The 72,089-nt window shown below is 38.4% G+C and overlaps 1 long non-coding RNA gene across 3 annotated transcripts; it reads left to right on the top strand.

Annotated features, from left to right (window-relative positions):
• Positions 1-36,778: 36,778 nt before the first annotated feature.
• LOC110131050 (uncharacterized) lies at positions 36,779-50,629 on the top strand. 3 transcript variants are annotated; one of them, XR_011491481.1, is made up of 5 exons: positions 36,779-38,023; positions 38,821-39,718; positions 47,754-47,882; positions 49,849-50,420; positions 50,517-50,629. It is a non-coding gene; the product is annotated as an uncharacterized lncRNA (long non-coding RNA). The 3 variants fall into 3 exon arrangements; XR_011491482.1 differs by having other exon boundaries at positions 36,779-36,922; XR_002312051.2 differs by having other exon boundaries at positions 36,779-39,718.
• The last annotated feature ends 21,460 nt before the right edge of the window (positions 50,630-72,089 follow it).

Raw genomic sequence — 72,089 nt, forward strand, 5'->3', positions numbered from 1 at the left:
CCCTGGGGAAAGTCTTTTTCCTTCCACTGAGTATTTTTAAACTCTTCTGGCTCTTAGTTGGCTTCATCTCATTACATCTACGCAAAGTTTGTAGAAATTTAACATTTCACAAATTGGAATTTAAAGCAAGAATGAGTATCTGTTTAAAAATGTCATTTTAGACATATTTATAATGTCATATTTCAGTTAACTTAATGGATGCCCTCCAACAGTGCCAGATATCTATCTGTAAAGTATTTCTGTTAATTGCCTTAAGCAATTTTTTTTACTCTACACAAGTCAGTACTTTATTTTCTCTTATTCATTGGCCATCTTCTTTAAGAGCTTAAACAGTCATTCATTATATATTTATTAGCAGGTACTGTTAGTATGGTCAATAGACACTGATATACAAGGATTCATACACAGAACATGGATCTTGCTTCCAGGAGTTCTGATCTAGTAGGGAAAACAGTAAAGTCAAACCAGCAAAGAACAAGAACTTAGAGAATACAATGTAGTAAGTGTTATGATGGCCATAAGGGTGCAGAGGTCTGCAAAAGGAGCTGCATCTAGCCCTTTTCTGTGGAAATTACTCTTAGACTTCCAGACTGAAGTGTATTGGGTTGACCAAAAGGTTCATTTGGACTTTTGCAAGACACCTTGCAGAAAACCTGAAATTTTTGGCCAACCCAATATATCATTGTATGTTGAGTGCCAATGATGTTGTCATTAATTAGACTTCATTTCCCATTGAAGCAAGAAAAAGTAAAACTTGACAAGTTTTCTTTCTCTCCTTGGAAAGAAAGAGGATGGGTAAATTTAGGGTGAAGCTATTATAAAAAATGTCCCTTAATTATTTGTATCCCTGCCAGTCCCTCCATTGGGGTGGTTTGCAGAGATTGTGACAACTCAGTTATTGTAAGATGTAATAAGCAATATTCAGGATTCCTTCTAAAGGATCATATTGAGATAAGAAAATAATAAGCAATGAACTTGGGTAATAAGTCTTACTTTCATGTTATTCAGCTATAATATGAAACAGAGACCAGATAGTCTAATTGTTGTGTTCATGTTCATAATTTTAGGTATTTATACTATGCTTCACTCTATAAGTGCTTAAAATGACTTTTGAAATTTCTTTAGCAGAGGGGAAGATATTCCCAATATGTTGAAATCAATGTGGTTTGGATTAGACATGCTTAAACAGATTCAGTGTTTGAACATAATAGGGAAATTATTGATTATGCGATAAAGGTAGATAGAGCTGATCACCTTAATTATGCAAATAGTTAATAGGAAAACATTGGTTTGCACACACAACAAACAAACGAAGATGATTTTCACATTGCTCATCTCCGTGACCTAAAACAAAAATCCCAGAAAGTTAAATCCAACTAAATACAGAATATGTATAAAATAGTCACACTGGGAGTGGAAAAAGTCTCTTAGTTGTTGACTAGTACTGTAATATGAAGGCGTCCCAGTTGGTGTTAGTGGTAAAGAACTTGCCTGCCAGTGCAGGAGACAAAAGAGACACAGGTTCGAACCCTGGGTCAGGAAGATACGCTGGAGGAGGGTGTGGCAACCCACTCCAGTATTCTTGCTTGGAGAATCCCATGGATAGAGGAGTCTGGCAGGCTACAGTCCATAGGGCTGCAAAGAGTCAGACATTACTGAAGCAATTTAACATGCACACACACACTGTAATCTGAACTTCAGTGAGATTGGTTGCTGTCATATAGGGAAAATTCTAGGGAAAAATTTTTTTAGTCTTAGGAATATAGAATGCTTGTAAACCACATTTTCATTCTTCTTCACTCTTTCTTTCACTCTGTCACAGGTCTCGATTTGATGCAACGCATGTGTTAATTGATATTTTTTTCCTTGTCTTCATCTATCTGACTTACATTATCTGGGTATTTAATTCTTTTTCAGTAGCATAAACCACCTTCTAAGACAGGAAAATGAGCTGGTGATACCAGCATTGCGTATCCTTTGACTTGTTCTGGAGTAATCCAAGTATATGATTTGTTGAAGTTATGATACTAGGACCCTTCTAGACTTAACTTTCCGATTTCCTAGCTGTGTGAAACAGACGCTGTTCCCTCCCTGGGAAGGGTTACCCTACAGGATGACTGCATAGGCACCACCGCCCCCTACCCCATGGGATGCTGTAATGTTAACTCACACTTCCCCCAGAGGGAAAGCAATTCAAAGGTAAGCAGTCAGCTACCCCTCCCAGACATCTGACATATTATGTACAAAGTACCCTCAGTCCTGGAGGCTATTTCGTCAGCCTCAATCTTTCAAGTATATATAGCATGAAGATTTAAAAAGAGCCACCCAACAAGGGCATGGACATGCCTCAACCTCCACTTGGCTACATTTCAAAGAAACTGCACTGGCCATCTGATCAGCTCTGCTTTATATTGTACAAAAAAGACAAATCTTCTGAACAAAGAGGGGAAAAAAACCCTACCAGACTAGAAAACATTATGGCCAACATGGCTGCAGAACACACAGCACATCTGCGTAGCAATGAGCCTTATCCATATAACGAGCAGATGATGTGATGTTTATGGTTTGTTTTGCTAATTTTTTTGTTTTTTAGTTTTGGGTTTTTCTTAACCTGGTTTTCCCATCTGTAGGAGCAGAGTCTGGTTGTAATCTGTGGGGGAGCATATGGTGATGTACCGTCAGGCAATGTATCCTTTGGATATTTCTATAAAGATCTATCCTTAGTAGCCCAATATCTCATTTTCTTACTTTGAGATAGTTTTGTATCTTAAAATTACCCTTACTTGTGATAGTTGCATTTCAAGTGTTTATATCGATTTTTGCTAATTTATACCACTCCCAAAAAACTAGTTAATGGTCTAGAAGCTGGCTTCTTCAGAATTTTTCAAAATTGTATTAGTGTGTCAATAACATTTTTGGTTATCTTTACTATATAATTATGAACAGATAATGTATTATCAATTTAAGTCTACTTCTCCACTTGGGCATTTACGATCACTATAGATTTTTACCTATGAAGAAATATTGAAGTAAATTGTTCTTGAATAGAAAGAATCACATTGAACTACACAAGAGTCTACTCTTAGTCTCCAGCACTCCAATAAAAGGAGCCCTGATAACCTTTAGCAAGTATGGCCAAGCATGTTCTGGCCCCACTGGGGTCTTCATGTGCATGTCCTACCAAGATTCTGTTCCATGCCGTTTAGTCTATGTTATAATGACTGCCTCTTCTTTCAAGGCGTCATGTGTAAGTTTTGGTTTCAGCACATGCACTTGCTTAAAAAAATTCTAAATCTTCAACAATTGACATCCTTAGAAAGTTTAGCATTCTGCAAAGCATTTTGAAAGCAAGTCCATTGATGGGTACTTGCTTCTCTTTCTCTCTATGAGATCAGAGATCCCCTCCTTCATTGCCATATACTAATCCTCTGCAGTGTAGGCAATGACATAGATGCTTTGAACCCCTTTTGCCCAAAGGATTATTTCCTACTTAATGTCTAGGCTGAAAAGAGCCCCTCTATTGGCTCAACACTCCACTTCAGACTATAAAACTAGTATTAACATCTACCCAAGAATGAAAGAGGAAATGAAAACATTGCTTGGGGTTGCTGTGTAGCTAAGATGCCTCTCATGAAAGCACATGTCCTAGGCAAGTGTTGTCCCTCAAGACTGTTGGTCCTCAAAGGACTAAGTTTGGGTTAGAAGTAGATGTAATTCTTGACAGGCATGATTCCTTTCTGCTATTATGGTTCAGATAGCACTTCTCATCTGTCCTCTCACCATCTGTGTTCAGGTGAGGTATAGTACTGTATATCTAGGGAAAAATTTAGAGGAGTAAGTAGTTTATCTTTCATCCACCCTGACTCAACCATTTCTTTGCTTTTGCTCAATTGATTTCCTTGTCATACCTCACCACCCTTTCCTTACCTCCATATTATATCCCTTTCAACAATACCGTTTGGTTTTGTGAGTCTTAATTTCTGGACTTATGTGTTTTAGTTGCAAAAGGAGAATTATCAATGATAGTCATTGGTTTTTTACCTCATTGTCAACCCTGCCACTATTTCCTATGTTTGTCCTTTTGTCACAATTTTTACCATTTTCAATGTATTCTTAAACTTTTGTTGAACACGTTTATATGTCATTTACTAAGACATATAGACCAAAATCAAACCAGTGCCCTGCCCTCAAAAAGCTCATGTTGTATGTAACAGCAGATGGTTAAAACATTCATCGATACAATGTGTTTATTTGTTCAGAAAGCATAGTGACTGACTGTGAAGTGCCAGTCCCTCATTTTGCCATTAGTAGTGAAATGATTGCTTTCCATCATGGATTTATAATATACTGTGTGGGGGCAGGGGAGGAAAAAAACTAATTATATAATTAATTGTGTGTGTATGCTCAGTCACTAAGTTGTGTCTGACTCTTTGCATCCCCATGACTGCAATCCTCCAGGCTTCTCTGTCCATGGGATTTTCCAAGCAACAGTGCTGGAGTGGGTTGCCATTTCCTCCTCCAGGGTACCTTACCAACCCAGGGATCAAACTCCTGTCTTATATCTGGTCTCCTTCATTGACAGGCAGATTCTTTACCACTGAGGCACTTGGGACGTCCCTGGTCTGGTAGGAATACATACAGGCAAAGGGTCATACATACATAAATACATACATACAGGAATGAAAGTGAGAAAAAATGAAAATTGGTTGCTCAGTTGTGTCCAACATTTTGCAGTCCCATGGACTGTACAGCCCACCAGGCTCCTCTGTCCATGGGATTCTCCAGGCAAGAATACTGGAGTGGGTATCCATTCTCTTCTCCAGGATATCTTCCTGACCCAAGGATTGAACCTAGGTCTCCCTCATTGCAGGAAGATTATTTACCATCTGAACCACAAGACTACAGACAGGCAAATGAAATTGGGAATTTTCAGCTTTTCACTGAAAGGAAGCATTTCACAGCTTCTTTGGAGCATTGCCAGCAGCATCATTCTTGTGTGTCCCTGGGTTGGGAAGATCCCCTGGATAATTTTACTCTATTAACATTTAATATCATTTTTTATATAGTCAGATATTGGTTGACCATTTTACTAATAGTTTTCCGTTTGTTCCTCTTTGCTTTGGTACCCTGTTTTCTTTGTCATGTCTTATTTGAGATGATTTAAATATTTAAAAAAATTCTATTCTAATTTATCAATTCCTTTTTTTACCTATATTGCTTTGTACCTTTCTACCAGTGGCTCCAGGGATTAAAATATAAACTTTAACTTTTCAAAGTCTAATTGCAATAAGTATTCTATCACCCCAAATAAAATGTAGGGAATTTGTTTATTCCCTCCACTTGAAACCTTTTGTCCTAAGGTTGTCAAATGTAGCAAGTTTTCTGTATTACAACTCCCAAAAGAAAATATAAATTTTACTTTAAGTAATTCTATGAAATTTAAATAATATTAAAATGAACATGTTTCTCAATATTTACATAGATTTGTCACCCCTGAGGCATTTTCTTCTTCTATGAAGATCAAAAGTTCCTTATTTTCATCTTCCTTGGATTTTCCCTGATGGTTCAGATAGTAAAGCGTCGTCTCTCTACAATGTGGGAGACCTGGGTTCGATCCCTGGGTCGGGAAGATTCCCTGGAGAAAGAAATGGCAACCCACTCCAGTACTCTTGCCTAGAAAATCCCATGGATGGAGGAACTTGGCTCAGGCTACTGTCCATGGGGTTACAGAGAGTCGGGCACAACTGAACAACTACACCACTTTCTTTCATTTTCTTTTGTTATCTCTTCTACTGTCAATCTGTTATTGACAACTTGTTTAATTTTCTATTATTTGAAAATGTGTTTATTTTGCCTTAATTATGGATAAGATAATTATGAATGGATATTTTGGAAGCTAAACATTTCTGAGTTGACAGGTTTTTTTTTTCTGTCAAAAAAAAAAGCTGATCTGTCTTCTGACTTACATAGTTTCAAATGAGAAATCTTCAATCATTTGAATCATTTTTCCTCCTATAGTTGTTTTTTCCCAGGATTCTTCTTAAAAATTTTTTTATCTTTAATTTTGATCAGGTTCAGTATAAATTGTATCAGGTTCAGTATAAGTGTATAAATTGGCTTCTTTTCATTCATCCTTTTTGGGGTACACTAAGTTTTTTGATGTTGTAAATATATGTGTGCCATTAAATTTTGGAAGTTTTTGGCCACTGTATATTTGACTATTTTTTCTGCTCTTTACTTTCTCATCTTTCTAAGACTCCAATTAAGCACATGTATAACTTTTGATATTATTCCACTGGCACTTTAAACTCTGCTTACATTTTCAATATTTTTCTTCTTTTATTTCAAATTACATAACTTGTAATGATCTCTTGTCAAGTTTACTGACAAGACTCTTTAGCACTTTTATTATCTCATGAAGGCCATCCTATGAATTTTTAATTTAAGACAGAGTATATTTCATTTCTAAAATTTCCATTGGGCACTTTTTTTTTCACATCTTCTGTTTCTCTGCACTGAGTTTTTAGTATTTCATTTATTACCAACATACTTTTTTCATCTAAAAAGTGAAAAAGTTTTATCAGCTGCTTTAAAGTCCTCTGATAATTCCAACATCTAGTTCATCTTGCATATGACCTTGTTCATTTTTCTCTTCCTTTCAGGACACTTTACATTTTCCTGATTCTTTGTGAGGGAAATAATACTGTATTGTTTCACAATATTTTACAGCACAGAGAACTATATCCAATATCTTATAATAATCCATAATAAAAAAGATTCTGAAAAGATACATATAACTGAATCACTTCACTGTGCATGTGAACATAATACAATATAGTAACTCAACTGTATTTCTATTAAAACACCCCATAGTCAGTAAATATCTCACTTGCGCTATTGTAATGTTCTCTTTTAGACGTTCATCTTGATGCTGTATACAGCCTCCATATTTCCATTTACTGTCTGTTTTCCTTTAAATACTATAATATGATTACAATAGCTGTTCAAAGCTTTTGTCTACTAATTTTTTCTTTGCTATTATTCTTATCTGCTTCTAAAAACTGATTTTTGCCACCCTGTTATAGGTCAAATTCTCCTACTTCTAGAATGGCTGATAATCTTGCACTGGATGCTGAGCACTGTGAATTTTTAAGGTTACTTTTCCAGATGACTTTGTTCTGAGAAACTGTTAAGTACTTTCCCTTTGACTTGATCTTCTGAGGCTAATTTTAGTTTCTAAGCTTTGCTTGTGTGGGTCTCAAGTAGAATTTACTTTTGGGACATTTTAGTCTTAACTATAAGAACCAACCCTTCTACAGTTTCCACTAAATTTTCCAATTGACCATGAAGAAATTTCCATTCTGACTGATGGGGACTTAAATGATTCTCAGTCCTGCATGAGATCTGAGAACAATTCAACTCACAGAATGCCAGTTATATTGTCTTGTGGATTTCTGCCACACATATATGCATGTTTGTATTCCAGAAATCATAGAAAATTTTTTTCATGATTCCCTCCTCCCTAAAACTATGCCGCACAACTTTCCACTAGCTTAGACTTGATGACTTCTTCTCAGTTTCCAGACTTCTCAACTCAGCAAGACTGCTAATTTCTATTTAGGATTCCAATTTCCTGTTCCACAACCTAGAATGTGTCTCTAGTCAGGATAATATGATCTTAAGTTTTACTTCATTTCTAAAGAGAAATATTGTATAACATCCCATATATGTGGAATCTAAAAAGAAATGATACAAATCAGCTTACTTACAAAACAGAAAGAAACTCACAGACTTAGAAAATGAACTTATCGTTGCCAGGGGAGAAGTTAGGGAGTTTGGGAAGGTTGTGTACACACTGCTATATTCAAAATAGATAACCAACAAGGACCTATTGTATAGCACATGGAAATCTACTCCAGTTATATGCCAGCCTGAATGGGAGAGCGGTTTGGAGGAGAATGGATACATGTATATCTATGGCTGAGTTCCTTCACTGTTCACCGGAAACTACCACAACATTGTTAATCGACTTGACCTCAAAACAAAGTAAAAAGTTTAAAGTTTGAAAAATATAATTAAGTTCTACCTCATTTCTCCCTTTCTTTCAGAGATTGAAGTCTGCACTTCTTGTGTTTCAAAGTCTGAAAAGAATTATTTTATATATTTTGTCCAAGTTTCCTCTTTCTATAAAGTGGGAAGTTGAATAGGATCTCTGTACCTTTGCTGTCTCTTTAGAGTTTTTAACAAGCATTTACTGCGGAAGACGAAAGATGATGCGAACACGATGACATCACAAGGAGAGAGAGTGTTTGCTGAGATGTTACAAAGCCCGTACTTGATCACTAGTATCGCATCTCATTCAAATTGCAAAACAGAAGGATAATTGCTCAAATACATTGGTTGACTGATTTCCTGGTATATTTTACTTAAAAGATTAGTAACAAAGAGCACAAACCCCAAGGACCTTCACGTTCGGCTAGAAGATCTTACCAATATGATGCCAGAAAAAGAAACTCTAAGATATCTATCATCATACCTAATAAATAAGATAGATGGCATTCAGTATATACCCTTGATTATCTAATGGCTGAGGGGTCAATAATTAATTAATTTTATTTCCTACTTTAGTAACTTACTGTAACTCCAGATACAAGATTTAAGGAAGAAAATATAGAATTTCTATCTAATATCCAAATATAAGACCCTAGTTCCACCATGCCAAAAAAAAAAAAAAAAGAAAAGAATTCTTCAGGCCTTTTTCAAGAGTCTAACATGCTTTATAAGATAAATGTGAACAAATGTGAGCAGTTTCATTCACACATACAAATATAAAGGTAACACCAGCTAAAATATTATAATGCTTCTTGTTATTGTAAAGGATCATATTATAAATTTATTGGATAGCCCTATGCCCACATAAAACTTAAAATGCATGACTTTAGAGGGTTATTGAAGCTTCCCTTGTGCTTCAGATGTTAAAGAATCTGCCTGCAATGCAATACTTTGGCCACCTGATGCAAAGAGCAGACTCACTGGAAAAGACTGAAGCTGGGAAAGACCAAGAGCAGGAGGAGAAGAGGGTGACAGAGGATGAGATGGTAGATGGCATCAGTGGACTTGAGTTTGAGCAAACTCTGGGAGATAGTAAAGGAGAGGGAAGCCTGGCATGCTGCAAACCTTGGGATCACAGAGTTAGACATGACTTAGTGACTGAACATCAAAAAAAGAGTGATACTGAACTATTTTATGGAGAGGGAAATGGCAACCCACTCCTGGTGTTCTTGCCTGGAGAGTCCTGGGGACAGCGGAGCCTGGTGGGCTGCCGTCTGTGGGGTCGCACAGAGTCGGACACGACTGAAGCGACTTAGCAGCAGCAGCAGCAGTAGAACTATGTTAATCTTTATATTTTGCATGGATTTTGGGATTATTACCAATTTTTAAAATGTTTAAAGTCAGCTTACGTCAGATATTAGCAAGCCATGGCTCACAGACCAAATACGGTCCACTCTCTTTGTAAATAATACCTTCCGTCAGTGCAGTTCAGTTGCTCAGTCTTTGTGACCCCATGGACTGCAGCACGCCAGGCTTCCCTGTCCATCACCAGCTCCCAGAGCCTGCTCAGACTGATGTCCATAGAGTCAGTGATGCCATCCAACCATCTCATAATGCCAGGCTTCCCTGTCTATCACCAGCTCCCAGAGCCTGCTCAGACTGATGTCCATAGAGTCGGTGATGCCATCCAACCATCTCATCTTCTGTCATCCTCTTCTCCTCCTGCCTTCAATCTTGCCCAGCATCAGGGTCTTTTCCAATAATACCTTATTGAAAAGTATTCGCTCCCATTTGTTTATGTATCTTTGGATGCTTTTATACTACAATAGTAGTTGTAACAAAAACTGTAAGGCTTACAAAGGTTAAAATATTCACTGAACAGGAAAATAGTGTATATGGTAGTACAAGGAAGATATTAGAAAATAGGAAAGAAATGGTGGGACATGAGTTGAAAGAGGTGTAAGAGAAGTGTGAAGAGTATTGTGTCCACATGACTACTGTACATATTACTCTTTGATCCATTTATAGTTAAAAATTTAAAGATAATTTTTAGCATCTGGAAGAGAATCTAGAGAGCATTTAGACTTTTAATAAACTCCCCCCAATCCCACTGACATGTAGTGAGAAATGTGATTGTAATCATTTTTGTACCAGATTAACATAAGGCCAGGGCTTCCCTGGTGGCTCAGATGGTAAAGAATCTGCCTGCAATGTGGGAGACCTGGATGTGATTCCTGGGTCAGGAAGATCCCCTGGAGGAGGGCATGGCAACCCACTCCAGTATTCTTGCCTGGACAGACCCCGTGGACAGAGGAGCCTGCAGGCGGGCTGCACTCCATGGGGTTGCAAAGAGTCGGACACATCAGAGTGACTAAGCATACATAACATAAGGCCAAGATGAAATAAAGAGTGTATGTGAAAATGTTTTCTAAACTCTAGTATTGACCACCAGCAGACACTCATTGTATGTTCATTCTATGCATAAGATGTTTTTAGATCCATTGGTTTTACAGAAAAGAAGACCAAGCGAAGGGGATTAGATGGATTGGGAAAGATCCTCCTGAGTATTTTGTGGTGCATATAAAAATTGATCCAAGTCTTGTATTATTTCTTTCAACACCATTTACACTGGAGCTCTAGATCTCCTTCTCTTAAATTCCTCTCCACATTGCCTAACTTCAGGGTAAGAAAGGTTTATTCAACCCTACTCAATCTCCTATCCATCTCATAAGTGTTTAGATATCTTCACAGACATTTTGTTTGAAACATTCGCAGTTTGGGGTTTTGGTTTTAGTTTTTCAATTTTTATATCTTTTTGTCAGATTTGACTTTTTTGCTTTAGCAATTTTTTAAAATTTCTTTTTATTCTAAGAATGAAATGGACAGGAAAAACATACTCTGTGGTACCCACATCTTATATAATAACATATCATAATTAAGATGGAAACAGATACAAATTTACAGTGGATCTTAGCTGAAATAGAAACATATATGTATGTATGTATACACTTCTATGTTGGGATACAGACATCCATAGATGGAAAACAAATGCTTAACTATTTCTTGAAGTGACTATAGATTTGTTGTTTAGTCCTTAAGTCATGTCCTACTGTTTTGCAATCCATGGACTGGAACCCATCAAGCTCCTGGATTTCCCAGGCAAGAATACTGGAATGGTTTGCCATTTCCTCCTCTGAGGGATCTTTCTAACCCAAGGATTGAATCCACATCTCCTGCATTGGCAGGTGGATTCTTCACCACTGAGCCGTCGAGGAAGCCCAACTATAAATTCAGTTCAGTTCAGTTCAGTTGCTCAGTCGTGTCCGACTCTTTGTGACCCCATGAATCACAGCACGCCAGGCCTCCCTGTCCATCACCAACTCCTGGAGTTTACTCAAACTCATGTCCATCAAGTCGGTGATGCCATCCAGCCACCTCATCCTCTGTCATCCCCTTCTCCTCCTGCCCCCAATCCCTCCCAGCATCAGGGTCTTTTCCAACGAGTCAACTCTTCACATGAGGTGGCCAACATATTAGCGTTTCAGTTTTAGCATCAGTCCTATTAGGACTGCCGAAAAGTCAGTATCAGATCTGAATATGACATTCCTAACACTTTCTGTTAAACTATACAATGTATCTCCAGGTATACTGTTAACCATTAGAAGCATACAGAAAAATCCCACTGAAATATAATACTACCCACACTAAATGCCATTGAAATGTTTCTACCAAGGAAAAGGACATTTCAGTCATTGAATCTTCAGTCACTATAGTGTCTATGTGCCTGGGGCTCATGGTAGAAGCTCAATTGTTTAGCAAATGAATATTTTCCTCCCTTGAATGATTCCTTCATTTCAATCTCTTAGAGGGAAAAAAAAATTCTATTAGGAACAAAGGACTTTAAAAATGACGTCTTTCAAGCAAACTCTTTAAGATCTTTACAGAAGTTCAAAACATTTTCAAGCATTTTAATTTGTTTTGTTCTTTTGTACTTGATGCCAAAGGCATGAGGCTGCCTGCCTGTGCTTGCTCACAGGTAGAGGCAACTTGAATCTGTTTTGTGGATGATTGCAGGAGAGGTGAGAAGAAGCGTGAGATGGAGATACTTCAGAAGCAGATTGGACTTGGACTTGTCACAAATCTCTCTTGGAGGGGCATGGCAGCTCCGACTCTCTCCTTGCTATGGGAGCTGCAATAAAAGAGAGGAATGTCCTGACAGTTTGTGGGTGGGTGGACTCTTCTGCCAGACCTGAAGAACCCACAGTGTTCTCTGCTTGAGCCCAATTCTGTCTGAATCACTTTTGTTTTTGAGAGCAACTGTGTTTCTCTTGGTAAAAGATAGTCACATAGCCATACATGCGAAACAATAGAGGCTTGATGGTCACTCAAAAAATTATTTTGATTCTTATTATTGGCATTAGTTGATAAGCATTCACCACTGTAAAATAGTCAGCAGCGAGTCACATAGAAATCTGCATGTGCAGAGTTCTGTTGAGAAGGACAGCTGTATTAAAGAAGAAGGTTAGTATTTGGCAGAGTTATGAATGGTTCTATTTTTTTTTTAAGTTTTTATCTTCTAAAATTTAGGGCAAGAATAAAAGACACAGAGAAAAAGCAGTGTGTGGGCAAGGCTTAGGAACCTTTAAAATGTAAACAAGTACAAATGGTAATACCACATCCATAAAATGGGATGTGGAAGCAAGAGTTATCTTTTCTAAGAAGAATTAAGCTGCTTTACTTCTCTCACTTTAGAAGTGTTTACTACAAGAAAATTCATATAACATTTTTATTACTGAATGAATAATATATATTAAATTATAGCTTTATTTAGACATATGACCAAAATTTGGATTTTGGAACTATAAAAGCTATCAGCCATAATCCACCAACCCAGTTTTATTTTTGCATATCATTTTAGACTTTATGTCTACAAGTAAGCTTATTCTTGTCTGTCATAATTATTAAATACATGTATACTCAATACTATATAATTTTCCATGATTAATTCAGTATTATTTAAATCTGAACTATTTTAATGAAAAAAACTCTTTATATGGCACTCTTTAGTGTATTAAAATGTTGACAATAATTTTTAAAATTTCATTGAGAATGATACTCCTTATTTTTTGTACAGACATCAGAAAGCCTTTACACAGTCATCATTTATTTTGACTTATCAAGTATCAGAGGGGAAAATAAATGAATATGTTTCTTAAGGCCATCTCATTGGTAGGTGTGGCCGGTATTCCCTGGCATAGATTTTGCAGTAGATGGCATGCCAAAGTCTTAAGGCTAAAAGTAATTATATCCAATGTAAGTTAGTTATTCTTTGTCAGTTAAAAGTGTCTTTTCAAAGAAGGATTTGAATCTACATACATATAAACTATTTCAAGAACAAAAGTACAAGAAGTACAAGTTAAATGATTTATTCAACTTTCAAACACAAAGTGAGAGTCAGAAAATATTGAGCAAGAGTAAGTAAAAAATATGCTGGAGTTATAAAGGCATTTCTAGGTAAGGAATTTTACCTCGTTTGCATTGAAAATATGTCAGCAGCATATTGCCTTTTTCCTCTATTGTGCTACTCTTTTCTGTTACTGTATTCATTATATCCTAAGGAAGAAAAGTCTTTGTATTGCAACTATGTATTCAAGTACACATTTGATATAATATTACTAAGTTTAGCTAGGTGATTATGTTTGCTAATGTTGACTAAAACATTTCTCCAACTCTGGTTGTCAGGTTGGAACATCCCCTGGTAGCACAATGGCAATATGCTTTCAGTTAAATGATGTGAAGTTGTGTAATATAGAAATATATTACTAAATATAATAAGACATAGAAACCTATTTATTTTAATGGGTACTACTTCTTGTTAAGGACATCATGACCTTCTCAAGGGTTTTGTTTAATCCAACTAAGATGTAATGACAGCTCTTTGAGTTTTCATTTTTATTTATCTCCTTTCCAAGCATTTTGCTTTAAGTACATTGGTAAGCATCACTACAAACAAAGCTAGTGTAGGTGATGGAATTCCAGTTGAGCTATTTCAAATCCTAAAAGATGATGCTGTAAAAGTGCTGCATGCAATATGCCAGCAAATTTGGAAAACTCAGCAGTGGCCACAGGACTAGAAAAGGTCAGTTTTCATTCCAATCCCAAAGAATGCTCAAACTACCGCACAATTGCAGTCATCTCACACGCTAGTAAAGTAATGCTCAAAATTCTCCAAGCCAGGCTTCAGCAATACGTGAATCACGAATTTCCAGATGTTCATGCTGGTTTTAGAAAAGGCAGAGGAAAAAATACCGTTCTGTGAAAAATACGGTATTTTTCACAGAACTAGAACAAATAATTTCACAATTTGTATGGAAATACAAAAAACCTCGAATAGCCAAAGTAATCCTGAGAAAGAAGAATGGAACTGGAGGAATCAATCTGCCTGACTTCAGACTCTACTACAAAGCCACAGTCATCAAGACAGTATGGTACTAGCACAAAGACAGAAATATAGATCAATGGAACAGAATAGAAAGCCCAGAGATAAATCCACGAACCTATGGTCACCTTATCTTCAACAAAGGAGGCAAGGATATACAATGGAAAAAAGATAACCTCTTTAACAAGTGGTGCTGGGAAAACTGGTCAACCACCTGTAAAAGAATGAAACTAGAACACTTTCTAACACCATACACAAAAATAAACTCAAAATGGATTAAAGATCTAAGTGTAAGACCAGAAACTATAAAACTCCTAGAGGAGAACATAGGCAAAACACTCTCCGACATAAATCACAGCAGGATCCTCTATGACCCACATCCCAGAATTTTAGAAATAAAAACAAAAATAAACAAATGGGACCCAATGAAACTTAAAAGCTTTTGCACAACAAAGGAAACTATAAGCAAGGTGAAAAGACAGCCCTCAGATTGGGAGAAAATAATAGCAAACGAAGCAACAGACAAAGGATTAATCTCAAAAATATACAAGCAACTCCTCCAGCTCAACTCCAGAAAAATAAATGACCCAATCAAAAAATGGGCCAAAGAACTCAACAGACATTTCTCTGAGGAAGACATACAGATGGCTAACAAACACATGAAAAGATGCTCAACATCACTCATTATCAGAGAAATGCAAATCAAAACTACAATGAAGTACCATTATACGCCAGTCAGGATGGCTGCTATCCAAAAGTCTACAAGCAATAAATGCTGGAGAGGGTGTGGAGAAAAGGGAACCCTCTTACACTGTTGGTGGGAATGCAAATTAGTACAGCCACTATGGAAAACAGTGTGGAGATTTCTTAAAAAGCTGGAAATAGAACTGCCATATGACCCAGCAATCCCACTTCTGGGCATACACACCAAGGAAACCAGATCTGACAGAGACACGTGCACCCCAATGTTCATCGCAACACTGTTTATAATAGCCAGGACATGGAAGCAACCCAGATGCCCATCAGCAGACAAATGGATGAGGAAGCTGTGGTACATATACACCATGGAATATTACTCAGCCATTAAAAAGAATTCATTTGAATCAGTTCTAATGAGATGGATGAAACTGGAGCCCATTATATGGAGTGAAGTAAGCCAGAAAGATAAAGACCATTACAGTATACTAACACATATATATGGAATTTAGAAAGATGGTAACGATAACCCTATATGCAAAACAGAAAAAGAGACTCAGATGTATAGAACAGACTTGTGGACTCTGGGATAAGGCGAGGGTGGGATGTTTCAAGAGAACAGCATTGAAACATGTATATTATCTAGGGTGAAACAGATCACCAGCCCAGGTTGGGTGCATGAGACAAGTGCTCGGGCCTGGTGCACTGGGAAGACCCAGAGGGATCGGGTTGAGAGGGAGGTGGGAGGGGGGACCAGGATGGGGAATACATGTAAATCCATGGCTAATTCATTTCAATGTATGACAAAAACTACTATAATGATGTAAAGTAATTAGCCTCCAACTAATAAAAATAAATGGAAAAAAAAAAAAAGAAAAAGAAAACAAAAAGAAAAAAGAAAAAAAAAAAAAGAAAAGGCAGAGGAAGTGGAGATCAAATTGCCAACATCCACTGGATCATCAAAAAAGCAAGAGAGTTCCAGAAAAACATCTATTTCTGCTTTACTGACTATGTCAAAGCCTTTGACTAGATCACAATAAAATGTGGAAAATTCTGAAAGAGATGGGCATACCAGACCACCTGACCTGCCTCTTGAGAAACCTATATGCAGGTCAGGAAGCAACAGTTAGAACTGGACATGGACCAACAGACTGGTTCCAAATAGGAAAAGGAGTATGTCAAGGCTGTATATTGTCACCCTGCTTATTTAACTTATGTGCAGAGTACATCATGAGAAACGCTGGGCTGGAAGAAGCACAAGCTGGAATCAAGATTGCCAGGAGGAATATCAATAACCTCAGGTATGCAGATGACACCACCCTTATGGCAGAAAGTGAAGAAGAACTAAAAAGCCTCTTGATGAAAGTGAAAGAGGAGAGTGAAAAAGTTGGCTAAAACTCAACATTCGGAAAACTAAGATCATGGCATCTGGTCCCGTCACTTCATGGGAATTAGACAGGGAAACAGTGGAAACAGTGTCAGACTTTGTTTTGGGGGGCTCCAAAATCACTGCAGATGGTGATTGCAGCCATGAAATTAAAAGATGCTTACTCCTTGGAAGGAAAGTTATGATCAACCTAGACAGCATATTAAAAAGCAGAGACATTACTTTGCCAACAAAGGTCCGTCTAGTCAAGGCTATGGTTTTTCCAGTGGTCATGTATGGATGTGAGAGTTGGACTGTCAAGAAAGCTGAGCACTGAAGAATTGATGCTTTTGAACTGTGGTGTTGGAGAAGACTCTTGAGAGTCCCTTGGACTGCAAGGAGATCCAACCAGTCCATCCTATGGGAGATCAGTCCTGGGTGTTCATTGGAAGGACTGATGCTGAAACTGAAACTCCAATACTTTGGCCACCTCATGTGAAGAGTTGACTCATTGGAAAAGACCCTGATGCTGGGAGGGATTGGGGGCAGGAGGAGAAGGAGACGACAGAGGATGAGATGGTTGGATGGCATCACCCACTTGATGGACATGAGTTTGAGTAAACTCCGGGAGTTTGTGATGGACAGGAAGGCCTGGTGTGCTGTGATTCATGGGGTCACAAAGAGTCAGACACTACTGAGTGACTGAACTGAACTGAATATTCTTTAAATCATAACTATAATATCATTTCTTAAGTGTGCTAAGCCATTGTATCCTCTCTGGAAACTTATAATTTGTGTAAGTTACATTTCTTATGCCAATAATATGACACAATTGTTACTCTAATTAGATGCAGATATAACTGAAAATTATGGACATAGTTTCTCTTTCAGATCTAGTTTCATGATCTGAAATTTTATTATATGCTCCCCCGCCAAAAAAAAAAATTCTTCACACTTCTTTGTTAGGAAATTTCTACCTAAATGGTACAACACTGTAAGGTCCTCAATCCCAAGAGGATTAAAAAGAATGAGATGAACTTGACTTGTGAATCTGAGTCTTCTCTTTAAGGCCACCAAACATCATCCCTACTTCTTTGTGTTCACATCTTCTAAAGATTTTCAGGCAGTTGTCATGTTCCCACTTAGTCCTTACTTAGCCAAACTACACATATTCTTATTTTCACACAGTAAGTCAAACTCTTCGTTTTGATGTTCTCTAAACTCTTTCCAATATTTCTATATATTTTAAAACATCGTTCTAGTGTTGACAGTATGTCCATTGTTTTTTATTTTAGAAAGCTTTTTGTGGGACTAGAGCAACAAACTGAATTCTTTAGATAGAGTTTACTGCAGAGAGGATGTATAAATAATAGCATGATTATTACACATTATCTTTTGCCTAAGTGACGATGGAGGGATATCTCAATTTTACTTACTTTTCTACTTTTGTGGGTTATAGAGATAGATGATCTGAAAAGCCACATTTGTTTTGTAAATTCTTTTCTTTTTTCTTTCTGAATGTATGTGAGGATGGGGTCTGTTGGGTTGGCCCAAAAGTTTGTTTGATTTTTTCTATAAGATGCTATGAAAAACCAGAGCAAGCTTTTGAGCCAACCCATATAATACTGCAACTTAGTCACTTCAGTCATGTCTGACTCTTTGCAACCCTGTAGACTGTAGCCTGTCAGGATTCCTCAGTCCATGTGCTTCTCCAGGCAAGAATACTGGAGTGGGTTGCCATGTCTTTCTCTAGGGGATCTTCCTGACCCAGGGATCGAACGGGCATCTCCTGCATCCCAGGCAGGTTCTTTATGGTCTGAGCCACCATGGAAGCCCATAATCCTTAATAATACCTTCCAAATGTCCCTTGGGTGAGTTTGTTTTTCATTTAATTTTACAGATGAAGGTCTAGCTTATAAATTATATGTTGACATCCACTTATCTTTGCCTCCTCATAGTTTATGCAGACTTGACAATGGCACAGTTTTACAATGAAATTGACACACCCTACCCTGATCTGTCAAGAGAATTGGAAACTCTTTATCTTGCTTTGCAGAGGAAGAGGGGATTTTTATTTACTGTACATTACATTTTACGAAATGGAACATTCAAATTTCTCTACTTGCTGCCTCCTTCCTTCCTTCCCCAGAGATGCCCAAGCTTTTCCAATAATGTCTATGTAACCCACCATCTCTTATACCATTTCAAAACATGGATGAAAGAGCTGTTGGTCCAGTTTTCATGTCTGTGTCTGTTAATCATCCTCAGTAATTTGGTGTGAGGAGGGATGACTGAAGAAAACAAGAAGACAGGAGAGGACTCCCGCATATGAATTTGATGTTAGTGAGTGAGAGGCTGGAGTTTTCCTATTCCTAAAAGAACTAGTTTCATGGCTATAAGAGACAGTGGTTCTACAAGCACTCTGCCTGAAAACATATCAACATAATTTTTCTTATCATTGTTATTGAGCTTCCCTGGTGTCTCAGAAGTAAAGAATCACTCTGCAGTGCGAGAGCTGTAGAAGATGCAGGTTTGATCCCCGGGTCAGGAAGATGCCCTGGAGGAGGGCATGGCAATCCACACCAGGATTCTTGCCTGGAGAATCCCATGAACCAATGAGCCTGGTGGGCTACAGTCCATAGGACCGCAAAGGATCAGACACAACTGAAGCAACTTAGCATGCATGCACATCATCATTATTACTCCATAAATCCTCCCAAAGAACATTGAATCAAAGAGTTGAAATCACTTGACAAAATCTCTGTTGATGAAAATAGTTGCCCCAACTCTCTGCAAGAAGCACATAAGCATTAAAGACTTCATCTTACCAGATCCTTATCACTCAAAAGTAGTTTAGTACTATCAGAATAAGATGAGGGTTTCTTTGCTAACCAAAGAAGCTAAAACTTAAGGAAAGATAAATAGGCAAAGTAGGATTGAATGGTAAGAGAAAAGTAAACAGTTTGAAACAATGGAATTGGTAACACAAAAAACAGCCATGTAGCTGATATGTGTTTCCTTTTGTGTGATGGTGTTACCTCATGGTGTTAACTCTTCAATGAGGAGTTACCTAATGACAGTTTCTATCAAACTCCTATTTGTAGATTTCTGGTTCAGGAAAACAAGATGGTCAATTTACTGTCTGAAATTTTCAGTTTTTATCAAAATGTTTTGGTTATATAGTCATAGTCACAATAATTATTTTTCTGTAACTCTGAAATATATAAAGACTAAAAATATTTCATGGAATGAAATTCCATTTCTTTAGTGAGCTGAGTCTATGAACAAAATTTTCATAGAATGTTGGGGAAATTACTTAGAGGCTCCCCTCATAGCTCAGTTGGTACATTGACCTGGGTTTGATTCCTGGGTTTGGAAGATCCACTGGAAAAGGGATAGGCTACCCACTCCAGTATTCTTGGGCTTCCCTTGTGCCTCAGCTGGTAAAGAATCTGCCTGCAACGTGGGAGGCCTGGGTTCAGTCCCTATGTTGGGAAGATCCCCTGGAGAAGGGAAAGGCTACTCACTCCAGTATTCTGACCTGGAGAATTCCATGGACTGTGTAGTCCATGGGTCGCAGAGAGTCAGACACGACTGAGAGACTTTCATTTTCATTCATTTCATCCTGTCACCAGACAACTTAAGTTTTCACATAAATGCCTAGAAATTTAATTTTGAAGGTTTAAACGTTTACTCTGAATTTCAGGTGACTTTTTTTTTCCATCAGCAGACTATTTGAGAAAAGAGCCCACATATTTTTTCAGGAAGGAATATTCTTCAGTCAGTTCGTTTCTTTCCCTTTCTTTCTTCCCTTCCCTCCTTCCTCCCTCCTTCCTTTTTCCCTCCCTCTCTCCATTTCTTTCTCCCTCTAGTTTAAGGAAGATAAGTGTCATGTCCTAAACCACTACAAACACTCCAAGATATTTTATGCACAATGTAGCTAAACGTGAGATGGATGCACATGAAAGTTGCGAATGTGGCTTCTAAGTGAAGGATAGGAGGCTGCCAAGATTGTCTCTTATCCTGCTATTCGTTAATTTTTTCCTTAAAAAATATCAAAGCACTGTTTTTGGCCAATTACAATCCACTTTGCAAGTGTAACTGCTTGTCAAGAAGTAGATACAGTTTAAAAAAAAAGTAAATATGCTAAAGATCTAAAGAGCAATATAGGGGTTAGTTTTCAAACTAGGTGAGTAAATATAAGGAAATACAAAAACTCGGATAACAGAGTGTAACTGTTTAAACACTCCGTGGACTAAAATATATTCTATGAATTTGCCCAGAGTCAAAAGAATTAAATTCTCAAAAGTGAACATGAATCCAATGAGCCTGTCATCTCCTTGTTCACCTTCTTCTCCCTGAAAATAGACACTTCAGTGTCACATCTCTCTGAAAGCCAAATCATTGCTACTGAACTGGAAACACACTCCAATCATGTGCCTAAATTAGGAAAAGATTTGAACCTTGCAGATGAGAAAATGTTCAGTAGTTTTAATTCCGTTCTCATTAGCTTTAATCCATTCTAGAGTGAGCTTCTTTCTCCCAGTCTTGTCTTCTTTTAGAAAAACAAGTGAAGGCAAGTGTGGGTCCTCCTGAGCCATGGACCACAGAAGTATATCCATCAGTCTCCCCAGGTTCTCCCAAGACCCACAGGCCACGTCCCTAGGGACTCTCGCGCCATTTCCACTCATTCCACTTTCCCAAGGGGAAGAATTCTAATAGCATCCTGAGGAAGCTGTGTGGAATGACTGTCAAAGAAACAAACTTTGGTTGTTCTTCGCTGACATTCTTTATAAGGGTCACCAGCACCCAGAGAGGCTAGCTTTCTCTGAGTATTTAAAGGAGTGAGGTACCTAGGACTGCAGGAATTCCACCTGGTATCTGAGCAGAAGGTGCAAGTTGAGAAAACCTTTATCCTCCAACTCCCCATCGGTAGTATTTGCTCTGTGGTCTCACACACTCACAGGGGCAAACTGGACTCTGTAATCTTTAACATTGAAAGATATTAGATATTGTTGTTCCGCCACCAAGTCGTGTCCGACCCTCCAAGACCCCATGAACTGCAGAAAGCCAGGCTTTCCTGTCCCTCACCATCTCTTGGAGTTTGCCCAAGTTCATGTCCATTGAATTGGTGATGCCAAAAAACTCTCTCATCCTCTGTCACCCTCTTCTCCTTCTGTCTTCAATTTTTCACAGAATCAGGGTCTTTTCCAATGAATTGGCTCTTCGCATCAGGTGGCCAAAGTACTGGAGCTTCAGCTTTTGCATTAGTCCTTCCAGTGAATATTTATGGTTGATTGCCTATAATAAACTTCTTTATTTTTAGATGTCCTCTCTACTTGGGTTTGCAAGAAACCAGAGAAACTAAATCCCTTTTAAGAGGGCGGTCTCTCTACTGTACAAGGGATCAAATCATATTAACATTCACGGTAACTCTGCTGCCACCTGATAATAGATGAAAAATGGTTTTAAAAGAATATTAGTAAAAAATATTTAATGTTTCTTGCTCAGCTTAATTCTACATGTAGGACCTGACCTCTAAAAATATAAATGTTACTTCTATTTTGACTTTTCTCCTTTAGAGAAAAATAATTTTAACAGTTTTTTCTTTCAAAGATTCCCAACTGTGAAGTATGTCAATTAAACGTGAACCTTTACCCATCATAAAATAGTTACATATACAAAAAAGTAGGATGAGATTTTTTTTCAGTTCTTGTGGATGTATTTATTCTTAACTATAGTAATTTCTCTTGTGGATCTTGTTTTTTGGTCTTAGAAAATTCAATTTCATAGAATTATAGTCTGGCAAAACATCCTTTAGTTCATGTAAGCTTCTCAAAAAGATACCTGTCTGGTATATCCTTCATAAATGGCAGAGAATGACACTCCACACCCTTTCTTAGAAATACAATTCATAAGTCTCTAATCAGCAAGTTTTATTAAAAGGCTTACCTAAAGAACACACTCATAAAAAGTCTAGTCTATTCTCAACTGGCTGTTCTGAGGGGACATAATATGGTTGTTTAGCTTTGTTCCTTGCAAGTATTTGAATATTATTAAATGTCAACTACGAGTCTTCTCCAGGTTACACGACAACTTTCCTTTTTTTTTGTTGTTTGCTCATTTTTTTGCTGTCACTTGCTTACAGAGTCCAGAAAAAACTGAAACATCCTTAGAGTATAACACTGATTTTTCTTTTTTAAAAGAACTTTATGGAATGATTTGTTGTTAGAAAATTGTTGCTGAGTTTACAGGATTTGTCTATTCGGTAAACTTGTCCAGAGTACTTTCTATATGCCACACATTTTGCAAGGCCATAGGCATAACATGTCATAAGACAGTTGCACAGCAAAAGGTTATTCTGGAACCTGATAAATACTATAGTAGAAATTTATATAATGTGCTACGGCAATATAGGGAGAGATCTCAATCCAGAAGAACTGGAAATATTTTCACACAGCAAGCGACATTTGAAATTGAATGGTAGCTCTTCATAAGAAGTGAGTCTTATATGCAAAAGTAGTGATTTCTAAAATGGTATAGTTAATAAGAAAGTAGTTCAGTAAGACTGAAACATAGACCATACATGTAGAAGTTGGGAGTTGGGACCAAAAGTTTATAATGAAACCTTGAGTTGAAGATTATATACCTTGCAAAGCATTTATCATGTTGGTTCAGTAATGTGTGTATTCATTCAAAAAATGTTTTGACAAATATGTATTGAGTACATACTATGTGGTGGTAATATGGTAAACACTAGACGCACAGCAGTGAATAAATAAAAAATCTGTATTGTTTAAGCATTTATATTTTATAGGTAAAGACAGTAACAAATCAAGTAGACTATTATTTTACAATAATAATATTAATATATATGTAGTATATAATGTGACTTTTAGACATTGTAAGTGTTATAAAGAAAATTAAAGTACTGTAAGGAGAAATAAAATGATGTGGGATGCAAAGAGTGGATAGGGAAGTTTCTTAAGAGAGGTAACACCTAAAAGTTGATCAGTCTGAAGGGAAGCCGTGAGCCTTGTAAAGTTCTGGTAGCGTACTGAGGGCAGAAGAAAGAACAGGTTCAGAGACTGGAAGGAATTTCTTAGATGAGCAGAGATTATCATTGAATTTGAAATAGGATGAACCTTGAAGGATATGGCACTAACACATATTCAGAAACTCTGTCATTAACAAGAAGAAACTCTGAAACTCAGAAACGCTGTCATTTTTTCCTAACATAGAAGATGAATGAAACTATATTCTTCTTTATTAGGAAAAGCAGCATTAATAAATAGACTTAAAATCCTTTAAAATTATTAACTCTAAATTCCCTTTAACACTCCTTGCCTCTCACCTAGAATGAAGACTTTGGGATGTGGGTCATTCTGAAAAGGCAAATTTAAGTATTGAACACTTGCCTACATTTTCAGATCTTAAAGTTTGCATTGGGGTCTATGCATAAATGTTCATGGTCAGGGACTTCCCTGGTGATCCGGTGGTTAAGACTCTCTGTTTCAAAGGCAAGGGGTGCAAGTTCAGCTTTGGTTGGGGAACAAAGATCCCACATGCTGCTGTGGCATGACCAAAAGCATGCCCTTGGTCAGTATAGGTGAATGTTCCTCATTTTGACTTGGGAAAACTGGGTTTTCATTGAAATTGTTAATGAGAACAATTGCAGAAAGAATCTTGATAAGCTCATTAATGGCCGTTCAGAGTTCAATGCATTCTGGGGTTTTCCATTCTTTTGTTTTTGCTATTAAAAAATGCTGTTCCTCTTACTGTCATTTTAAGCATTTGCTAGTAAGTCTTGATGCTAAAATATAGGGTATTATCGGGAGGCTGGGGACTTTTCAGGGTTATTTCTGAAAGTAGCTTGAAGCTTGCCTCTGTGCTCTGAACTGTGTTGAGCTTCCATTTATATTCTTGCCCATGTACCTCTGGAAACATAACAAAGATAAATAGATTGACTAGAGTAATATCAGAGGCCAAGATGAGTTACAAAAAGAAGCATCTTTAGTTTCCCAAGCTCACAGTAGATTTTCAATGCAAAAGAGAGTTTCGCTTGCTACATTCTCAGAGCTTTCTTTTATAACAAGGACGCGTCTCTTCTCCATGCTGATTGTTTGTTGTTTTGAAATTCATGTGCAGGGGACAATATTTTCCATGTTAAACGTCCTCAGATTTGCACTGCATTTGATTTTATGACCAAGCTTCTCTTCTGCCACCTGACATTTGCCAATGAATTTCTGTTCATAACTAAGACCTTAGACAAAGACTTGACAGGTCCTCCCCACAGCAGCACCCTATCCTAAATAAAACAGGCAATGGTTTCCCATATGTTTTATGAAGCAGCACACAAGCTGTTTAATTACAGCGTGTCTTAGGAGAAGAATTTAAAACTTTAGATTCAGAGAAAATGCCTTCCTTTTCAAGAGTAAAGCAACACCCCAGAATTCCCGTGGCCTCCTCAAAGCACGCAGTGATGTATCCCTGCTTCCTTGTACTATCACAGGTAAATAAAGAAAAGTAAAGTAGCAGGTGTGTTGGAAACCAATTCAGGAGTAAGCTAGTTGGCAATGGCAGCATGTCAACTTGTGTGTCAGTGTTTCATGTCAATTTATTTTAAATTCAGCCAAACTTTTCCTTCTCTTCTCACTCCATGTGCACGCTCGTTACTAAATCGTGTCTGACTCTTTGCAACCCTATGGACAGGTGTCCATGGGATTTTCCAGGCAAGAATACTGGAATGGGTTGCCCTTTCCTCCTCTAGGATATCTTCCCGATCCAGGGATCGAACCCATGTCTCCTGTGTCTCCTGCGTTGGCAGGCAGATTCCACACCACTCAGCCACCTGGCGAGCTCTCTCCAAGGCCAAGCTATAAATCGCATCTTAGCACCTTAATTCTGGATAATGCTGCAAGCATTTTATTAATAAGATGTAGACAAATCTATATTTGTGTTTTATATGTCAGCTGAGTTTACATTGTCATAAAAGAGTTATAGGCACCAACTGCTTAAAATATTTGCTTTGGAAATAGCAGAATTTGAAGAACACAAAGGAGCAGGGAGCAGAAGGAGACGGATGGTGGAGGAGTCAGAGACAGTTTCCTCTGCTCCAGACACTTTGCTACTCTGTACTTCCCACGGTCCTTCAGCCTGGAAATGAGAGAGAGGCCTGCCTGTCAGGGGGAGTGAGTTTGAGGTTAAAGATAGAAATTTCTGTGTTAGTTGTTTTTGTTTTTTTAATTTTTAGCTCAGAACAATTTTTATTAGAATGCAACTTTAAATTTTTTCTCTCAGGGCAACAACAGAGCCATAAACACTGCCAAATAATGAACAAACTTATGACAAGGGGCCATCAGTAGTATGAGCCACATCTGGTTCGAATACATGAAACTTCAAAGATCATTCATTATTTGGTAGTGTGTTAGTTGTTTTCTAACAACTTTTGTTTAACATTTTGAGTAGATACATAGAAAACTAAGAGACAGTTGGATTTATCCAGTCTATGGGACAAAAGCATCCCATAAAGAACTTGTTAACCTTCTTGACTACAACAGAGAAGAGAGAAACACGGTGAAAGGATCCTTTCTTAATACTTTCTGCTTCCTTGTTCGATGCTGAGATCATTTAAGGGCTTGTGGTAATGAATGTTATATTTAGATCCCTCTTTTTAAAAAATATGTATATTTAAGTGTGTTAGTCGCTCAGCCATGTCCAACTCTTTGCAATCTCATGGACTTAGCCTGCCATGCTCCTCTGTTCATGGAATTCTCCAGGCAAGAATACTGGAGTGGGTGGCCATTCCCTTCTCTAGGGGATCTTCACAACCCAGGGATCGAACATGGGTCTTTTTCATTGCAGGCAGATTCTTTACCATCTGAGCCACCAAGGAAGCCCGATCACACTGTTTATCTGTTCGTTCCACAACTATGTCTTGAGTGTATGATACACCATGTGCCAAGTACTATCCTAGACTTTGGGAACATAAAGGTAATTGATGTGGACACTGTCCCTATCATTCTGAAGCTTACAAGCAAGTAATTAACAATTTGAAATGATCAAATACTCTCCTCTTGGGTCTGGTAGGGAGAAATTCAGGAAAAAGGGGAAAAAAATCCTAGTTTATATAATGGTGCATTCAAAAATATTTTAAACATGTAATCATGAAAAATAGATTTAGAAAATAATAAAAGTTATTAAAAGCTATTGGCAAAACAAACGTGTGCAAAAAGACTTGCAACCATAATATCTACATGACTGAAGTAAATGGTCTTTATGTGGTCGTATGCATGTAAGCTGGAGAAGGGAATGGCAGCCCACTCCAGTATTCTTGCCTGGGAAATCCCACGGACAGAGCAGCCTGGTGAGCTAGAGTCCATGGGATCACAAAGAGTCAGATACAACTGAGCAACTAAACAGCAATAACATGCATGTAAGCACAGATTAGTGGCCTAATTAAAATATTGTTACAAGTATAATAAGAATGGGAAGAAAGACAAGTGGTGGTATAAGTGATCTAAATTTCCATCTTTCAGAAGAAAGGAAAATAGAGCAAAATTTATAAATCAAGAAATGATAAACTTAAATGATAAACTTAAAACTATGGAAAAAATACCTATGGAGATATATTCCAGAAAAGAACACCTAAAGAGTTCAATGGTTTTTGTGTTTCAGAACAAGACTAAATAGAGAGAAGGCAGGGGATACAACCTCTGTAATAAGTCTATGGTCACAAATTGATTTCTTATAAAATATGTTTGTGAATTGCTTTCACTAAAATTAAAGTAATATTAAAACAGTGCAGTCTTCCTTAGACTTCTTTCATATCCTTTGTGAGTCTGTAAGCTTATTAATGTTGAACACAGATGTAAAATACAATTAATGAACTCTTCACAGAATATACCAAGTGGTATTTATCCTTTTATATATCTCTTGCTACTTGTCAATAAAGTCATTTATAACAAAACTAGGAGAAAGGCTGTGGAGCTTCAGTGGCCTTCTTACCTGTTAAGTGGTTGACAACTATAAATTATGACTTTGTAAGGAGAGGTGACAGGCAAAAATCATAAATATGAGTTCTGCTTGCGCATGCTCAATTGTGTCTGAGTCTTTGTGACCCCATGGACTGTAGGCCTCCAGGCTCTTCTGTCCATGGGATTTCCCAGGCAAGAATACTGGAGCAGGTTGCTGTTTCCACCTTCAAGGAATCTTCCAGACCCAGGGATGGAACCTATGTCTCCTGCTTTGCCGGCAGATTCTTTACCCACTGAGCCATCAGGTATATGACCTAAAACTAAAGAGGAGACTTTGAGAAGTAAAAAGGGTTGGTAACTATTTATGTGGTCATAAACATGTAAACACTGATTTCTCCAACACTTCTCCAACTACTTCTATAAATCTTCCTACGTAAATTAATCACAGTGTACTTCCTAGGGAAATATTTTTGGCATATAGGCAACCACTCCATTTCCCCTCACTATAACTTTAGTGATAACATATAATAATGAATAAATGTTCAAAATTATAGAAAAAAAACACATATACACATAAGCAGATTTGAAAGCTATCCTACAGTTTCCTATTTAACTAGACTCCAAAATGTTTTCTTACCTCAATAGCTGTTAAAACAATGCAAAAAGAAACAAACAACCCTAGACACAGAATAAAAGAAATACAAAATACAGATAGCCATCTGTAGCATTTATTGAAAAAGAAACTTAAGCAGTAGATAAACACTTCAATTTCAGAATTAAGGCTTGTTGCTCATACTTAGAAATCCATCAGATCTAAATTCAAATCCTGGTTCCTCCTGGAGAAAATTACTTAATTCATTTAGCCTCAGTTTCCATATCTGCAAAATGGGAATAAAATGACAATAAGACTTAAGTAAAACAATGCCTTTAAATTGCATGGTGACCAAATATAGCTACCCATCTATAAGTACAGTCAGACCTTGGACACACTGAGGGTTCTGTTCCAGACCATGGTAATAAAATCTAATTTTTTGCTTTCCCAGTGTATATAAAAGTTATGTTTACTCTACTGTAGTCTATTTATTCAGTGTAGTCTAGAAAGTAATGTACATACCTTACTTTGAAAGTACTTTATTGCTAAAAAATGTGAACCATCAGCTGAACCTTCGGTGAGTACTAATCTTTATGGCTGGTGCATGGTTTGAAGTATTGTGAGGGTTACCAAGATTGGACACAGGCACACAAAGAAATGCTGTTGGGAAAATGGTGCTGATAGACTTAATGTAGGGTTTCCACAAACCTCAAATTCGTAAAAACACAGTATCCACGAAGCACAATAAAGCAAAGAACACTGAAGTGAGGTATACCTGTGTAAGTTTTTTCTTAATTATTAATTCCAGGTCACACTATTGCATACATAATGCAGTGTTTGTATTGATACTAAATACACAATAGTAATGATGGTGACCACTCATTGAATATCCCATTATGGAGTGCCATTAGTACTCCGTTTTTTTATGTGAAGGTCATTAATCCTCAGGAAACCCTACAGAATTATGACCCATTTGACACAAAAAGGACATAGGCTCACAGAGGGGAAAAGGAACTTGTTCTGGGTCACACAGTTAATGCCTGTGAATCCAGAAATGCTTGACTCCCAAAACCCAGGCACTTTACATTACTATTATACATCACTAGGAATGTTGCATTTCTATCAGGAAATTGGAATTATTAAAATAAAAGTGCTACCTTCAAAACAGGGAGAAGTCCCATGGAAATGAGAACAAGCTTCCAACTATGTTTAACATTAGTAACATTTCAACAACAGTGCTTTCTTACAGAGGAAATTTTAAATCTGTGTCCATTCAAATTAATTAAAGCAGCACCTGTCTCCTTAAAAAGAAAAATTAGGGCCAATATATTGAGCTGTATATGGGGATTACTTATATGAGCATTAAGATAAAATTTAAAGTCTACTAATATGAGTCTTTAGCAGCGAAATATATTACACAGGTATGTAGGGCTTCTGACAGCAAAGTAATTTACATACATTATTTTAACAATCCTCATAATTTTTCTGCTGGGAAGATAAGTAGCAATTATTTCTTAGATTTTTCAGATAGTGAAACAAAAGCAAAGGGGAGGAAAATCTTTTATATGTATCTCTCAATAGATCTCAAATTTTATTTTTAGCTTTGGGAGTATTGCTGTATTTGAGGATGATTATAATAAAATATGTCTTTATTTTAAGTGGGAAAATAGTAATGGCTCACCTTAGAGATATACTCTGAGTTATAACAACAATTGGGAAGAAGTAAATCAATTCGTGTGTTTCTCCTACAACTACACAAAATATCCAGGTATGCTCTGACAACTGCTTCAATCGAATTAACATCTCTTATCAAATAGCTTCCCTGGTGGCTCAGTGGTAAAGAATCTACCTGCCAATGCAGGAGACATGGGTTTGATCCCTGGTTTGAGAAGATCCCCTGGAGAAGGAACTGGCAACCCACTCCAGTCTTCTTGCCCGAGAAATCCCATGGACAGAGGAGCCTGGTGGGCTACAGTCCATAGATTGCAGTCAGATACAGCTTAGCGATTGACAAGCAACCACAACACCAACTTATCAAATAAGTCATTTTTTTGACATCAACATTTAAACTGACTTAAAAATGCAAGTGATAGAAGCACCACCGGAAAAGCAATTAGCCATCAGATTCCCCATCTACCTTGTAATATAAAAGATGCAAAGCAAGAATCTTTCCTTGAGATGTGTGTTTGTGACATGAAGATCACAGCCCTCAAGTAAAAACTCAAACTATAGGGGGCAAAAAGTCAGCATGGAATTACCACTAGTTTTATTTGAAAACTCATCATATGGTTTTTATGAGTTTTCAAACAAACTAGAAAGATGAAAACAAAATGGAAGTAAGGAAATCTGATATTCCTCGTGAGTCAGATTCTGTTTGTCTGATTGTGCCAAGTTGTGCTTTACTGCATCTGTGATGAGTAAATGGTAATTTAAGTGCACTAATTGGTTGCAGAATTCTCCTATCAGCAGTTTAGTTAACAATGAGATTTAAATTAGTTGTCTCTGGATAGTGAGTGTTGTTACAATTCAATAGGACAGTTGGCCTTTTGTTAATTTTGCTTTGATGAGATCTAGAAAATTTTAATTTTATGGGAGAAAAGCTATAATAACTAATTGGTGCATTACCTATGAAAGAAAATATAGGAAACAATAAAACTATGGGCCCTTGTATGTACAAGGGCCCTTGAGGAGGTAGCTCAGTATATATGAAGACTGAATGAAGTCCCATGTGCCAGAAGTAGAGTCAGAGTGGAAAGGTTATTTTGTACAAGTATGTTAAATATAATCGATGTCAACAGCTGCAGTAGAAAAGTCTGTTTCCAGTGATAATGGGGACTAGCTATTCCCTCCTACCTGATACAGGGATATGAGATGAAAATGTATGAAACAGTGATTTTTCAAACATTGCTCAGTAGACAGTGCTGGTGAAGAATTACTACAGGAAAGGAAACAAACTATTTGGATACTATGTGCCCCACCTACTGCCTAGAGAGAATATCCAGAGAGGGAAAACCAACACGGAGCTTGCAAGGTTCTGAGTTGAAGGGACAGAGCTGTGAAACTGGGGACAACAGAGTAGAGAAGAAAATAAAGATACACAGAAAGGGAGAGGTACATGGGAAAGGGAGGGGTACACAGAGAGAAAATTTAAAAATCTACAGAAATCTGGAGAAAGTCCCTAACACTAAGAAAGAACCATCATGAAAGACCAGGCTGAACCATGCTGAAAGATCTTACAGAGTCAGGAATACCATTTAAAATAGTACAAAAAATGGAAACACTTATATAAGAATCTAAAGGAATATGTTCAGAATCTCTGGGCTGCACACTACAAAAAAAATCACTCTGACATTTATAAAATACCTAAACAAGTGGAGAGATTTATTTGTTTTATGGATTGGAAGACTTGATATTGTTAAGATGCCAACTTGACTTATTTATTCAACACCATCCCAATCAAAATTCCAGAAAAGTTTTATTGAGATATCAATAAGAAGATTTTAAATTTTACATGGAAAAAAGGAATCAAAATAACCCCCAAAAATCTTGAATAGGAATAAAAAATTGGTGAATTCATGCTTTCTGATATCAAGACACTATAAATCTACAATAAGATAATGTGATATTAATAAAAGGATAGATAGAAAAGTCAATGAAACAAAATAGAAAGTCCAGAAATAAACCCACTAAAGTATACTCCAAATGAAATTTTACAAAATTTCAGAGGCCATTATAACAGAAATAATAGTCTTGTCAATAAATAGTACTGAAATCATTACGCATCCATTTGTAGAAAAAGTAACTGCAATATCTTCTTCATATATTATACAAAAATTAACTCAAAAACCTAATGTAAAACAAAGCTATAAAACTTTTTAGATACAACTCTAAAAGTACAATCTGTAAAAGGAAGCCTGACCCATAGATCATAGAAGATATCAAAAGGGAAATTATAAAGTATTTTGGATTGAATGAAATCAAAATGAGAACATGACATATAAAATTCACAGAATATCATACTTAAGGAGAAATTACAGCATCAAACCTCATAATAAAGAAGAAAAAATGGTTCTAATCAATGACTAATACTCTATATTAAGAAACTAGAAAAAAGAGGAAATTAAACAGAAAAAAGGAAACAGAGGCATAAAGAAAAATGATAAAAGATCTGAAAGCAAAGAAGTTAAAAACATGAAGCCAATAGAAAAAAAATCAATGACACCAAAAGCTATTCTTTGAGACGATGAGTAAGATTAATAAGGTTCTGGCAAGATTGGTCAAAAATTAAAGAATACATCAATAATCAATATTAGAAATGAGAGGAGGGGACATTATTATAAATACTACAGTATAAGAAGGATAATAGAATATAATGAATAATTTAGGTCAATACATTTTACAACTTGAGATGAACAAATTGTTCAGATACACAAGCTATATATACTAAATAAGTTGATTTATTGTCCCATATCTTCCCACAAAAAATAAAAAAACCTTCAGGTCCAACTGGCTTCCAGGATGAACTCTACCAAATATTAAAGAAATAAATAATGTCAGTTTTATGTAAACTCTTGCTAACATTGAAAAAATAAGAAATAGAGAATATTTCTCAACTCATTCTGGGAGGTCAGCATTATGCTGTTAAAATTAATAATATTACAAGGACGGAAACCTATAAACCAATATCCCTCATGAACATAGATGCAAAAAACTGAAAACATTTTAACAAGTTGACTTTAGTAAAAGTAACATAGGGCTTCCCTGGTGGTTCAGTGGTAAAAAGTTCTCCTCCAAAGCAGGAGATGTGGGTTCCATCCCTGGGTTGGGGACATCCCCTGGAGAAGGAAATGGCAACCCTGGGAAATCCCATGGACAGAGGAGCCTGGCAGGCTGTAGTCCATGGGATCACGAACAGTTGGACAGAGTTAGCAACAGACTTAGGACTCTGTCTTTGAATTTGAAAGAATGATACATCAATGGGGTTTATTCCAAAAAAAAAATGCAAAGCTGGTTAAACATTCAAAAATTCAAATCATTCCACATTAACAGACTATAAAGAAAAAAAGCATAATTATTTCAACGGATGCAGAAAAAATTTTGGTAGAATTCGGTGTCCATTCATAATAAACACTGTAAGAAAACTAAAAATAAAAAGGAATTTCATCAACCTGATAAAAGATATAATCAAAAATCCTACAGCTAACATCTTACTGAGTGATGAAATGCTTTCCTCCGAAGATCAAGAAAAGCATAAATATCCAATCTTACCATCTCTATTCAAATTGTTTCAGAAGTCCTAGCCAGTGACAAAAGACAAATAAAAAATAAGTAAAATTAAAGACAAATAAAAAATAAGTAAAATTATCTTTATTCTCAGAAGACGTGGTAGAACATCCTAATTATGTTAGTTGCTTCATGTCTGTGAAGATGCTCAGTTGTGTCCGACTCTTTGTGAGCCCATGGACTGTAGCCTACAAGGCTCCTCCGTCCATGGAATTTTCCAGGCAAGAGTAGCAGAATGGGTTGCCATTTCCTTCTCCAGGGGATCTTCCCAACCCAGGGATCAAACCCGGGTCTTCCGCATTGCAGGCAGACACTTTACCATCTGAGCCACCAGGGAAGCCCTTTTCATGTCTGACTCTTAAGGAATAAGGCAAAAAAAAAAAAAAAAAACGACTATTAGAACTAGTGAGTTTAGCAACATTTCATGATACAAGATTGATATCCAAAATCAGTTTCTGTTGTTCTTACAGTGAAACAGTTGCTGTAATAGCAATTAAATCACAGACTCTAATACCAAAATTCATCCCATCTGAAGCCACGTTTTACATGCACTGTATTTTGTATATTTATTATATGTCTGAGTTAGAGTAGGTGATTTTATTTATTTTTTCCATCTCCATGACTTAAGTATTTTGTAAGTGGAAGTTTTTACCTGAGATGATTTTAATACTTCCCTTATACCTGTCAGAGCTACTTCTGCCTTGGATGCCATCGGCAATTGTACCTCTTCCCACACTGGGAAGCAAAGAGGACAGGTCTTCCTCCAGCTCCTGCTCCAACTTCTAGACCACTCTCTGGGTACAATACCCTACCCCAACTGGTCACTGACTGGGCTTCTTCCCTGGGTCTGTCTTTCAAAGAGTGGACCTCACTGTACTATGAATACTTCAAGGCCATTGGTTTGGCCCTGGGCTTCCCTTGCTGTGGGCTGTTCAGATGTCAGACCTACCGACTCAAGTGTTTATATGACTGTCATGATGTAGAAGGAAGATTTGTGTGGATAGGATGAGAATGGGTGAGCCAGGGGCATTGCCTAGCTTTTCATGTTGGCTGACATGTCACCAAGGTTTACAAGAATCCTACATTCAAACCTGGCCTTCTGGATGTTGAGAAGAACATTTGTCAAGGGATGTAGATAGAGCACATTTTACTTTAACTATTTCTTAAAACTTTTAAATGTTTGGATCCATGGCAAATGGGCCACCGTTTATACTCTTGTTCCAGGCTCTGCAGATGTCTGAAGCAGGTCTGTCTTTAAACAGTAAAGCTTTAGCTGAGTAACTACTATGTACCTAATATTCTGTAAGTTCTTGATGATGTCTACTTTTCTGACATTTCTAGACAAATCATTTTGATTTTTCACCTACCACATAATCTCAGCTTAAACAATTCCTAGTCAAATAGTTCATTCCTGTTCATCTCCTTCCCATCAACAACTCTTGTTTGTCTCCATCATCTTTTTCATTGCAGATGATATTACAGTTGCTGATCTAGCAGACATTTATGTATTTTCTTGAATGTAGTTTTGCATTTTCTTTCTCAGCAGGTGCTGTTCTGTGTAGGAGAATTGTGGGATATTTTTCTCATTTCAATTGTGCCTCTAAACTATCAGTTTCTCTTTGATTGAAAAAAAAAAAAAGGAATATAGAATTTTTTTGTAAGGTATAAAAATAGTTTAGAATTTTAAAAGAAGTACGGGCAGGTCACAAATTCTCTAAAATATTTACACCTGTTGCACTGATGAATCATCTGGCTTCTAGTAAATCAATTATAATTTATTTGTTTATTTAAAATGGCTTAACCAGGATTAAAAACATTTTAACACATTGAATCCGAGATGAACCTGTTCTGTCGCATATTGTAGGTGTTAACATCTCAGAAAAGCAATTACTAATAACTCCTCAGGGGTTCACTTCAAATGTCACTTTTTCCTTTTCTATTTTCCATCTTCTAAGTAATACTTTTGCTTAACTTTGGCATTCTTTGGCATTAACAGTTGAAGAAAACCATCCTAATTAAAAAGGTTGGCTTTTGAGATGAAATAGCCTGTCTGTTGCATTTCATCGAGTCTCTTTAACTAGAAAATGTAAATATTTTGAGATGATATACTTCATTTCTTGTATTTTAATATTTGCTTTAATTTGTGCCTGTATATACGATGGCAGTAAGTAATCTGGCTTTATAAGTTTGTATTAATGTCTAGATAAAGCTACAAAAAACAGCTGCTACCCTCATCTCATTTTTGTCTTTTTATCTTTTATCTCTTTTGCTTAGCATTTGTATAAATCGGTTTAACTTTCATGATAAATCATGCCTTGAATGTGATGTGGTCTTCTTAGTAATTTAAAAGTGGCCATTTGGGATCAATTAGGTCTTCCTTTAGTTTACCTTGAAGCCAAAGAATATGTGTAATATATGTATATACATACATATGCATATATATATATATATTTAAGCAAAGTTAATAATCTTCTATAAATTTTTCCCAGCAAGCTGCAAAAAGAGCAAGAAATGCCTTAGCTATTATTATCATCATCATTAGCATAATGCTTGGTTTATAAAGTGTCTCTAAAAGAAAACTGTTTCTTAGACCAAGAATCAAATAGGAATCAATAATGTGGAAGGGAGTGGGAAAAAAGAAGAAATAAATCATCCCAAGCGCTGTAGGATCTATAGTTTGTAAAATATTCAGCTTCCAGACGGTTTTTTGAAAGTGGGGAGCCATCCAGTTTTAAGTGTCTGAAAGCCAGAAGACTGAGTTCTCTCCCATGAAAATCTGTATTGTTCCACCTGGTTAGGGTATATTTTTACTTAAACGGGCCAGCATTTATTTTCGGAAGGGAAAGTGATAGATGGTGGCTTCCTGCTTCCATATGTGCTCTTCTGAGCCCGGGGAACAATCCAGTTGACTGGAAAAGGAGAATGTGACCAATCCTCCCATCCCACTATTCAGCCGCTGGCAGGGCTCAAGGCCAGGTGCCAACGCTCTGGCAGGTTTAAGACTATTTCCTGGCAGCCATTGGCTTTGAGAGGCCATATGACTCTGCCTCTGTCCGCCTGGATTTTGTTCTGAATTTCTTAAGGGCTTGCTTCTGAGCAGCATGTCGGCAGCAGCAGGAGCCCTGGGATTCTGCGAGGCCATGTTCGCCAGGCACTCTGGAGCCCTGAGCAGCCCCGGCTCCTGCCAGCCGCCAGCTTCAGGGCTTCAAAGGAGGGCTGGGCTGGAGGACCCAGCATGCTTTGCAGCAGCTGCCACAGCCCCTCTTTGAAGCACCATGGTAGCCAACAGAGAGGATTCTGTGTTACGTACAGTATGACCCTGGAGGTGCCAGCCAGCTGCTGTGACTCAGCTAAAAACAGGGAACTCGCTGTAAGAGAGAGGGCGAAAGGGGAGAGATTACCGAGGGGGAGGGAAGAGAGGAAAAGCAGCAGGAGTTTATGATGCCGGAGTTTGTCAAAGGGCTCAAAACGCATTTCTGAAAGAACTTTCTGGATGGGCCAAAGGAAGCCTCATCTCTGTGAGTCTCAAATCTGTCTGGGCTACATGATGCTTAATGGCCTGGTGTCTAAGGAAAACAGGAGGCAGCCAGATTAGGGCAAGCCAAGAAAATAAATTCTCTGTCCTCTGATTCTCAGGTGCCCTGAGGAAAACACGTATGAATTCGCTCTTCCAGATTTCATTTGTGATCAAACACACTGATGTAAAGAAACAGGCTCACTCTGTGTAAACATTTTTTTTCTTTTTCTTTTTTCTGTGGTGTCCTTAGAACATGAGAGGTTGCTGTCTGAACTGATCATCTCAGAAACAACTCTGAATCTAAACTGTCAAGAAAATAACACAATATGAGGGAAATTTACTTTTGAAATATTCTATGATGTCCCTCTCTTTGGCTCCGAACAGTTGTTAAGCAAAAATTGATGCTCAGCTAAAGGCAGGTCTTTCAACAGCAATCTCAGTTGTATCGAGTGAAACATTTGCTAGGGGACATTGCTCAGTTCAAAGGTAGAAATTTTTAAGTGTATATAGACCATAAGATGCAAAATGCAAATTGGCTGAGAAAACAAAGGCAGTCTTGGGAAAAGTGCTAGAGAGGGGACATCGTGGAGAGAGAGGAACAAGATTTGATTCAATCAGCATTTTAAAGCAAAGACCAAGGTCCTGTCTCCTTGACATCCCATATGAAGAAGGTGTTTCTAAGATGATGCAATGATCAGTCTGGTTGCACAGAGAAGAAAATCAAGTCTATGTCTTTTATCTACCAGACTTGAGATTGTGAGTGAGAAAGAAGCTTAGGGTTAAGACACTAGAATGATCAAGTTTGCTCATGACAAGGAAGAAGGAGCATACAGCCCATCAGCTCAGGCCTGGGTGTGTCTGATCCTGGCAGAGTTTCTAAGGTGATAAAACCTTGAGCAAGTGGTGACAGCAATCCTCTGGGAAAGAAACTTAGTCTCTAGAATTTCCCCAGCGATTTTTCTTCTAGTCTGTTCAGCCCTCATGGAACACGTCAAATTGATAGCAAAGAAAGAGATTCGAACCAGGTCTAAGGCTTTGATGTACTGTTTGGGTTTTTTTTTTAATTTATTTGTTTTCCAGTCCATGCCAACTGGATAAACAGGTAGGTTTGATTTAAGAAGAATAATTTTCCTCTCAGATCCAATTCACTTATATAAGCTTTTGAAAACTGGATCCTCAAACTTGATGGAATTTCTCAGATACCTTATTTTTATTGTGGAGTATATATGTACCTGATATACTGAGAAAAGGAGAGGAGAATATATGCTAAGAAAAGGAGATATGCTTAGAAAAGGAAAAGAGAATATTCATGCTAAGAAAAGAAGAGAATATTTTCTTTTTTTTAGGGGCTCTCTTTTGAAATTCTGTTTCCATGTTTAATATCTCTTTCACAGGTCTTCTGATTAGCACTTAAAGAAAACTAAGATTACAAGAGAGCAAGTTAGAGGTGGAGGGAGGCGTCATTTCTGCTTAATCCCAAAAGTAAAATGGTATGAAAGGAAGAATATGATAAGGAAAGGAAGACTATCAGAGAATGGTATGAGGGAGGAGCATAGAATTGGTAGAATTAGGAATTCCTCTAAATCAAAGAGTAAAAGAAAGCACCCAGTGATATCTTCCCCAGTGCCTTCCATCTTGCCACTTGAAATAAGAAAGCCTTGAGAAGGAACAAAAATGAGGATTAGAAGCTGAATGATCTGGCTGACAAGCAAGATTGGTTATAGCCCCAGGTGAGAAGGGGAGGATCAATTGGCTAAAGTGCAAAATATATTCAGTTTTTTGTGACTCATTTATTCCAAGTGCCATTTGATCCCATAGGAGTCCTCGCCTGATGCTGGATATCTCATGTGTGGTTTAGTAAGCAACTGCCACTCCTAGTAATTACCTTGCAAATTTTAGGTCCCGGTACTGGATTGAATGGCAGCCCTTCAAGAGAGTCATGCACAATTTGTGAGGATGAACATCTATGAAGACACATCTTTGCAGATATAATTGTGAAGGATAGTGAGATGAGCTCATCATGTGTTAGAAAAGGCCCCAAATCCAAGAACAGGTGTCCCTGTGAGAGAAAAAAAAAGAGGAAGAAGATGCACAGAGGGGTAGGCCATGCGAAGACCGAAGCAGAGACTGGATTTATAAAACTATAGGCCAAAGAGTGCCAGTAGCTTCTAGAAACTAAGAAAGAGGCAGGAACAGACTTCTCAGGGGTTCCAGAAGAAACCAGCCCTGCTGACACCTTGACTTCAGACTTCTGGCCACCGGAACAGTGAGAGAACACATTTCGATTGTTTCAAACCAGCCAGTTGGTGGTCATCTGTTATGTCAGCCCTACGACAGGATGACAGACTCTCTTCAAAGCCAGCATGGCAAAACTGGCTGTGCTGAAGATGTTGTTCTTCAGTTGCTCAGTCATGTCTGACTCTTTGTGACTTCATGGACTGCAGCATGCCAAGCTTCCCTGTCCTTCACTGTCTCCCTACTGAAGATGAGACAGAGTTAAAAAGCAAAATGGATTGATTTGAGCTGATTATAACATCTGTCTGGGCTAATTCCTCCAGAAACTGTAAATAGATCGGTAAATCAATTCAAGCCACGTGTCAGTTGAGTCCATACTGTGTGCTAAGCACTATGGTAAGAAGCCAGGCAATCATCAGCTCGCCAGTCCTTAGGTCACTGATAGTCTAAATGTCCACAGAAAGTTTTTATAGATCAGTGAAATCCCCTGGGAGATGGAAACTCACACTTGGGGGATATAAGCACATCGGAAATTCTCTTGCCCACAAGGTGAGAACCCCAGGTAAGATATCCACAGCAGATGGTAAAGAGCAGGTAGGATTTGTCAAGACCACAATGTGCGGAGGCAGTTTTGCCATCAGCCTCAGAATTGCTCTTCCTAGGTCTCTTGAATGGCAGTGCTGTTTCCTAGGTGGTGGTTCCTCAACTGCTCTTGTTGTTGTTCAGTGTCTAAGTCGCGTCAGACTCTGCGACCCCGTGGACTACAGATGCCAGGCGCCCCCTGCCCTTCACTATCTCTCAGAAGGATATCTATGAACACTTTATGTCTTTACCTGCACTCACTTCACTGCGTTCTGAATGAACATCTGCTCCAAGGTGCGTGCGGTTTCCCAAGTTCAGCTTGGAAAAGGCCCGTGAGCACCACGGGGGAGACGTCCCAGGAGGCGCCGTGTCTGGGAAATCTGCTCTTTTCACAGCCGGCGCTGCTGTTGGTTTTGCCTGCTGGCTTACAGGAACTGGCTTTTACGTGTCTTAATTTAGACAAGAGCAGTATGGAGACGTATATATATATACATATACTTTTCCCCCAGTGTCTGAGGAGAGCAGTGTTCTGTTGCACAAATACAGATGATTGCCAACAGCCAGTAGGCACGCAGTGCGTCACAACCCACCGACATGTCACTTTGCAGCGTGAGACTGGCCACTGGGACCTCGAGGTCTTTCCTGTGATTGGTGTAGACTGCTCCTGTGTTTGTTTAAATCTGAACTGGGCTTCCAGGTGACGCTAGTGGTAAAGAACTCTCCAACCAATGCTGGAGACATAAGAGACTCGGGTTCCATCCCTGAGTAGGGAAGATCCCCTGGAGGAGGGAACGGCAACCCACTCCAGTATTCTCACCTGGAGAAGCCCATGAATAGGGGAGCCTGGCGGGCTATAGTCAATCAGGTCATAAAGAGGCAGACACAACTGAAGCAACTTAGCGTGCACACACACACACACACACACACACACACACACACACACACACACATGCTCATTCCATAGCAGGGGAGGTGAATCTTCTTTCTGGTGCTTCCAAATGTTTGAGAAAGCATCATGTTATCAGAATCCCCAATCCACATGGCAAATAAGCTAACAAATAGTCTAGTCTAGCCATCTAATAGAGCTACACTATATGCCAGGTATTATGCTATGTGCTTCAGGAACCTTTCATATCTACCACAAAGTGATAAGGTCAGAGAGAGTAGCAGTCTCGTTTTAGCAGAGGAGAGCCCAGAAACAGAGAGGCTGTTATTTCCCAATTTCACATGATGTCACAAGTCAGTTCCCCCAGAAGCAGAGCCAGAAGTAGTCACTTATTTAGGGGAAGACTGGAATCTCAGAGTCCACTGTGGAGCTCCGAACCACAAGGCACACTCTGGAGCTGACCCCACCTTGAGACAAGAAGAGGTCTCCATGTCAGAGCCAGCCACTGGCTCTCAGGAGGTCTTCACGTTTTTGCCCAAGGCATTTCTCCGAAGTGCGGGGTGTTTGTGACCTCAGTTGGCAGCCAATAGTCATAGCAGGTGCTGTGGGTGCAAATGGAATCTCGATGTGGCCATCGCAGCATCCACTACTAGTAAACATGTGGAGGAACTTGGCTTCAAATCCTGTGTGACTTGAAAACCCAGGTTCTTAAAACAGTACTAAGTTGTAAACACAGAATTTCTTAACAGGGTTAAAAAGTGCCATGTTTTTTGTCAATTTCCAACTTCCTGGGAATATGCAATCTCTTATCGTGACTCCCAGAGAAGTGTCAATAAAACCTCATGCCTTTTCTTTCATGGTTTAAGACGACCTAATCTCAGAGCTCTTCTAGGTGCATCAGAACCTAGTGTCCACTCCTGCCCCCAAGCTACTTGCCTTCCTTCCCACTTACTCACAGTCTGTGCCTCCCACCCTCCAGCCCCCAAATTCATGATGAAGAACAGAGCCTGGGCAATGGCTGCATTTGGACATGTGTATCCCTGCTCCTTGCAACCAGCAATAAACAAGAAAGAGTGAGGAGAGAGAAAAACTTGTTAACACCATGCTGTATCTAAACAAGCAATCCCAGATGGCATCCTTTATGCCTTCTGCTTCTGATAAGAAAAGATTGAGTAAGGAAAATAAGCAGCAGCTGACAAGCCATACCCAGCATTAAGACCAACAGGACGAACAGACCCCAGCTTTGTGATCTGTTCTCAGTCATGGCTCAGCACCCAACCCAGAGGCCTGTGCGCCTTCAGACACCTTCAGCTGTGCACTCTTTCATGGAACCAATAGTCAAGGAAGGTTATGGGCCAAAAGATTTTTCTGTCTAGTTCAACACTTAGTTTCCTGCTGAAGACCAATGCATGGAAGCAGTAAGCTCATTTACTTAAGGGTATTTGTTGTTAAAAAGATAAGAACGAGGGTAGGATATTTTGAGAGAACAGCATCGAAACATGTATATTATCTAGGGTGAAACAGATCACCAGCCCAGGTTGGATGCATGAGACAAGTGCTCGGGCCTGGTGCACTGGGAAGACCCAGAGGGATGGGGTGGAGAGGGAGGTGGGAGGGGGGATCGGGATGGGGAATACATGTAACTCCATGGCTGATTCATGTCAATGTATGACAAAAACCACTACAATATTGTAAAGTAATTAGCCTCCAACTAATAAAAATAAATGAAAAAAGGAAAAAAAAAGATAAGAAATGCAGTTCACAAGTTCTTGATCTGGTCACTATTTTTCCTGGAACTCAAAGTTGACTCCTGTTTAAATGTGTGTCATTCATATATGTACATAATTTGTTGTGTGTGTGTGTGTTACTTAAGCAGCATTCCCGCTGCTTGGGTTTTTCCCTTGGCAACCTGAAGATAATAATTGTACTGTGGAGGTTTGGGAAGCATTAAATGAGATAGTACATGTTCAGAGCTTAGGAAATAGGAAAATACCTAACACACAGTAAACATTCAATGAAGTTAAAGTTTAGTAGAATTTGTCTATTGACTCACTTTCTTTGTGCCAGGCACTGGGGTAATTTCATACAACATGGTATCCTTGCTCAAAAAAACCTGAGTCCAATTGTTTTAAAATGCTGTCTTGGAATTAAATGTAGCTTATGACACTTCATTATTTCAACATGGACATTGTTTATGTAAAGTACAATGGGACATGAGTTTTGACAGACTCCTTCCGAGACCCAAGTCAGCAATCGTGTTTATTAGTAAGAGCATGATGCTGAGATGAATCAATAGACATGTTATAAAATGATGTAGAAGGAATACCTCAGTGTCGCCACTAGACAACCCATTATATCCTAACCAACCAAGTGTTGAGGATAGTTTTTATTTTCACAACTCAGTAAATGTGAAGTACTCAGAGATGGTGCTGAAATGATGCAAGAATTTTAATGAAAACCCTAGAACCAAAGGTCAAAGGCAATAGTGTGGCTTTTCATACAGATGGGAAACCCAGTTGAATTTGACATTCTCCCCTTCCTTACAGTTCCAGAATATGGCTGAATGTTCCATCTCAGCTAAGGGGCACAGAGATTTGACAAAAGAAGAATTTTATGATAGTCAAATTCCAGAAAGCAGAGGTTAGGAAGTCATAGATGACACAAATGCATCCTTTGAAAATGCAAAAATGTAGCAACTCTTTAAAAAGAGCTTATGATAATGGAATGGAAATGAGTCAGAAATATGCAAATTAAATTCACTTGAAACATATATGTCTTCAAAAATTAAGTGATAAATTGCTTTGTTAAATGCTTTTTGTGTGTGATTTACCACCCGCCCACCCCCATATTTAAATCCGAGTTTAAGATGTTTTTCCTAACCTCCAAATGCATTTTTAGGAGTGACTTGGAAGGTCAGAATGGAGGCATTCTTAAAATTGTGAAACAAAATGGCAGAGTTCTCAGATCTGTATAAAAGGAAAAAGAAAAATGAGGGTAGTTTAGTGTAAGTAGAGCTAAAGCAATACAATATCCCAAGAATTTTAGTAAATTGGGTGGAGAGAAATGAAGGACTTACATGCTATTGTGAGCCCAATATGAGATGTTACTTAGGAAGAGAGAACTCTCCTCATCCAACGTGCTATTCTTAGTAACTAACATAGAGCTTCCCAAGTGGTTCTAGTGGTGAAGAACCCGACTGCTAATACAGTAAGAGACAGGAGTTCAGTCTCTGGGTTGGGAAGATCCCCTAGACAATCCACTCTAGTTGTCTTGCCTGCAGAAACCCATGGACAGAGGAGCCCAGTGGGCTACAATCCATAGGCTTGCAAAGAGTCAGACACGACTGAAGTGACTTAGTGTTCAGACAACATAGAGCTTAGCATGCTGTCCATTCATGAAACACTTGTTGAATAAACCAGTGTGCGTTTTCCTGAAGCCCTCAACCGCACCTTCACTGTAAGTTGTCATCAGAGATGAGCCTTAACTCTTCTAGGTATTCAGAAATTACAGTACATTTGGTTGAGATGCTGTTCACTTAAAAAAAAAAAATAAAACAAAACAAAACCTAGGACATCTGATAGTCTCCAGGAAGAGCTACAACCATGCCGAGAACAACAGTGGATTAGGGAAGCTAGGGTACAGCCAAAGATGGATAGACTGAATATGGGGAGAAGGAAGTTGAAGAATTCAAAGTTATTAATAAAAGTTAAACTTCCCCAAACTAGAAAAAACCCATGTCCCAAGGCTGACAGAGAGTGGAGGATGAAAAAGCCGGCACCTCATCAAATTGCATTCCTTAAGTCTCTGCTGGTTTTTGTATATGAATTATACCCAACAAAGCTATTTTAAGAAGCGAAGGGAGCCATGCAGTGAATGAGCAAGTGCCCAGTCAAGAAAGCAGGTATGTACAAGACTCATGGCTCTGGAAACACAGCAGCCTTGAACTCGGTAAAGCCCTGACTCAGACAGGGAGCTATGGATGATATTCCTGCTGCAGCAGGCATGAACACGGACAAAAGGGGACAACAGAACAGGACTCAGGGCCTCAAAGTCAGCTGAAAGAAGGCAACTGCCTTTATTGGACTGCTTCTGACCCAGGCTATAGTGAAAGCTATGGTGGAAATCCAGTAAGCAGAGCTTAAAGGATCCTTGCAAACTGATACACATTTCCCCAACTATCGGTAAGTCCCCAGAGTATTGGTGATGACCCACTGCTCATCTAAAGGGAAAGTGACGGATACAGGACTTTCCAGTGTCTCTCCTCCTTCTTCCCATTTATTTCTTCCTCTGCACCGTGAATGTGGGAATAAATGAAGTGTATTTTCTTTGCACAATTTCTCTCTGTTTGCTTAAGCAAACACATCTCTGATTTTTGTCACTGAACTTTCAGAGGTCTTGGAATACTCTGAGTTCACAATGTCAGCCACAAGAACCATTGACAAATGTATTTTCTCACCCTTCTTGAACCAGTTTGCTAAAGTAATTTCTTTAAAAGAAAAAAATACAGCAGATACTCAGCGATTATTTCAAAGAAGGTAAGACAGGAAGAACCTCTCCAGACAGCTAAACCAATTGCTTGCTGCATCCAACGACTCATTTGTAATTTCAATTCATAGGGGATTTGTGGACAGTTTCCCCGATAATTCCTCAAGGAAAATGGCAGTTCATTGCACCTTGTTCCACATGCTGTTAAAAAGTATAGTTAGAAAGTTCTCATGGTCCAAGGAAATTTGACTCTCTGGCGGTCATCATATTTGGTACTAGTTCTACCCTCTGTAAGAATGACATTTTTATATACATAAGCCTTTAAAATATTTGAAGACACTTGCCCAGTCAGAGAAACACAAATCCCCAACCCTGAATCATTTCTTTGGTGCATGATAATACCTAAGTTTGCATATGTCATGATGGTCACGTCTCTCAAAATTCTGGTTATTCTGTTTGAGTATAATCAGTCTGTCAGCATCCTTTTGAAACTGTGTCACCCAGAAATAAGCTCAATTTTCCAGGTCTGACCTAATCTGTGCAGAGAATTTTACGTACTTTTCTTCCGGACACCGTCTTTGATGCAACTTGTGATTGCATTAATTCTTTTGACTGTGTGTTACACACTTGACTCACCAAGTTTCCAATCAAGCTAAACCTTGAGGTATTTTATTGTACATGCTTCTGGGTTACTACATTCACTTTAGTCCATCAGCTTGAACAAATTGGTGAATGAATACAAGCAAAAATCCAAAGATCTTGAAAATGATATATGTCCTTCTTACTGATGGAAGCCTAAGTAGTAGATGACATTCAAGCAGGAAGAGAATAGGGAAAGATGATTTTTATAGTTAAAGCTGATTTTTTAAAAACATAGGTCTAGACTAATCTTGTGTTTCAAATTTATGAAAAGAAATTATCTGGTTCATATTTATGTGTTGCATCTATACTGGCTCTGACTTTTCATTTATACCTGACCTCATTTATTTATTTGGTTTTATTTTTATTTTTTTAATTTTTTTTCTTCATTTATTTTTATCAGTTGGAGGCTAATTACTTTACAATATTGTAGTGGTTTTTGTCATACATTGACATGAATCAGCCATGGAGTTACATGTATTCCCCATCCCGATCCCTCCTCCCACCTCCCTCTCCACCCGATTCCTCTGGGTCTTCCCAGTGCACCAGGCCCAAACACTTGTCTCATGCATCCAACCTGGGCTGGTGATCTGTTTCACCCTAGATAATATACATGTTTCGATGCTGTTCTCTCGAAACATCCCACCCTCGCCTTCTCCCACAGAGTCCAAAAGTCTGTTCTGTACATCTGTGTCTCTTTTTCTGTTTTGCATAGAGGGTTATCGTTACCATCTTTCTAAATTCCATATATATGCATTAGTATACTGTATTGGTCTTTATCTTTCTGGCTTACTTCACTGTATAATGGGCTCCAGTTTCATCCATCTCATTAGAACGGATTCAAATGAATTCTTTTTAATGGCTGAGTAATATTTAGATAATTATTTTAGACAAATCACTGCCTTCAACTCAGAATGTCTTGTTATCCAGGCCACAGAATGTCTTGCAAGCTAGCTTTCCCATTTCCTGAATGTTTTTAATAGGTTTTAAGCACAGTTGGGAATCTATAAGCCATTCAAAATTTGGTTGTTAGCCTTGAGCACTATATAAGTGAAAGCGAAAGTCACTCAGTCATGTCCAACTCTTTGCAACCCCATGAACTATACATACAGTCCATGGAATTCTCCAGGCCAGAATACTGAAATGGGTAGCCGTTCCCTTCTCCCGTGGATCTTCCCAACCCAGGGATTGAACCCAGGTCTCCCTCTTTGCAGGTGGATTTTTTTACCAGCTGAGTCACCAGGGAAGCCCTGAGCACTATATAAAGTTTAAACCAAACTGGTATAAAGCAAGTGGTTTAAAATTGATTTGGAAATTTCTGATAGGCTTTTGCTTAAAGACAGATTTGTTGGTCTGTTTCCAAAAGATCATTTTTCTTAAACTTTGAAGAACATTTCTTTACAATGATGATTAGGAAATTGGTGCCTTACATTGTTATTTCATATCATATGCGTTTTCCTGCTTTTGCTCAAAAGAAGATGAAGTATCAAGATGGTGCTTTTATTGCTTTTTACATTAAGTGAAACAAATTATAAAATAAAATTTGGCTAAAAATACTGAGTCCAAGGCTTACCCGTGTAATGAGTTAAGAGAAATCTATAAAACCCTATGCATGAGGAGGGTGATTGACCCCTCCCACTTCCTGCATTTCATGGGATTCAGATGTGGATCTAGAAGAGAAAAGAAAGAGACATACAAATGAGAATGTGGAATAAACTCTCACAATTGAACAACCTAACAGGCTCCTCTGTCAATGAGATTTCCCAGGCAAAGATATTGGAGTGGGTTGCCATTTCCTTCTCCAGGAGGTCTTCCTTCCAGGCATCAAGCCCAGGTCTCCTGCATTGCAGGTGGATTCTTTGCCGACTGAGCCACCAGGGAAGCCCTGATAAACCTCTAGGTATCTTTATTAACACCTTCACAGTAACAGTTGTATGGAAAACATTTCCTTTAGTTAGCCTCCATATCAGAAATTTGGAAACTCTAGATTGTCTCTCTCCTTTAGCCACAGAACAGTGCAACTCACTTCGATGCCCTGAAGAGGAATAAACATGTGCATTTCAACTAGAAGCCATCAGTCCCTTCGAGCTCTGTCTGTCTGTCATGTGCAGATGACCAGGGGAAGGGTCCTCAGGTGAGTGCTCTGACAACGGCCAGGAGAAACAGTTTAGAATGACGTCATTGTAGAAACATGTGTTGATAAAAACATCTGCATTCTTATATATGTATAAGCCAGTTCACTCGTATCTACACATGCAGATAATTATACATCTCCAGGTTCAATTTGACAAAATAGGTCTATTGTGTGTGAACAAGCCATAGGAAATCTGCCTGACAGTTACAAGTATCAGGGAAGGTCTCGCGCTACATAATGAATCACTGTTGTTGAAAGAAATAGCACAAAACAGCTATTATTTCCTAGATGAAGGTGAAGCTATTCTGGCTCTTTGGGTGATTGTAAATAAATCTTTTGCAATGTTCTGGAACCCGATCAGCCAACAAGAGAAAGAACAGTTGTGAAGCTTCTAAGCTGTTTGACCACAGCCTGAGCTGAGAAGGAAAAATATTCTCTCTGAAAATCATCTTCCTTATACCTTCCGCATTTACAGGGCTTGGAACCAAAGTGGAACACCGCCCTAACTCCCTTTTTTCTCCTTATAAATGGAACAGAAGTGTTGTCCTCTTTACTGGGAAAAGTTCCCCGAAGTGTTCAAGTTTTCCTTTCATTTGACTGCAAGTAACAGCTTAATCTGGTGCCAACCGGCAGATGCACTGTGATCCCAGGCTCAAACAGGAAAAAAGTCGTGGCCAAGCAGGAGGAAGCCTCAGGGACAGAAGGGGGTACAAAAGTGTAGAAACAGGCTTCTCCGATGAATGGGCTAGGTATGTGGGGAACACGTGGAGCTTAGCCACAGAAGCACATTCATCTTGGATAGAGTACGTAAAAGATGAGATAGATGCTGACCATCCCTGGCTCAAGATTTCAGAGAAGGTTGAAAGATCCGTTACTCCCTGTAATTTGTGCATCAAAACATCTGGAAAAGAAGGGGAAGGAAAGCAGGCAGGAACAAATGTCCCTGTTGGGAATTGCTGTTTTAAAAAAAAAAGAAGAAGAAAAAGATAACTTAGAGCAATGTTGATCAGGAAAAATAACTCTATGCTTGAAAAAGTCTGGATTTCCATGCCTGTGTCAGCAAAAAGTCCACTTCCCAGCCCGGCAGATCACTGACCACTGCAAGGTTCAGGGCCCCATGGAAACCTGCATGTCTTGCTAAGCCCCCTCTGGCTGGCATGTGTCATACTCTGGACTTTCTGTCCAGTCCAGTAGCCGTCAGACACATGCTGCTGTTTGAATTTAAATTAATAAAAGTCAATATATTTTACAAGTAGAATCTAAAAAAAGAGGGTACAAATGAACTTATTTATAAAACAGAAGTAGAATCACAGATGTAGAAAACAAATTTATGGTTACCAACATGTAAGGGGAATGATAAACTGGGAGACTGGGATTGATATATACAAACTACTATATATAAAGTTGGAAGTCGCACAGTCGTGTCCAACTCTTTTCGATTCCATGGACTGCAGCCTGTCCTGGGCTCCTCTGTCCATGGAATTCTCTAGGCAAGAGTTTGGGAGTGAGCTGCCATTTCCTTCCTGAACCGGGGATCGAACCCAGGTCTTCCACATTGCAGGCAGATTCTTCACCAGCTGAGCTACAAGGGAATGGATAACTAATAAGGACCTACTGCCCAGCACAGGGAACTCTACTCATTACTCTGTAACGGCCTATCTGGGAAATAATCTAAGAAAGAGTGGATATATGTATATGTATAACTGATTCACTCTGCCGTACACCTAAAACTAACACAATATTGTAAATCAACTGTACTCCAATAAAATTTTTAAATAAGTAAAATTAAATGTATTTATTTACTAAGAAAAATTAAGAATTAATTTCTTAGCCATACTGACAACATTCAAGCATTCCATAACTATGGCTACCATATTGGACAACCCAGAATATTTTCAGCATGGCAGAAAGTTCTATCAGACTGCACTCGTCTAGAACATTGACAAGATTTGTGAATTTCTTGCAGATTTCCTTGGTGAAGTACGAAAGGAGCAACACCAGCGTGGAGCCACCTGAAATGGTGCTCTCCAGTTAACCTGTGGACAACGTGATGCTTCATGAAAGAAAATAAAAAAAAAAACTCACTTAAAAAATTCTCCATCGTCTATCCCCAGCTGAGAAAATAGGAATACTTGTGAAAGTTTCTGAGAAGTCCCACAGTAAAACCCTTGCTTGTCATTGTTTAACCCAACTCCTTCCAAGATAAGTTAAACACATGACCTCTCTTTACGAGACACCTATTAACTTTTCACAGAACTTGGGTTTCATGAAGCACTTCTTGAAGACTTTTGCCCTGGAAGGAGATCGAGCCAAGCCTCTAATCCTGCCCACCTAGGATTTCAGCAGATGATTAGGACAATTCTAAACTAGAGTAAATTGACCAGGGTTCTGACTCGAGGGATTTACGCTTTATGATTTTAAGGAAATCAACTTGGCAGGTATAAATTAGAAAAGCTCAGTGGTGAACATGCAACCAGGTACTTCTTAAATGTCATTCCTGGGGATACTGACCAGATACACACAGCCCTTTCTAAAAAGGTTTGTTGATTATCTACCCAAAACCGAGTCTATCATATAATCTATCCTGGCTGTATCACCCATAATCCCCTGACATGAAGTTCTCTTATTTCATAGAATTTACTGAGCCAAGCTTGTCAAGTGGAATTCCTCGTTGGATTTCTCTGTATACACGAGCTCCAGCGTTCTTAATCTACTCAACTGACAGAGACTTAAAATTTCTTAAGGAAAATAAAAACACAGTTTCTAAGCAAGCTGTGTTTTCTCAGTTCATTGCCCCAATGCTGGTGGCAGGGTTGTAGGGTGGGAGTGGCTGGGACGGGGGTTGTAAAGTAAAACAAAACCACTGAAATGCTTTGCTTTCCTCCATGGAGCAAAACTGGGATTCCTTCTTATTCCCCTGAATTTCTTTTCTTTTCTTCGCTCCTCTCCTCTTCTCTCTTTTCCTCCTTTCTTGTCTTGGCTTCATTTTCTTTTCCTCTTCCATTGAGTTGGTCTGATGGCGTCATTGCACTCCAAAGGCTCTTATTATCCAAGACAACCTCCCCAAAGAGTACGTCAATGAAAATAAATAGCTGCCTCCTCTCTCTCCTCTAAAAACATCAGCAGTTCCCTCTTACAATTTTACACCCTGGCTTGTATACTGTGCCATCTGAACAGAGAGTTATAAAGTGAAATAAACTTGACATGGATTTCTGGGTTTTTCTCTCTGATGCCTTCTCACCTGAGGGATTTGTTCTTGCTTGAGGATCACCAGGTATAATGAGAGTTAATGCTAAAAAAAGCAAAAAGAAAGGAAAGAAAAAAGCCTCTGTTGCTCATGCCTAATGCCACTAACATGAAGATTCCTGTTCAGTACCATGCTCGTCAAGCCTCAGACTAAAGGCTTATTCAAGATGACAGCAGTATTCAGGTTAATAATGTATTTGAGCACTTTACCTTTAAAATGTAACATGGATTATGTCGTCAAAAGTAAATGATGTATAGTAAGAGAAAGCTGAATTAGAAGGTTTATGCTCATTGCTTGAATTTGTCTAGTGTTTACATTTGCTATACAAGCTATGGAATTAAAAGGGTAATAATTTAACTTTTTATAGGGAATTTTTATAACAATACAGAGTGTTTGCACATTACCTATTGCTATAAATCAGCCACATCCCAAGAGAAGATGTTTGAAAATATCCCATCTCTCTCAGTGGGAAGAAATCAAAGTTTACAAATAAAATCCCAGCAAAAAAAAAAAGTATCATTTTGGGCAATATTACAATAAGGTCATTTCCCACATGTTTTAAAAAAATATTAGACAACTCTAAATATACACTGACTATATTGTTCCTGCATCATCACATTAGTGCTTTATTCTGGGGCACTAATTCAATAGAGCCTCTCTTCGATGAGTTGCAGAATTTTGTACTTTGGCAATATAAATAGCACTACAATATAACTGGTTCACAAATCTTATTCATCTGTTGAAGACATGACCTGGATAGCTCTGCAGCAAAAGCAAGCATAACAAAACTATTTTGCTGAGGGAAAAAAAACCGCATGAGCCAGCAAATATAAAAGAAAGCTGAAGAAGTAAATATGGTGTTGCTGCCAATTCAAAATTATGCAAGTCAATGTCATCTAAGTGGATGTATTTTCTACTTTTGAGGCTCTCTTGCTTGAGAGTGAATCCAAGCATCTTTTATCCACTCAGTAACTAGAAGCAGAATGGATTTGCTGGGTTCCTTACTGAACTAATTTCAAAATAGCCTTAAATTACACCAATGTTTTTGCTTCTACAGATTGCACCTGCCTTTGTTTCTCTGGTGGCTCCGGGCATAGTTTTGTTTTTTTTTTTACTGGACAAACCCCCGGAGGAGCGTTCTTTGTGAGAGCAGGTTTTCTGTAATCTCAATGCACCCAGATTCCAGGAACTATTCCCCCACTCTTCCCCCTTCCTTCCCATGAATCCTAGCTCTCCTCTAGCTTCAAAAACCTTAATCTGAGACGTATGTTCCATGAAAGGATGAAATTGAAAGAAAGCAGGAAATGAGAATTAGATGTTATTTTGTCCCTTTCCTTTCTAAAGTCGAGAGGACAATTTATTGAAAAGAGGTTTTATTATTTCTACTACGTATATCGCTATTTCTATCAATACTTTTAGGATCACACATATTCATTTCGGTGAGTCTTCCTGTAAAACCTTTGCTTAATCACGGAATTATCATTCAGTCTTGCATGGCCATCAGTCTGACTCTTTTTACCTGCTCCCCATTGTAGATGTTAGGAAAACAGTGACGCATCGACCTGCAGCAAATAATTAGTATAGTGTAAACACATGCACCTCTAATAGTAGCCAAAAGGAAGAAAAGGAAGATGTCTTCCAGGCTTTGCTGATTTCCTATAGGGCATTTTCACTGGATTCTTCAGAACAGTGTTCTGTCAGTCCTAGATTGACAATTAAGATGTCGGACAAATAATTACTAAAAGGTCCCTGCTTTATTGCTCCTAGAGGAGTATTTATTGTTCACCTTCCATGTGTTTTAGTTATATTGTGTTTACACGACTACAGAACTTTCTTCACATGCTGTTACATTTGTTGGTCTTTCTCCACATAGATGGTGTATTTGAAAGGCAGGGACCTTAATTATCTTTGTCTCAGCTTCTAGAATAGTACCTGGTATGTAGTAGACACTTAATACTAAACAAATATTAGTTTACATTTAATTTTTCCCAGTAGAGGCATGTGTGTATGCACATGTTCGTGTACAGGTTCGATAGTAACATTCAGATGAGTGATAATTTATTTTAAGCACATAAATGACACACACATATATATTGAGCATTTATATTCGCTTTGTGCCCTCACATGTATGAACATATGGCAAAAGCAATGTGGGTATCAATACCATGCTTTGGTATTGAAAATCAAATCAATCAAATCAAACTTTGATTTCCAGCTACCAGGAGAAGTCACTATCTATTTTCTCTAAGACACAGCATACTCTTGTGGTTCAGTCTTTCGGTTCTGTCTGACTCGTTGTGACTCCATGGACTGCAGCACTCCAGGCTTCCCTGTCCTTCCCTATTTCCCGGAGTTTTCTCACATTCATTTCCATTGAGTCAATGATGCCATCCAATCATCTCATCCCATCACCCTCTTCTCCTCCTTACCTCAATCTTTCCCAGCATCAGCATTTTTTCCAGTGAGTCAGCTCTTCGCATCAGGTGGCTAATACATTGGAGCTTCAGCTTCAGCATCAGTCCTTCCAATGAATATTCAGGGTTGATTTCCTGTTGGACTGACTGGTTTGATGTCCTCGCTGTCCAAGGGACTCTCAGGAGTTTTCTCCAGCACCACAGGTATATAAATTTTCTTAAATCATTACATTTACTTTGTCCCTTATCTGCTCAGAAATTTTCATTGAGTCCTCATTGCCTACATGTTAAAATCTAGATACTTTCACATTCTTTGTGACTTTACCTTTTCCACTTCATTCCCCATTATTTCTGTCCTCCACTAATCAATGCCCTGGACCTTGTTTATCTACAACTCCAACTCCACACCTCTGCTCATGCAGGATCACCACCCAGAATATTGTTTTCATCTTTGCATGTCCAAATGTACCTCTCCTGCATGGCTCAGGTGAAATGCCATCACCACCTTCTGGAAAATTTCTTGATCAACTAGTGAAAAGTTAATTTCTCATCTCTCAACACTTATAGCTTCTGCATCTCCTCCCAACTCTGATAGCATGTAGATTTCTGGCTTATTGGGTTTCCCAGGTGGTGTTAATGGTAAAGAATCTGCCTGCCAATGCAGGAGACTTCTGAGATGCGGGTTTGATTGTGGATTAGGAAGATCCCCTTGAGGAGGAAATGGCATTCCACTCCAGTATCCTTGCCAGAAAAATCCCATGGACAGAGGCGTCCATGAGGTCACCAAGAATTGGACACAACTGAGTACTCCACTCCTCTTCTTCCTTCTGGCTTATTGGTCTTACTGAACCACTATTTATTGAATATCCACAACAATCAAGAACAAAGTGTCAAGGGCGTGCTTGTCTCATCGACTCACTCAGGGTTCTCTTTGGGAAAGAAACAGAAATTATTGGATCAATTTACTCTAAATGCTCAGTTGCTCAGGGTGTCCAATTCTCTGTAACCCTATGGACTGTAGTCATCCAGGTTCTTCTGTCCATGGGACTTTTCAGACAAGAATACTGGAATGGGTTGCCATTTCTCTAAAAAGGATGTTTTTATTCATAGGTTAATGTGATCAAAAGAAAACTGAGACGAAAGTAAACCACGTAACAAAACTATGTGCAAGGTTACTATCAACCCAATTTACACATAATGTATGATTTTCATTTACTATCTATTAGCTACTATATCTGTAAGTATATAAAAATGTTTAGTTAATTATGAATAGTATGCAGACTCTGTGTGATTATGATTTAAGTTAGATAGTGGTGAAGTCTTTAGCCAGAAGTTTCTGGGCTTGACTTATCTCTTCACTTCATCCATCACCCTGATTTTATTTTTTTTTATTGCCCACCTCAGATATGTACTTGTATACCTTGAAGGGAATCTGTGTTCTCCCAGACATTTCTTTGTTTCAGTGACAATATTAGAATTCCCAAAACAGCCACTCTCATGTTCTTCATCTTTCTAAGTTTTTAAACTCAGAGGGTTTCCATTGTGCTAACTATTCACATTTTTCCTAAGCAGTTGCTATAGGAGTAAGAATTGGGGAACAGGTAGGTGTTGCATCTGAATCTCTCTACATTTTGGTCTCTCTGACACTCCCAGTCCTGGTCTTAGTAACTGTCCCCATCCTAGCCTAATCTGTTGAAATAACCCAGCTCCCAGGCACCCAGGTTCCTGCTGTTGGCATGGCCCTTTCTTTAAGAAGGGTAAAATGCATCATCTATCTAAGGAGTATACACAGCTCACCTCTAATTCAGGACCCATGTGTCCATGTGACGAATGCCCTTGAAAACTGCACTGTTTCTTAGCCCAGGTTCAGAGAACAGCAAGTGTTGACAGGGAAGGGACAGCGGTTTGCAAGGACTATAGACAAGCCTCACTAGGGAAAGCATGAGATAACCACTTTAAGGACCTCCGTGTTTAGCAGGTGGAGCTGTTAATTCCAGTCTTGATTTCTATGCCAGAGGAGAGCAAAGCTGCCCAAGAATAACTAGAGAGTAGAAACAATCAACTTTTGGTCATTTTTAAAATGACTGAACTGAGGGAAGGCAGGAAAGGATGCAATATAAAAACATATCTACTACAGTACCTTCTCTACATATGAATAGGTTCCAATCTGTTCATAAGGCCAACAAAGTCAGCCTAGATACCCAACTAACACAATCACCTTTATATTAATAGTACAGCACTGTAATAGGTTTATGGGCTTCCCAGGTGGCCCTGCTGGTAAAGAACCCACCTGCCAATACAGGAGATGTAAGAGATGTGAGTTTGATCCCTGAATCCAGAAGATGCCCTGGAAGAGGACATGGCAACCCAATGCAATGTTCTTACCTGGAGAATCCCATGGGCAGAGGAGCCTGGCGGGCTACAGTCCATAGGGTCATAAGAGTTAGATACAACTTAACAACTAAACTGTTACCAAACTTTTAGTCCCCCAAACACAGGAAGCCTTTTCACCCCTTGAGACTAATGAGGTGAGCTTTGGTGAACAGTGTTAGTCTGGTTTCCAAAAGCAAAACTGGTACTCAATAAACACAACACAAATTGTTTCTTCCTCCTTATGTCTTTGTTGTGCCTACTCAAGATGACATTTAATGTTACCCTTGTCTGGTTTTCTCAGTTCTGGCAGGACCGCTTTTCATTGACTTTGTCTATACCTTTCCATACAACAGTGGCTGTAGTTCAGGATCTGTAAGAGATGTGAGTCCCCTGTGTGACCCCTCGGAAGATGCATACACATACACACATACATACACAGACACACACAATATTGGATTTCTTTCTGTGACAGTTGGAAGGAAGTTGTTGTGCCTCCAATGGGATTCGAAGGGTAAAGTAATATATTCCTGGCAAAAAGCTACCAAAAATCTTTTTCATCCATGTACTGTGTCTCCCACTACATGGGTCCCCAAGCATACCCTAGTCCTGTGTTCAGTGTTGTGAGCATTTTAACTGTTGTATATTAACTAGTCTCACATCAAGGATGACTTTGTACATTATTCATTCAACTGTATTGCAAGAAACTTGAAGCCTGCTTCTGCCGTCTTCATGTCCCACCATCACTCATCCTATACAGTGTAAGAACTAGATGAATTGTCTTAGTTACATTTATAGCCATGGTCTAATTCCTGAAAATTCTTCTTATTCAAGAGTGTCTTACACTGGACCGCTTCATTTTGAGCTGTGGCATGTGCTCTTGTGTGCCAGCAATACAAAAGATGCCGCCCCGACAGAGCGTTTTTTAAACAGGTCTTTCATCCACCCTTTTGTGGTCACCTCATGGCAAATGATCATATTGAATGGTTATTTACAAATCTCGAGTCTTCTTTCAACTCGGTCCAATCAGCAAAACTGTATTAACATGAAACTTGTTTGTGTGCCAGTGGTATAACCATACTGCATGCCAGTATAGACCATATTCTAATTAGTGATCTTTTATCAGTTATGTCTTGGAGGTGTCTTGATAGGAAGGAAGGAAGGGAAAAAGAGGTTGGGAGGAAAGAAGGGGAGGGAGGATAAAAGAGAAACAAGAAAGTGAGAAGAGGGAGTAAAACAGGAGAAAATGGGAGGAAGGAAAGAAAGTGACGGGAAAACACTCTGTGATCTAATAGTTCCATTATGTTTCATAACTAAGTCTTGTTATATACAGAAAGGTATACCTGAAGAAATAAAGAGAAACTAAAAGATCCTCAAAATGTGGTCAATTAATTCTGCAGACTGTTGAACTGATTTTACCTCAAAGATGTTTACATGTTAGAGTAAGCAATTTTGTCATTGGTATTCAATCTACTGGGGCATGACCAGATCATTGCAAAAGCTTTCTCTCAATTTTGGTGTTGGTGTCAACTTGGAAATTAATAGTTAATGAGATTATGCCACTACTGATATGAATTAATGTGTATCTTGTATGACCTGAATAAGGCCCATCCTTGGAAGGAAGCAGTCACTTCCATCCTTGAGTATTTATAACTCTTTTTAGCATTGGATGCATGCATGGCATCATCAACTCAATTCATATGAATTTGAACAAACTCCAGGAGATGATGAAAGACAGGGAATCCTGGCGTGCTGCAGTCCATAGGGTCGCAAAGAGACGGACAAAACTTTACAACCAAACAACAAAATATTGGATATTGAAAGGGCTGTCTTTGGTATCCCCCAGGACTTCTCAGGGTAGCAACTCTACCAAATATTTTCATGTACAACACAGATTGTAAAGAATGCTTCTAGGTCCCATCTCTCCGTTGTAGTTTCACAGTCTAAATAACAAGTACATGTAAGTTTCCCTAATCAGTTTCTAAGAACTTCATTTTCCCTCTTTCTTAAGATTATTGACTTTGTATTCAGCTTTTGCTATATCAGTGAAAAGACACTTACCATAGTTTTCAGACTGGTTAGGGATGAAAGTTAAACATTCCTGTCTGTTAATGTTTCAGCAAACATGAAAGGGTCAGGAATTGAGTTAGTCATCGAGTATTTTTCAGCCATCCACCATGTTAATAGCTCTTAGCACATGATTTAAAAGATTTCCAAATTCTTCCCTTCACTTAAGGCTCAGGTCAAGAGCTACCTCTTCCAGGAAGCCTTCCTGACTTATTGGCTGCTTTCCATGTTCTTTTTCACCATCATGAAATCCATAGCACTTTTTGTTTCTGCCATAATTTTTGGTCCTTGACTTTCATCTGTCCTATGTTGTTCCCTGATTCCTATTTTTTAATGTCTAAGGTTTCCTCTGCTGTGAGAGTATAAAGTCCCTGAGGGATGCGTATAGGTAATATTTGACTATAAAACTATTGAAATGACTTGTCTCATAAAGAAATCTGAACTTAGTCATCCAACTGAGAGCTCTCACCTTCCAGGCAGCCACCATGCTATGGTATTTTCATATTGCAAGGAAATTGCCGCCACTCAAAAATATCTGGGAACCTGCCCTAAGAATCTATGACCAAACAGATTGTTTGGAATATTCCCTCAGATGACAAATCTTTGACTTTTGAAGGTGGATTTGGGTTTTGGAAACAGCCAGGAGTCATTTGGAGTTTGGAATTATGAATCGTCCAGTGATTAAGAAGGCATCACAGTTTCTAGTGAGAAATAAAGTAAGACTCTAAAACATGGGCACTGATTTTTGTGTGTATTACTTATAAACCAGATGTGATGGCAATGCCAGGGGTGTAGTGACACATGTTTTAAAGAATGACACATCATTATTTTAAGTGTGTTTCTTCCAAAGGTGACTCATTTGAAGGAGATGGTTTTAACTTTCAACCAAATTTCTGGTCATTTGATTAAAAAAAAAAACTAGTCTTATCAGTCTTCATATGTGCATCTTAGTTCTTCTGTGTATGTTTCTAGCCCAGTGCTAAGTAGTAGGTTGTAAATAGAAACTACTAAAAACTTTGGAACCAAATTGCCTGAGCTTGAGATATGCCTTTGCTGTCTCCCAACTGAGTGATCTTGGACAGGCAGCCTAACCTCTGTGTGTCTCAGTTTCTTCGCCTCTGAAATGGCATGGCTCAGTTGTTCCTTTATTTAGATTTCACATATAAGCTATATCATATATTTGTCTTTCTCTGACTGACTTACTTCATTACTATGACAATCTCAGGTCCACTCATGTCACTGCAAATGGCACTGTCTCATTCTTCTTTATGGCTGAGTAATATTCCATTGTAAGGCTTCCCAGATGGGTCAGTGGTAAAGAATCCACTTGCCAAGCAAGAGATGTGGGTTTCCATATGTGGTGCAGGAAGATTCCCTGGAGAAGGAAATGGTAACCCACTCCAGTATTCTTGCCTGGGAAATCCCACGGACAGAAGAATCTGGAGGACTATAGTCCACAGCGTCACAAAAGTGTCGGATATGACTTATGGACTAAACAACAGCAACAGCAATATTCCATTGTATGTGTAACCACACTTTTATCCATTCCTCTGCCGATGGTCATTTAGTTTGCTTCCATGTCCTGGCTATTGTTAATAGTGCTGCAATTAATAGGAAACTGCCTTATAGCACAGGAACTTGACTCCATACTGTGCAATGACTTTTTGGCAGTAGAATCTAAAAAAGAATGGATATGTGTGTATGTATAACAGATTCACTTTGCTGTGGGGCAGAAGCTAACACAACATCATAAATCAACTATACTCCAATAAAAATTTAAAAATAAAATAAAATCATATGGGATTCTGTGAAAATTAAGTGAGTTAGTGAAGTGCTTAGAAGCGAGCCTGGAAGATTGTATTCACTATTAAAGATATTAGTTATTCAATTATGAACAGAATTTACTAATTAGGGTTAACTATTACTATTTTACCGTTCTTTTGAAATTATAGTCATCATCACTTTAACTCAAAATGGAAATCACATTTTTAAAAGTCACTTTTCTACAAATGTGATCTTTTTCAGCTTAAATACTGGAGGACATTCAAATAGTACTCTCTCCATGGGGTCATTACTTAACACCTGTGCTTCTGGGTGTGCCCTAACATTCTAGAGCATGGGGACTAGCAGCCTGATGATACCATGAGTCAGAAGATGTTCACTTCACACTGGATGATATCCGATCTCAGCATAAAGCAGCACACTATACGAAGTATGAGGTAGAAGGGAATTTGGCAAGAGGCAAGAGAAAATATCTGGGTTCTTCCCTGGGGCTCAGTGGTAAAGAATCCACATGCCAACGCAGGGGAGATGGGTTCAATCCCTGGTCCGGGAGGATTCCACATGCCATGGAACAGCTAAGCCCCTGAACTGAAGTTCCCAGCAACTGAACCTGCACACTAGAGCCTGCAAGGCACAGCTACTGAAGCCTGAGTCCTGAGCCTGTGCTCCATAACAAGAGAGGCCACCACAAGGAGAAACCCATGCACCGTGAGGAAGAATAGCCGTGGCTCACCACAACTAGAGAAAAGCCTGGGCAAAGCAAGGAAGGCCCAGCACCGCCAAAATAATGAAAGATTCTGGGTTCTGGACCAAGGCACCGTACATATCAAATGGCTTTGAAATATCCGGCAGGTGCCTTAATGTTCCTTCGAACATTGGACCCTTTAAGACCATGGCTCCTAGTTACTCTGCTAAGTAGAAGTGCAAGACATTTACCCATCTGTTCTCCTGGCTTACCCAAGAATCACAAATGAATCAGAGGCCATAGATCTCAGATCTCCAGTGCAGGGGTAAATGTCCCTTTCCTCATGGATCATGAAACACCAAGGACAAGCAGGTCCTCTGTCTCTTTTTCATGGCCTCGGATATCTGACCATGTGAGCAGGAAGACCCTCTGACTCTCCAGAGATGGGGCAGCTGCCCTCACTTCCCGCCATCTGGAAGTGGGTGGCCTGAAGCTGACGACCTATTAGTGTTGCAAACATGTATTGTGTTGAGTCCATCATCCTGTTTAACTTGGCATCACCTACAACCACTCCAACATTTTGTGAATGAGATGACTGCCAAAGCGGTATGTTTCGGATTCAGTTACACTTAACCCATTATCTCTAAGTGCTTTCATGGTGCTTGTCCTGATGATGAACCCTGCCATCAACCTTTTTTTTTTTTTAATAAGACTGTCTAAGTTTTCTCTTTCTGTCGAGGAGATTGAAAGCCATGAGACTCTTTCCAAAAACTTTTCAGGATCTGCAGTGGCATTTCAGTGGGAAATTGGCAAGGGTTTATGTGTGAATGAAGACAAAGAAAGCCAGTGAGCAGTCAAAGCTCTGCAGTTGAGCGTCTGCTTGTCCACATGTCAGAGAAGAAATGTGCAAATCTTCCTGCAACTCCTAACAGAGTATGTCTGCCTGAAACTCCTGAGGTCTGATGTATTTTAGGAATTTAAACAGAGGAGCAGAGGAGGGAGACCACAAAAAAAGCAAAAAACAAAAAACCCCACCTAAAGAATTAATGCAAGCTTGCCTGGAAATATCATTCCTTTAACAACTGTGTGTAGTCACACCCTTCCTTTACTGCCTCCAACAGAAAATGGAAGATATGACATAGGTTATGTCTACACAGTGCCAAGCATCTGGGTTAAATTCAATCTTGGTGTTTTGATCTCATACGGATATAGGGTTATTTTTTTTAACACCATCTGCAAGGCTGACATAATCTATGTCAGCTAGGATAGTACAATCGCCAGCCTGTGGAGACTTTTACCAGATCATAAAATTTTCACCAGCCTTTCTCTCAGTGACTACTGTTGTATCATTTTAAAAATAAAATTCAATTAATCACTTCCTTGTATAGGAAGCTGCCAATGGTTCTTGTTGAAACGGCCATTTTAGAAGCGAGATCATCTTGACCAGAAGTATCACTTTTGGACAATGTTTGAATGGCCAAACAGTAGTCTCTGGAATGATTAGCCACATTTTCAGTTACCGGCTCTGCTCTGGAGTTCTTGACGAGTTCCTCCTCCACCCCGCCCCAAATACTAAGACATTAAAATAGGTAGTAATATAAAATAGAAAGAATATGGACTGTTACATTTAAAATGGATGAACGACAAGGTCATAAATATATAGCACAGGGAACTATCTTTATTATCCTGTGATAAACCATAATGGAAAAGAATATAAAAAAGATTATATATGTATATATAACTGAATCACTTTGTTGTATAGCAGAGATTGGCACAACATTGTAAATCAGCTACCTCAATTTAAGAAGTAGAAAGAATATGGATTTAGATTAAGATAAACTGATATATGAATGCTATCTCTGCCCTGTGACATCCTGAAAAGTTATTTAATCCTCTGAGCCATAGTTTCCCATCTGCAAAGTGGTTATCATAATACTACATAACAAGTTAGTCATTTCATGACTATCAGATTAAATGGCAGGTGTTCAAAAACATAGTAGCCATTACTCTTTTATTCTTATTCTTACTAAAAATGACAATATTAAAAGCAAGAAGAAAAATGTAACTATTCTTAAAATCCCTATTTGCTATAAGAGGTGGGCTTAAAAGATGTGAATGAGATTTGGAAGAAAGAACACTAGACTGGTGTGAATTTTCAGTCCATTGATCTTCTAGAACTTGGGTTGGTGACTTTGGACAAGTCAGTTTCCTTGTTTGAGCTTCATATTTTGTGCTCAGTCACTCACTCGTGTCCGACTCTTTGCAACCCCAAGGATTGCAGCCCACCGAGCTCCTCTGTCTATGGGATTCTCCAGGCAAGAATACTGGGGTGGGTTGCCATTTCCTTCTCCAGGCCATCTTCCCAATGCAGGGATCAAACCCACGTCTCCTGTGTCTCCTGCATTGCAGGCAGAGTCTTTACCACTGAGCCACTCGGGAAGCCCCTATTATTATTATATTGGGGAACTTCATATTATTTATCCTCAGTCATGAACAGGTTAGATCTGCTGTCTAATATCTCCTTAAACTCTATTACCTAAGCTTCAAAGGTTTCCGTACAGCTAGAGTTAAAACGTACATGTGAATAGAGTTCTTCCTGTATCCTATTTTTGGATTTGATTGTGCTTAATCAGTATTAGTTACTGAAACGGGTAGAATTAAAGGGCCATCATGTTGAAACTTTGATATTAGTCACTGTTACTACTATATTAGGTATTGTTGGGATACTTTCATTTGGATTAGTGGCTTTATTTTTAAAGTCTTCTCTGTGACTTCCTGACTTCATACTGGTTTTTACGATCTGATTTTAATTCCCTAGCTTCACTAGATATCCTGTGCTGGAAAAGTCAACACTTCCACTCTTCTCTACAGCTTACTTGGCCCCTTGAAAAGACTGGGGCATGAGGTAGCAATTTCTAAAGTTTATGCACATGTTTGAGAGTTTCATGGAGTTTCATTCTTTTTCCCCACTTACGTGTGTTTTTCTAATGTTTTGTCTCGTGTATGTTCACAGAGGGCAGAAATGATTAGCTTTCATCATTTTTTCAACAAGGGAGGAGACACCCAGTGGGAATCTGTTCTGTTATTGAAGGCAGAAGATTTACTCCATCTGAATGGCAGAACTGTGTGTCGATTGTGTATATTTCCTATCAACTGCTTCCATGACTTCAGTCACCAAGTGCTTGATTCTCATGTTTTGGTACCTGCATCACTACACTGGGATTTCTCCTCCCCCCTGTGAATTAGGGGTGTTTTTAATGCTATGTTTGGAAATGTCCAAACATGTTTTCTCTGACTGATATTGCAATAATTCCCAGAAGAAAGGCAACATTTGGCTTTTTGTTTTAACACTTACATGGTTTTGATCCATCATGAAGAAATTACATTTCTTCCTTACCTTCATTAGCTTTTAAACACATAGAAGACCCCATAGTTAAACAATCTGAAGTATGCCATAGAAATCTGGCTAATTTTAGAGTGATTATTTTCTTAAGAATAGGTCTTATGTTTATAAGTTATTCATACGGATTAAGTAGAGAACTCATGTTTGTAAAACCAAAGAATAAGTAATATTAAAATATAAATACATGTAAAATTAAATATAAAGGTGAGAGGACTATCTCCAAGATTATAAAAAATGATCCTTAAATATCCATATGTTAAGAATACCAGTCTACAATATCAAGTCCTAAATAAGACATTGTAAAAAGTAATTATTGAAAAATTAAAGGAATGTAAAAGCCACACACAGAATTTAGAAGAATTCCCTACAAGAAGGCAGTCTGTTACTCTAGACGGAGGAAATAATGCAAAGAAGTGTCCTTCTCAATAGACTGGAATTGAAGACTTTTGGCTCATTGAAGACTAACAAATTTCTAGAGTCAGCAAAATGTGTTTGTCCTGCGTTTCACTTCCAAATATTACTATCACATTTTTTGCAGTCATCGTAAGTTTCCAAGATATTAGTGTAACCATTTAGCTTATGTCTGCAATAGTCAGAGGAGGAGATCTAGCATATGTGCCATCATTGCTCTGTGCATTTTAAGAATTGTTTATTTATTATTTATTTTTGCCTGTGCTGGGTCTCTGTTGCTGTGCACGAGCTTTTTCTAGTTTCAGCAGGCGGCGGTTACTCTTCCTTATGCTGCACAGGCTTCTCATTGCGGTGGCTTCTCCTATTGCAGAGCGAGCACAGTAACTCTAGGGCACCTGGGCTCAATAGTTGTGGCTCCCAAGCTCTAGAGCAAGGGCTCAGTAGTTGTGCCACATGGGCCTCATTGCTCCCAGGTATGTGCAATCCCTTTTCTAGGGCCTCGTCCCATTGGGATGACCTTAACCGTATGGCTACATCTGAATTCAAAGAAGGCTGTGGAATATGGTCCAGCTCTGTGCCCAGGAAGGATAAGATTTATTTTCCGTCTGTACCTACTAGCATTTACCTACCCTGTCCTCCTCCCCTCACACCTCTATTTCATAGGACAGGTAGTTATTTCTCTCCATCTTTCATCACTTTTGCATGTTTTTTCCTAGCTCAGATCTAATTTAATTTGGAGGACAGAAACTGAGAAGAAATTCAACCCAGAAAATACTAAAAAGCCAGTCTTGAGGTGGTTGCCTGGCTGGAATGAGTTTTTTTTTTTTTGCCATCAATAAATGGGATTAAAATAACAAACATCTGAATCAAATTGTAGAGTTTGTATCCACAAAACTGATGTGAGAAGAAGTTTATATAATTCTAATAATAATAAATATTAAATCTTAATCATTGATGATTGATCACTCAGTAAAGGTAACAAGTAGATCTGTTGAAAAAGCTCCTATCTATCTATATCCTAGAGAAATCTAGGAATTATCCAATGTTCTTTTATGTTTTATTTTTAAGCCTTTAAATACATTCAAATTCAGTGCTACAATGACATATTTTTTATATTTGACATATTTGTTAAGGTATTATCACCACCTCTCATGCTATTTAAGGACCTTGGTGCATGTGTGTGTGTGCTAAGTCATTTCAGTCATGTTCAGCTCTGTGTGACCCAATGAACTGTAACCCACCACGCTCCTCTGTTCATGAGACTCTCCAGGCAAGAATACTGGAGTTGATTGTCATTTCCTCCTTTAAGAGATCTTCCCAACCCACGGATCAAACCTGTGTCTCTTACATCTCCACCATAGGCAGACAGATTCTTTACCATTGGTGACACCTGGGAAGCCCAAGGACCTTGGTGATGACACATCAAAAATGAGGTCCAGAGAAAATCATGTAGAAGCTGCACAGTTCAGTTCAGTTCAGTCACTCAGTCATGTTCAACTCTTTGCAACCCCATGGACTATAGCACGCCAGGCTTCCCTGTCCATCACTAACTCCTGGAGCCTGCTCAAACTCATGTTCATTGAGTCGGTGATGCCACCCAACTGTCCCATCCTCTGTCATCCCCTTCTCCTCCTGTCTTCAATCTTTCCCAGCATCAGGGTCTTTTCTAGTGAGTCAGTTGTTCACATCAGGTGGCCAAAGAATTGAGAATTTCAGCTTCAACATCAGTCCTTCCAATGAACATTCAGGACTGATTTCCTTTAGGATTGACTGTTTTGATCTTCTTACAGTCCAAGAGACTCTAAAGAGTCTTCTCCAACACCACAGTTCAAAAGCATCAATTCTTCGGCACTCAGCCTTCTTTACGGTCCAACTCTCACATCCATACATGACTACTGAAGCTACGCAGTATGTACTAAATGCTCAATAAAACTTGGCCATTATTATTATTTTCTAATCAGGCAATTTTTTCTATCCTTTTACTTTCCTTCTTCATAAATGTGTGCCAAATATAGTTGAAATTAATAGAGCAGGATGGAAGCAGGCTTTAAACCAAGAAGTAAGAACTTGTTTCACTCATGAAATGGAAGAGAACACCTCATCCCTGTGTCTGGCAGGGATCCTTTGAAATCAAATCAGGTTTTGTTTCAAAAAAAATGCTGAAAACCCAAACTTGGTGACTCTTTGACTTTTATAAATTAAATACAACTAAACCCAGAGGCCCTTAAGATGAATATGTTTCTAATTTTGTTTAAATGCAAATTTGAATTCATGTTTCTTAACTAAAAAGGATTCTATTTTAAAAACCATTTTTAAGTACTGCCAGGATAGTGTACCCAAATTATACATCTAGCAGGTTTTTTGAAGATAAGATGTAATGAGACTGAGGAAGGTGGAGAGAGGGGCTAACCCAGTGTGTCCCTCTTGCATTTCAAGTGCAATCACAGATATGAACATTCTTGCGTAAGGTTGATGCAGAGAAACTCCCAAGGGAACTGAAATCCTGTGGTCCACAGTAAGCGCTGTCCTCTGTGGTTAGAGAATTGGGAAGGCGCAGTGCAGGCATGAAGCAGTCAGAAAGGCTGAAAGAAAGGGGAAGAAGCCCCGGCCAAGGCATCTGTTGGCTTATTGGTCATCTTTCAGGAACACTCACACAAACCCTGAAGGCCTCATAGGTCATTACTTATTGCCAACTGTTCTGTATAGGGTGAATTATAAGCGATAGAGGTATCTATGGAGTTAAGGGCTTGCCCCTCTGAAGAAATTGGTTGTGAATGTAAAGGGCTGTAAGCGCATCCTGAAGCTTTAAATGAACCCATACTTCCTGTATTTATAGCAAACTTTGAAATGGTGGGGAATAAGAGGCCGTTGAAAAACAAATCTTCTTGTCTTTTATCACAGGTTAATTGATTTGGAGAAATATTTTCCTCTTCCATCCTAGCAGCTGCTTCTTTCTTTATTTTTTTAAAATGTTTTATTTTAATATTTATTTATTTGGCTGCAAACCAGGTCTTAGTTGTACCACGCAGGATCTTTGGATACAATATGTGGGACCCCCTTGCCCTGGGAGCATGGAGTCTTGCCTTTCTTTCTTAAACTACTTCACCTCCTATCACACAGCATTGCCTATTGAGCTACTTCTTAGCTCTACAGCTAGAATGATATTTGGCTTCTTAAAATGGTGAGATTGGAAATGTGCAGGTGAAACTGCAGACACTGAGAGGCTGATTTGACATTGCACAATTCACTCTTTATTAGTAGATTATTACAATCAGAGCTGATCTACTCACTGGAGAGGAACTCTGTTATTTCAGCGTTTACCATTCACATGCTGGAGAGAATGCAATACCTGGTAAGTTAATTAAAATTGTATTAAATAAACTGATGGTCCTATTTTACAATTCTATTTCTCAGACCCCTGGCACAATAGTTGGCACAATAATCAGGTTTATGTCAATGGCAATTTTTCATGAAAACCTAGATTTCCAGTAAATCTATATAAATTTATGATGTGACTATAGTACTTTTCTTTGGGCATTAATAAATGACTTTATTTTCATAGATTCTACTTTGTGTCAAATGATGCACTTCCCTTGGGAGGATTTCAGGGTTACCAAAATCTAGGTCCCCATTCTGCTCTTGAAATGACTTGCTCATAACCAGTGGACCCAAAGTCAAAATAGAAAGCACATGACTTCTTGCTTATAAGATGGTCTCATTGCCTCGTTGAAATAGCCATGATGTTAAGATTATGGCTCAGCTGTGAAAGGAGCTCATGAATGTGAAAAGAGAGAGTAAGAATGGAAATGGCTTGAAAGATTGTACCAAGGTCAGGAAGAAAAATGAATTGGTAGTGAAAGAAAGTTTGCAAGGGCTTATGTCCATCTAAATGTCCACTAAAGATGTTTTCTTCCAATTCATTGAGACTTTTGAGAAAATCATGATGTCCTATGACAAAGCCTTACCTCTTCCTGTCACTCATACTCAGCTCCTTGCATTCAACCTAAACCAGTTTTTGCGTGGTCATCTTGTAGTTACTCCAGTACACTAGGCTGGTGTGCCTTTGACCCTGACATTCCCTTTCCTGAAAATCCTGTCCTTGCTGCTCACTCCATCCAGATCTCTATGCTAATGATTCACCTTGAAAGTTCCTGCTTTTCCTCTCTGACTAAAATAACTGCTTCCTCCTCCCTACCACTCTCCTCTTCTTTATTTTCTTCTTTTTTAAGTTGGAAGATAATTGTGTTGCAATGATGTATTGGTTTCTGCCATACAACAATGTGAATCAGCCATTGTATACCTATGTAAATATATAGAGAGATTATATATAGATATATATCCCCTCCTTTTTGAGCCTTCTTCCCACCACCCCCTTTATTCTTCTTGAAGCTATTTCTCTTTACTTGACCAAAATTAATTTTTCTTGGCTTATTATTTTGAGGTTCATCTCCTCCACTAGAATCTGAATTCCATGGAGGGTGAGTTTTTCATATTCCCTATGATCCAGCAAATTTCCTAGTATAGAAGAGATGCTCAGTAAGTAGGTGTTGAGTGAATAAATATATCAATGAGTGAATGCCATTTTAGAGCCATAAAGTTAAAATCCTAGATTGCCTGAAATCTGTTGTTGTTTCTTGGTCCTTAAAGTGGTGGCAAGGGGTTTTTCTGCTTCCAAAATGCTATGAGAAGCAAGTAGAATTATGTACCTAGAAGGACTTATAAACCATAAAGCACTACATAAAAGTTAGTGAATGTCACTGCTCAGGCACTACAGTATGATGCAAAATTAGCTGACCTTGAGTTCAAGGTCAGCCTGCTAATGGGGGCTTTGCCATTTAGCATGGCATGTACCTTTGAACAAGCATCTAATCCTCTGCACCTCATTTTCCTTCTCTGCTGTGTGAGAGTAAAGTGAGATAATGTATATGCATGCACTTGATGATCTGTAAAACGATACAGGAATATATCACACATCACTTGTCTGTACAGAGTAGAACCACTCCCTGCACTGCCTTTATCCCTGGTCTCCCGTGTTCATAAATATCCATGAAAAAGGTATACAGATGAATGGGAAAGGTAAGCAACTTATTCTATTGCTAGGCTGATGCTTTCCCAGAAGTGGAAAGAGGATTTGCTAGATGGATAAAGGTATAATTTTTAAATAAATCAAATTGTCAGATAAATTTATATGCTACTGATGTCACCACAATGCCAAAGCTTAATTATTTCTTGATGACGTTTCGTCTCTAAATTTGTTTTAGGTTAAATTTTAAGGTTAACCAGTTCCCTAGAATTCTTCAGCTGCAAGGAGCCTGTGAAGATCCTTGACCACTTTGGTTCAAGTTAAGCCATGCATGAATGGAACCTTCTTCAGATTATTTGCTCGTGCTCAAAGCACTGCATTAATCAGAGAAGGAGTCTTCAGTCTTGGGCTTGTTCTCAGCCGCTCTGCCTCATTGTGTTGCCTTTGATGAAAAGCTTAAAAGGCAGAGAACAGGAAATCCACTCTGATTTCATTGTTTGCTTTGAACAGTTTTTTCTTCTTAGGAACAATGCCGGTTTGCCTAAAATGGCTAATAATCACTACTACTTATTGAACATTAATTCTGTGCCAGGCACTGCATAAAGTAGTTTCTATACATCTTTACATTTCATTCTCACACCAGTGCTCTGAAGAAGATTTTATTATCCCCATTCTACAGCAAAGGAAACTGAGGCTGAGAGATACAGAGAAGTAAATAAAGTTCTTCTATGGTCATCTAGTGAGAGAAGCAAAGCTGGGGGAAACTGCATCCATCTGGCTCCCAGGTTTATACTCCTAATCACTGGAAGGAGTGTGGGAAATAATAAGGAAATCATTTCACATTTCCTAGAACAATCTTTGAGAACTTTCAAATTATAGACTACCAACTTCATCCATTGACATTGAGAAACCAACACTTCCATTTCTCATTTGATGTCTTTGGGAATCATTACTTATTTTGTTCCCTGAAATTTGATTACTTGATTTTGTACAATGAAAATCTGTCACTTTAGAATAACTGATTCAGAGAGATCATTTTGAAGTATGGAAACAGTGTCTCACATCAGCAGGATTTCAAGCAATGTATGTCATGGCCAGTTAACTTGAGTTATGTGTATTTGACTTTAGCATTGTGGTTCCAAGTTGGGCTTTGGAATCAAACTTAACCAGCCCTCAAGCCCCTGCGATCTATGATTTTGTACAGTTGCAGAACCTTTTTGTTCATAGTGTTTTCATCATTTAAATAAGGGTGATGATAACTCCTATCTCACTGGCTTATTTTGAGAGTTAAGCAAGATAGTGCATCTTAGATGTAAAGTTTAGTTGAAATCAAGCATGTAAAACATATAATACAGAGCCCAGGAAATAGCACTCTTTTGATAAATGTCAATATCAATTTTTTTATAAAAACAGAAATTTTTTTGAAGATAGATTTTCATGTATAGTATAAATAAGTATATACAAGTTTTTTATAACCTACATACTTCCAAAAAGGAGTTGAGATTTGCATCCATATTTTCCCAGTGTCTGGCCTCTAAGCCTTGGAATATTTGGGAAGATAAATTAATCTCTCTAGGCTGAACTCAACCTACAATTCCTTCCAGCATTCTTTCATTACTGTCTAAACCAAAAACCAAAATCATGCTCCAGATTAATTGATCACCCTCAGTCTCTCAAATACATTGGCATTTTTCAGCATTGTTTTCCTATTCAAATACTCTGCCCTCACCTATTTATTCTTCAAATTAAGTAGCCACACCAAAATTTCCTCTCTTCTCTCTTCCTCTGGACTCAACCAATACTAATGAACTATCTGCTCAATTGGAACTTATCATTTTTCACCTGATTTTATTGATTAGATTATCATGTACTTTAATGTGTCTTCCCTGGCCAGCTAGACAGTAAGAAAAGGGTCCTACAACAGTACCATTTCCATTGTAGAATATTAGTTTTATAAATATTTATTCATTATTAAATCTTCATATGAAATAGTCAACAAGTAGTAGATAAGGAATGGATTCTCCTTTTCATGGTAGACTGTGCCAAAATCCAGATATTTGGATCACATTTGTAGCCCAGCATCCGAACTTTCGAAAAGTCAAATTTTAGTCAGCTATATTTCTTGTCCAACAGTGCTATATAAATAAATTTATCTTTATTTGTTTAGTTAGTTAACTATTCATTTTTTAATATCTGTAATTGACTTGACTGTCAAATCGGTCAATTCTTTCAGCTATTACATAGAATACTAACAAGATCAAATGTCAGTGTGCCCCCATTTAGTTGATATTTATTTGATCTCATAGTTTACAGGAAAATATAAAAAAGCTGTTAATAGACAATAATTTGGTAACCAAAGCAAAAATGGATGCTTGCTCTGTTCAACTAGCATATCACTTTGTCCCAGACAATGCTTTTGACAAAGAAATAAAACAAGTTTTAGAATCTTGATAAACCTGTTTTTACACACCCACAGCTGATTCATGAAAATCCTTAAACCAATAGCCATTTTATCAAGCTCTGAGTATCTAAAAATTATTTCAATTATGTTGAGGTTTTCAAAAGTGATTGTTCAATTTTAATATTCTTTGTTGATTTGATAGACTTTGGTCATGATGTTTTCAGATAACTTCATAGGATAATTCAAAAATAGATTCCATGTATGCACATAAATCTGCCCTTATTCTCATCTCTAAAAAGAGAAGTGTGGTATTTAGGGACTAAAGATTAAATATTTTGATGTGTTCCAGTCAAGCACTTCAATGGCATGAGAAGATTGACGAGCTCTCAGTCAATTAAAAATGG

The sequence above is a fragment of the Odocoileus virginianus genome, chromosome 15 (assembly GCF_023699985.2).
Source record: "Odocoileus virginianus isolate 20LAN1187 ecotype Illinois chromosome 15, Ovbor_1.2, whole genome shotgun sequence".
In the NCBI taxonomy this organism is placed as follows: domain Eukaryota; kingdom Metazoa; phylum Chordata; class Mammalia; order Artiodactyla; family Cervidae; genus Odocoileus; species Odocoileus virginianus.